This window comes from Protopterus annectens, chromosome 3.part0 (genome assembly GCF_019279795.1).
Source record: "Protopterus annectens isolate FY-2018-M chromosome 3.part0, PAN1.0, whole genome shotgun sequence".
NCBI lineage: Eukaryota > Metazoa > Chordata > Ceratodontiformes > Protopteridae > Protopterus > Protopterus annectens.
In genome coordinates, this window is record NC_056731.1 from 1,391,195,016 (window position 1) to 1,391,267,104 (window position 72,089).

Sequence of the window (72,089 nt, forward strand, 5' to 3'; positions counted from 1 at the left end):
TTAAATTTGGAAACAGCAGCTGTAACTACCATTAGGAAAAACTGCAAAACCGGGACTGAAAATTCAGCTATTTTACACTAACCGGAATCGCGCACGGAATACCGCATTTAAATACCGGCATTTAAGAAAATCAATACTGTAAATGGCGATATGCAATGCAAACATTTTACTGCTCTGTCAAAGTTAAAGATCATGACTACATTATAAAACTAGAGGAAGTAACTAAATAGCAAAAAGTAAACATAGTATACATAAAAAAAATGTGTCAAAACTGCATTGCAACGGTACTTCAAACATCCGCAGGTGTTATTCCCAATAACTAATGAATATATTTACTGCAGCAGCATAAATCATTTAAACACAAAAATAGGATAAAAGTGTACCTTATGCAAAGAACTTAGTCTGAGACAGGGATCTGACGTTTCGGTTACAGCAATGTCCCATTAAAGTTTTGTATTGTTTCAAAGAAAATGCTTATTCATGGGAACCCTTTTGTTGTCTGAAAAATAATATAAGTAACATGATATTTAAAATCTGTTCAGGATCTTGGGTCTTTTGACCTTCATTTTCAGCCCAACTCCTTTGCAAAGAAGTTAGGAGGTATGGCAAGGAAGCGATCGAAAGAAGACAAGTTAAGTTTTTTTTAAATTTTTTTTATTTCAAAACTGTTTTTTTTTTTGTAAAGCTCACAGCTTCATGGACAGAGATCAGTGCCTGTGGGAACCAAAGCAGTGTTGTTTCTGATTTCCACTGGGAATAAAAACAAGATTGGAAAGGTGAAGCAGGGTCCTATTTAATGAACCGAAGACAGGAAAGGGGTGTGTATAGTGACATCACACTGTGGGTGGTACTACCTGTCAAAACTGAGAGCGGGACGCTCTAAAAGCTGAAAATGTGAAATTTACAAAAATGATACAGAAACATCCAGGCAAAGTAGGATAGGTTAAGTCTATATAACTTAAGCTATTCATTACTGTGAAAAAAAATAAAAAGTGTTTTGAAAGCTGCATCTTTGACACTCTCCCTTTAAATCTATTTTATTAATGAGATGTTGTCTAAAGGTCTGAACCTCTAACCAGCAAGTTTCTCTTAGATCAAATTCTTGTTTTAAGAAATCTAGATTTTTAACTTTATTATCAGATATCAACTGATACCAGTACTTTAGATCATTATCTATAGCTAAATGAGTTCCTTCAGATGTAGATAACAAAAGCATACCCTGAGTATACATTGTAGGAAATACAATAAAATTCCATTCCCTATACTTAGGGTGCATGAATATAAAGTTACGAAAACTAATAATAATATTTAATGGGTAACAAACCATATGTTTAGGTGTAATAGGTGAAGTACAAAATTCCTTTAGTAACCATAACATGGAGTTATTTACAATCATATTTAAGGAGATTTTCATGAAGTGTATACTAATTAGCTCCCAATAATCTTTCCATTTTGTGACATATGACTGATCTATTAATAAAGTAATAACTTTTACAATAGAAGAGATAGTATATAAATTAAAGTCTGGAAAAGAAATACCCCCTTGAGACCAGCTATTAGTATGTTTCTTTAATGCAATCCTAGGTCTATTAGGTGCCCATAAGAAATTTAACATTAGTGTGTTCAGTTTCTTGATAATTATTTTTGTAGGTGGAAGTATTATTGATTGTATTAAGTATAAAATCTTGGGGAATATTGTCATTTTAATAATTGTAAGTCTCTCCTCCATAGTAAAAAACATATTATTCCAGGTATTAAAAAGATTTTGTATATTAAGAAAACAGGTATTATAATTATTATATATAATAGATTTAATATCTTTAGATAGTATTATACCTAAATAAGTTATCTGACCTGAATTGGGTACATATTTAGTAAAATCACTAATGAGAATATTTTTTCGTGTATATATAGGTAGTATTTTAGTTTTTTCTTCATTGAATATTAAACCAGAAATACTTTTAAAATTTATCATGTTATCAAATAGAGACTGTATAGAAGAATTAGATCCTGCTGATGTAATTAGAACATCATCTGCAAGAAGTTGAATTTTGGATGTTGTATTTTCATCTATTTCAAAACCCTCTATGTCAGTACTGTTTCTGATCAAATTAGCCCAAGGCTCCATTACTAAAGTGAATAATAGTGGAGAAAGTGGACATCCTTGTTTTGTACCTTTAAGAATGGGTATTTTTTGTGAAACATATGTTCCTACCTTAATATAAGCCAATGTTCCTTTGTATAAATGTTCAATTAGATTTACAAATGCATCCGAGAAGTTTGTGTACTTCATTAAGGTAAACAGATAGTCCCAACTTACTGAATCAAATGCTGAACTTATATCAAGACTAATAAGTGTTAAATCTTTCTTTTTCCTATTTGCAAAATCTATTAATGTTAAAGTTTGTCTTATATTATCAAAAGTATTTCTATTTACAATGAAGCCTGTCTGATCTATATCTATAATGCCGGGAATGATTGTCTTCAATCTATCAGCAAAGATATTCATAAACATTTTATAATCAACATTAAGTAATGAGATGGGCCGATATGAAGAACATCTAGTTGGATCTTTATTAGGTTTTAAAATTGGCAAAATAAATGTATATTGCCAAGATGGGGGGGTTATTAACTCAGTTTGGGCCAAAATAAAAACCTTATGTATTAATGGATATGTATTTTTAGAAAGGATTTTATATATCTCTGGTATAATACCATCATTACCCGGTGCTTTGTTTGATTTAAGCTTATTTATTTGTGTAATAACTTCTGTATATGAAATACCCTTGTCCAATAGTTTAATCTGTTGTTTATTAAGCTTTTTATTCATATTTGTGGTTATAAACTCCTTTATTTTATCTTTAGGTTCCATGTTAATATTATTATGGTTAATTTTGTGAAAGTGATTTCTAAATTCATCTAGTATTTCTGGTATACTAGAAACATTCTTCTTTTTCCTTAGAGAAAAGATTTCTTTGATATGGTTTTGTTTATTCAACCTTTTGTTTTATTTTTAAGTCTATGTAAGTATTTGGGGCTTATTGAATAAGACAAAACTTGTATTTCTCTAAAGTTATTTTAACTTTATGAGTTAAAATTTCTTTGTATTTCTCATTTAGTTTGTTTATTTCTTCAATAACTTTCTTGTCCATAATATTTTCTTTATTATTATGTTTATAAGAGTCTAATTTACTTTGAATATCTAACAATTCCTTATCCAAAGATTTCCTTTTATTATTATACCATCTGATACTTTGTCCATATAGATATGATTTTAAGGCATCCCAAACATAAACAATGGAGACTTCAGGAGTGTTATTTATGTCTAAAAAATGTTTTACTTCTGAAAGTATATATTCTTTATAGTCTTTTAGTTGAGTTAAGTATGCTGGTATCCTTTTGATCTGAACATTATGAGTATTTTTTATCATGAATTCAAAAACAATTATGATCAGATATAGGACATGAAATGATTTTGGAATTAATTAAATCTGTTACCATCTGGTTAGAAATAAAGACCCTATCTATTCTTGAATAAGTTTTGTATCTGTTAGAAAAAAAGGTGTATGGTAATGATTTTGAATCTATCTGATTATTAATATCATTCAAATGATAAGAATTAGCAAAATCCTTCAAATGTTTTGCATTAGATGTAATTCTTCTCTTTCCTATAGTGGTAGTATCACTTTCATGTAGTATACAATTAAAGTCACCAGCTAAAATAATATCTCCTATAGAGAATGATATGATCTTATCAAGATGATGTTTCACTGTATTAATACCAATTCCAGGTATCCAATATACATTAATTAAAGTGTAAGTCTTCCCATTAATTTGTATTGTAACCATACAAAACATTCCTTTGTCATCCTGATAAGACTTAATGGTTTTAGGAATGGGCATACTTTTATTCCATAAAATAGCCACTCCTCTTTTTCTGAGTGTGCTCTGAACTAACCAATAGTGTATATTTGTTTGTGGCTAGTTTATCAATATCTTTTTTCAAGAGATGGGTTTCTTGTAGGAAGACTAAGTTGGCCTTATGTAAATTAATGTATCTTATTAGGCTTGCCCTTTTACATGGATTATTCAATCCATTAATGTTTAAAGAAATTCCTTTTAAAGATGTCATTTGGCATTTTTAAAACTTAAGAATCTTATGATCAAAATAACAAATAACAAGATAAGTAATGTTACATCTCCTCCTTTAGGTGTACCTTTAAATATAGCTGTATTTATTGAATCTCTTATGGGATTTCGTATAGGATTCAATTTTGTTTGTAGTGACAATGAATGTACAAAATATATTGTGGATGTCAAAACTATATACAAATAACAATGAACAAGTGAAAATAATGTAAGGATTAAACCTTGCATCCAGCCTGGAGTTGTAAACTCCAACTTAGAGTAGTATTTACCACTCAAGTTAACCCTCTACCCTAAGCAGCAGTATGTCAGCTACCACCTTATCAATTTAATACTAGTTATATTTAACTGAAGTTAACAGTTTTCAATTCAATTATCTAGCAAGACAAGACTACACATTTGGTAAAACAGCATCATATAAACTAAAATAAACCTTTTTTTTTTTTTTTTTTAAAAACTGTTCATACTACTATATACATCCATGTAATATAAAACACTTGTATTCAAATAGCATTCAAATATTCTTGATGTTAGAAATCAAGAGGAGAGAAAAATAAGTTCTAACATTCATTTAAATCAAAAACTTTGGCTAATATGATTCAGACATTACATATATTATGAGGCATCTATTTCCTGTCATGTAAATACAGTTAACAGCTTCCAAAAAAACCTTGAATTGCTTGTATATGAGCATTTACTCAAACTCATTATTGCCAATAGAATAAAATATTGTATTCATAGAAATTGTTATAAATCATACTTCATAGTTAAGCAGATTCTCAGAAACATTTATATATATATCTACATACACACACATACACACACACACACACACACACACACACACACACACACACACACATATATATATATATATATATATATATATATATATACATACATACACACATACACACACATATACACATATACATATATATATATATATATATATATATATATATATATATATAGATATACACATGTATACACACACACACATACACACACACACACACACACACATACACATGCACATACACACACACACACACACACACACACACACACACACACACACACACACACACACATACATACAAACACACACACACATACACACACATACATACACACACACACACACACACACACACATACATATATATATATATATATATATATATATATATATATATATCTGATCTCACTGAGTTGTATCTTTACTGAGCACCATCTTACATTGCTGTCCCTTCAATAAATCTGTCTGCTTTATACAAAATAATGCACAGCAAACACATTTTAGTAACCAGATTTTACAAACATGCTATACTACTGCTTTAAAATATATCACATGACAATTTCTTCCAGTATAGAGTTATAAAATTATTTATGTTTGTCAATCAGATGAATTAAATGAGTTATAGTAATGTATATGTTTGGGACATAGATTTTTAACACATATTATTAATCTGCTATTCCTGTATCTGTGATGTGTCAGTGTGATATCTAGGTCAAAGATAAGACCAGCTGCTTTCAGCTTCTCTGTGAGAATTCTGAGAATTGAAGCTTTTGAAGTAGCTCATGGACACTGTGCATGAGACAGCCCACATCCCAGATTGTCTCTCTTAACATTTTGGCGGGAAACTTATTAAAAACTAGTGACAAACATTCATTTAGCAGTGTAAATGCATTTAAACATGACAAAACCTTCACAATGCATTCTACAGGTTATTACAGACTCTATGTAAGTGAAATCAAGCCCAAAATTATTAATAAGTAACAAAACTCAACATTTTGTCCCAACTCAACTCCTATGAATCAGATTATTTACTGTGTCTATATGATCAAAAGTATTTCTATATATTAATAAAGAAAAGAAAAGAGAGTAGAAAGTAAAAGGGTGTAAGGCAGAGATTAAAAAAAAGTAAGAGAAAGTTATAAGAAGTATATACAATAGAATATTACTTACTGTTTATATTAATAGAGTTAAAAATAAAACATATTATTTTCTATTATTTAGTTCTAATTATTATTAGTTAAAGCATGACAGATTATTTACAAACAAGCATAAGCAGTGTAATCAAGAAAGTATAATTAGGTAGTGTCATTCCTGTATCTGTGATGTGTCAGTGTGATATCTAGGTCAAAGGTGAGACTAGCTGCTTTCAGCTTTTCTGTGAGAATTCTGAGAGTTGAAGCTTTTGAAGTAGCTCATGGACACTGTGCATGAGACAGCCCACATCCCAGATTGTCTCTCTTAACATTTTGGCGGGAAACTTATTAAAAACTAGTGACAAACATTCATTTAGCAGTGTAAATGCATCTAAACATGACAAAATCTTCACAATGCATTCTACAGGTTATTACAGACTCTATGTAAGTGAAATCAAGCCCAAAATTATTAATAAGTAACAAAACTCAACATTTTTGTCCCAACTCAACTCCTATGCAAATTTTATTATTTACTGTGTCTATATGATCAAAAGCACTTCTATATATTAATAAAGAAAAGAAAAGAGAGTAAAAAGTAAAAGGGTGTAAGGCAGAAATAAAAAATGTAAGAGAAAGCTATAAGAAGTATATACCATAGAATGTTACTTACTGTTTATATTAATAGAGTTAAAAATAAAACATATTATTTACTATTATTTAGTTCTAATTATTATTAGTTAAAGCATGACAGATTATTTACAAACAAGCATAAGCAGTGTAATCAAGAAAGTATAATTAGGAATAGCATTTGAAGAACATATAAACTTTTAAAGGAAAAAAATGTATCAAATTACTGACCTTATTTTTCCTCTTCAGAAAGAGAAACAAGTTAAATCACAGCTTGCTATTAAATCTCCAGATATTTTGACTAATTATGAAACAAAACATTTCTTTGCACACAGAGAATAACTTTGATTAAATCTTTTTCAAAATATTTGTTGCTTCTTGGAAATGCAGGAACTATATTTAAAAAGATTAATAATAAAATAAAATGATGAGAGAAAAAAAACATAGTACAAATCATTTGTTTTTTAGTCTCTTCTTCTTCTCTGAAGTCTTCCACGAAGTTTCAGTTGCCAGTCTCTTTAACGAAGGACTAGCCCATTCCATTTCTTCTATTTTTTCCAAAATCTTATTTTTTTTGATAAACAGTAAAGCAGAGTCTAAGTCATCGAAAATTTTAGGACCATCAGGAAGGAAGATTTTAAGCTTGGCAGGAAACAGAAGGTATGTTTTAAACTGTGCTTTTTTAAGCTCCTTATTAGTGGCAGAAAAACTTTTCTTTTAGCTAATACCATGGAAGAATAGTCATTGTCAAAACGCACAGTTGTTTCATTAATCTTAACAGGAGCTTTAGCCCAAGCAGATTTAAGAACCATATCTTTATCAAAAGATGATAGAAATCTAACTATAACTGATCTAGGATAGTTTTGTTAGAGTTAGTATTAGCTATAGATCTATGTGCTCTTTCGATACCAAAAGAGAATGCTTCTGGTAAATCTAAAGTTTTAGGGAGCCATGTTGTTAAAAAAGAAGTAATATTGTTACCTTCAATATTTTCTGGCAGTCCAAAAATCCTAATGTTATTGCGCCTAGATCTATTTTTCAGGTCATCCAGCTTTGTTTGTAAATGTGTATTTTGTTTCAGCAGAAACTCAATGTTGATTTCCTCTTCTTGTATTCTATTTTCCATGTCGTTCACAGCTTCTTCTACGCCTGTCATCTGGATCTTCTGTTGTTGCAGGTCCATATGTAACAAGTCTATTTGTTTTGTAGTTTTTTCTATGAAAGTGTCTATTTTAGTATCCATTTCATCCATCTTAGCAGTAAGTTGCTGGACTATAATTATCAGAGACTGAAGTTCTTTCTTGATGCTGGAGTCTTGAGAATTTGTCTTACTGGAACTCATTTCAGACTGATAAACTGACAGGAAAATTTCCAAAGTAATTTCTGACAGGAATATTATTAAGATTTCCTTTCTTTTTTAGATATAGTTCAAGAACTATATAAAACAAACATATTTAGAAAGAAAATTACTTCAAAAATTAATTTTTTAAGTAATTAATTCCTGTCAATGTAATGAAATTGGTGGAGCTGAAGAAATCTGCTGCTATCCTGTGTTCATCCTTGGCCACGCCTCTATTTATTCTTCTTGAATACCAGCCATAGTGTATTTAAATGTCATTGTGCTTGTGATAGGCTTCTATATTTGGAAGTCCATCTCAGACTGGACTGCCATTCTAGTTAGAATAGCAGCAACTAAGGGTGCATGAAACCAGCCTCCAGTCTGGCATTCTATTTCTATAATTCTACTACATACAATACCAGCATGGGTGAATCATAAGGAGCACCCGCGTAGTTAAAGATAATGAATAAATGTAGTTCAACTATCTAGTAATGCACACTCATTAAGTCAGATCTAATTTTATAAAAAAAGCAGTACACCTTGTAGGTGTAAGGTTAAAACTGAGGGCTAGCATCACAATTCTAAATCTTAATCATAGCAGCTGAGATGCATAGCTTGTGGACAAGTCAGACCATACTGCAGCAGAGAAGTGAGAAAAAAAAAACTCTTCTGCTGGTGTGAATATGGAAAGTAGTTCTGCAAAATATTGTTTGAACAAACTCAATCAGGCCATCAGAAGAGCAATTTGGTAGCAAAAGAGACATTCTCATTTTTTTGAAAACATTTACATGAATTGAATCTTAAGCAAAAATTATTTTAAAGCAGTGCAATATTCTAACAAGTTGTAATTGCTGATCAGTTAAATTAACCTGGTTGGTGTGATATACAGAACAGCTTATACAGGATTTATGCATATTAATAGCTTGTTGAAAGGAATGTGAAGAGACTCTTTTCTCTAGTAAGAAGTTATTTTTATGTACAAGTCATACATGCTATAAAAAAAATATCAGATGAAGTCCAGGTGTTTTTTTTCAAATAACCATTTTTTTTTTTGGGGGGGGGGTTACATAAGCATAAGAGCATCATGGAAAAATTAAAAAAATATTAGGCTTTGGAAACCAGCCAACGTTTGGAAAGACATGCTGGATTACTTAGCTTGTCAGTCACTCAGAATAGCACAGTTAGATACTTCAAAACAGAAGAGATCTCTCTTGTCAGAAATACTACTGTTTCACAAAAACTGTCTGCTTAGGATATTATACAGTGCTTGTCATGTTTACAGCAGTCATCAGCAAGACTAGAACAGTCTTTGTCCATGACCAGACCAAGGCCCCAATTTCTTATGCTCACTGACTAAATTATTCATGTTTATATATACAGTATTTACCTTCACCCTTATGGCCCTGGTTACAGCTGTAAAGTGTCATCAGACCAGCCCAGTTACCTGATTAACAGTCACAAAGCAATATTAGATGTTTCTTATTATGGAAGCAGCATCATTCTACAGGATGACTTTCAAAGTTGGAGAGTCCCATAGTAGTTGCTTTAAGGTCACTGCCAATAGCTTAGCAAGTATTAATGATGAACAAGTCCATCCCAAGAAGAAGTGGACATGACCCAACATTGCCACAAATGTGTTATAGCATCAGAATGCAGCAGACATTGTTTCTAAAGCATTGACAATATTGCTACTAATAGACCAGAATGTGAGGTTCAGATTTGCCCTCTTTTGACCTGATGTCCAGATATGCAAACAGAGGAGGATGGATGGATAGACCAACACATAAATGATTAAATGACCAGACCCATTCTCACATATGGATAATTGAACAGACTAGTTTCCATAGATTAATGGATGAAGAGACTACCGAAACCAGTACCTACAAATGGATAAATGGCCAGCCATATAACCATGGAAAAACAGATATTTGTATCCTTGCCTAAGAAAGAGGGATGATCACAGCAACAGTCATTATGCATAAAATGCTGCATACCTGCCTACAAATAAAGATTTTCTATATCACCCCAGCAAGGAAAGCTGAACAGCTTATTTCCCCCAAACTAGATGCCTAAATGAGAAATGCAGCACAACCATGAAGAAACAACTCGTGTCTGAGTGAAAGTTCATCTGATGGGTCTATCTAAGTCTCTGACATACTCTAATGACAACAGCACTTGTCAGCACCTAACTCCCCACCTCCATCACAATGAATTTATGAGGAGGGGGAGGAAATAAACAGTATTCTGAACTAAAATAAAAGGACCAATAATGGCATTTGTAAATGACACAAAATAATGTTGTGGGTTTGAAAAATTTAAATATAACCTAGAAGGTCCAGTGTTCCAAGACAGGCAGATTTCATTCAGTCTCTACCAAACACATTATTATTAAGCATTTGGGGACGAGAATATAAACAGCTTTTTCAAAGAGTGTTTCTGGCATTTATTTATTGTGTGAGTGCAACAGGAAGAATGTCTGTTTCATGGGAAGTATAATAAGTAACTGTGTTCTCTACTTTACTGAGAGTATGTGGTAATTACTATGGCCAGTGAATGGTGTACTCAAATGGATTAATTGCATTAATAACTACTCATCTTTGATATTACTTTCAAGTTGTTTGTCATGCCTATTATAGGACTAAGCTCTGGAAATCATCAGTCATTGCTCCTTTCTATAAGGGATGCCTTTTGGGTCTCAATCATGGGCATAGCTACCAATACTCCATGTACATTTTAGAAATAAGTACTTTATTTTGTGTAATGAGATGAAATAAAAATGGCACAATTGCTAGTTTTTACAGATAAATATTTTATTAAATGGCTTCTTGGGGGTGTGAGGCAACATTTGTAGGGGAGGGGTCAGCGTTCTGGAAATGGTGAAAATTCCAAAAATCCTGCCTATGCCCTGCTCAGTACAAAAAAATCACTATCTTCTACATAGACTACTTAAAGATTTATTCACAGACAATTATTATCTTCCTAAGTAACTGTAACAGTCCATCAATGTCATACCATATGTATTGTCTGGAGAATTGAAATGTCATTTTATAGACAGCATATAAAATACACATATAACACTAGGAGATAAAAAGACTTTTGACTGAGTCATTGATCCTCCTCTTCTCCAAAGACGGGCAAACTGATTAGGATAGTTCCATTTTTTTTTCTTTTTTCAAAACAGGTTTATTGTTTTAACATATAAGAGAAATATCATAACAATTTTATACAAGTAATTAAAAATAGGTATTATTATAATATTCAACAAAACAACTAAAGTATTTACAAAGACATCCACTACAATCAGATCAATTAAACTAAAATACCATGCTATTGAAATTAAAAATTTTTTAACAAATTTTGTAAATTATCCCATACAATAAAATAAGATGTTTTTCTATTTGTTCTAGTCCTAATTGTGTTTATTTCCATATGGCACACTATATTCATAACATTTTTAAATTCATTGAACGAAGGAGGTGTATCTGAAATCCAATTTCTAGTTATTATTTTCCTAGCCACTGCTAGAATAGACCATAACAAGGGAAGCTTAACCTTTTTAACACTTTGAGGTACAGGTGTGTTGAATAATATAAGAGATTTAGAAATAATGAAATTATCTGTAAAAGAGCCTGCAAAATTCATTAATTGACTTCCAGTATTCTTTCAATTTTATACAGTCATAAAACATATGAGCCCAGTCAGCATTAATTTCTACATTACATCTCTTACATAGATTATCTTTATTATTTATTTTATTCATCATCAAAGGTGTATAAAAAGATCTATGTAAAAATTTCCATGTATAAAGTCTCCAGACAATGGAAGACGTAGTTCTATAAGCAGATTCCAATATATATTGTTTATCTTGTTGATTTGGTGGGTCCCCATTAATAGAAGTGAAATAATTCCAGTATGAATCTACACTGTAAAAAGTTTTTGTCTGATAACTTTATGTATGTATGAAAGTTTACCTTTATCAGAAACTTTATGTTGTAAATTTAATATCAAGTAATCAATCAGTTATTGGAATAGATTCTTTAACAGTTATAGACATAAAATCTATTTTATTAATGAGATGTTGTCTAAAGGTCTGAACCTCTAACCAGCAAGTTTCTCTTAGATCAAATTCTTGTTTTAAGAAATCTAGATTTTTAACTTTATTATCAGATATCAACTGATACCAGTACTTTAGATCATTATCTATAGCTAAATGAGTTCCTTCAGAAGTAGATGACAAAAGCATACCCTGAGTATACATTATAGGAAATACAATAGAATTCCATTCCCTATACTTAGGGTGCATGAATATAAAGTTACGATAACTAATAATAATATTTAATGGGTAACAAACCATATGTTTAGGTGTAATAGGTGAAGTACAAAATTCCTTTAATAACCATAACATGGAGTTATTTACAATCATATTTTTATGTGTTAAGGAGATTTTCATGAAGTGTATACTAATTAGCTCCCAATAATCTTTCCATTTTGTGACATATGACTGATCTATTAATAAAGTAATAACTTTTACAATAGAAGAGATAGTATATAAATTAATGTCTGGAAAAGAAATACCCCCTTGAGACCAGCTATTAGTATGTTTCTTTAATGCAATCCTAGGTCTATTAGGTGCCCATAAGAAATTTAACATTAGTGTGTTCAGTTTCTTGATAATTATTTTTGTAGGTGGAAGTATTATTGATTGTATTAAGTATAAAATCTTGGGGAATATTATCATTTTAATAATTGTAAGTCTCTCCTCCATAGTAAAAAACATATTATTCCAGGTATTAAAAATATTTTGTATATTAAGAAAACAGGTATTATAATTATTATATATAATAGATTTAATATATTTAGATAGTATTATACCTAAATAAGTTATCTGACCTGAATTGGGTACATATTTAGTAAAATCACTAATGAGAATATTTTTTCTTGTATATATAGGTAGTATTTTAGTTTTTTCTTCATTGAATATTAAACCAGAAATACTTTTAAAATTCATCATGTTATCAAATAGAGACTGTATAGAAGAATTAGATCCTGCTGATGTAATTAGAACATCATCTGCAAAAAGTTGAATTTTGGATGTTGTATTTTCATCTATTTCAAAACCCTTTATGTCAGTACTGTTTCTGATCAAATTAGCCCAAGGCTCCATTACTAAAGTGAATAATAGTGGAGAAAGTGGACATCCTTGTTTTGTAACTTTAAGAATGGGTATTTTTTGTGAAACATATGTTCCTACCTTAATATAAGCCAACGTTCCTTTGTATAAATGTTCAATTGAGTTACAAATGCATCCGAGAAGTTTGTGCACTTCATTAAGGTAAACAGATAGTCCCAACTTACTGAATCAAATGCTGAACTTATATCAAGACTAATAAGTGTTAAATCTTTCTTTTTCCTATTTGCAAAATCTATTAATGTTAAAGTTCTTCTTATATTATCAAAAGTATTTCTATTTACAATGAAGCCTGTCTGATCTATATCTATAATGCCGGGAATGATTGTCTTCAATCTATCAGCAAAGATATTCATAAACATTTTATAATCAACATTAAGTAATGAGATGGGCCGATATGAAGAACATCTAGTTGGATATTTATTAGGTTTTAAAATTGGCGAAATAAATGTATATTGCCAAGATGGGGGGGTTATTAACTCAGTTTGGGCCAAAGTAAAAACCTTATGTATTAATGAATATGTATTTTTAGAAAGGATTTTATATATCTCTGGTATAATACCATCATTACCCGGTGCTTTGTTTGATTTAAGCTTATTTATTTGTGTAATAACTTCTGTATATGAAATACTCTTGTCCAATAGTTTAATATGTTGTTTATTGCTTTTATTCATATTTGTGGTTATAAACTCCTTTATTTTATCTTTAGGTTCCATGTTAATATTATTATGGTTAATTTTGTGAAAGTGATTTCTAAATTCATCTAGTATTTCTGGTATACTAGAAACATTCTTTTTTTCCTGAGAGAAAAGATTTCTGTGATATGGTTTTGTTTATTCAACCTTTTTGTTTTATTTTTAAGTCTATGTAAGTATTTGGGGCTTATTGAATAAGACAAAAACTTGTATTTCTCTAAAGTTATTTTAACTTTATGAGTTAAAATTTCTTTGTATTTCTCATTTAGTTTGTTTATTTCTTCAATAACTTTCTTGTCCATAATATTTTCTTTATTATTATGTTTATAAGAGTCTAATTTACTTTGAATATCTAACAATTACTTATCCCAAGACTTCCTTTTATTATTATACCATCTGATACTTTGTCCATATAGATATGATTTTAAGGCATCCCAAACATAAACAATGGAGACTTCAGGAGTGTTATTTATGTCTAAAAAATGTTTTACTTCTGAAAGTATATATTCTTTATAGTCTTTTAGTTGAGTTAAGTATGCTGGTATCCTTTTGATCTGAACATTATAAGTATTTTTTATCATGAATTCAAAAACAATTGAATTATGATCAGATATAGGACATGAAATGATTTTGGAATTAATTAAATCTGTTACCATCTGGTTAGAAATAAAGACCCTATCTATTTTTGAATAAGTTTTGTATCTGTTAGAAAAAAAGGTGTATGGTAATGATTTTGAATCTATCTGAGTATTAATATCATTCAAATGATAAGAATTAGCAAAATCCTTTAAATGTTTTGCATTAGATGTAATTCTTCTCTTTCCTATAGTGGTAGTATCACTTTCATGTAGTATACAATTAAAGTCACCAGCTAAAATAATATCGCCTATAGAGAATGATATGATCTTATCAAGATGATGTTTCACTGTATTAATACCAATTCCAGGTATCCAATATACATTAATTAAAGTGTAAGTCTTCCCGTTAATTTGTATTGTAACCATACAAAACATTCCTTTGTCATCCTGATAAGACTTAATGGTTTTAGGAATGGGCATACTTTTATTCCATAAAATAGCCACTCCTCTTTTTTCTGAGTGTGCTCTGAACTAACCAATACTGTATATTTGTTTGTGGCTAGTTTATCAATATCTTTTTGGAAGAGATGGGTTTCTTGTAGGAAGACTAAGTTGGCCTTATGTAAATTAATGTATCTTATTAGGTTTGCCCTTTTACATGGATTATTCAATCCATTAATGTTTAAAGAAATTCCTTTTAAAGATGTCATTTGGCATTTTTAAAACTTAAGAATCTTATGATCAAAATAACAAATAACAAGATAAGTAATGCTACATCTCCTCCTTTAGGTGTACCTTTAAATATAGCTGTATTTATTGAATCTCTTATGGGATTTCGTATAGGATTCAATTTTGTTTGTAGTGACAATGAATGTACAAAATATATTGTGGATGTCAAAACTATATACAAATAACAATGAACAAGTGAAAATAATGTAAGGATTAAACCTTGCATCCAGCCTGGAGTTATAAACTCCAACTTAGAGTAGTATTTACCACTCAAGTTAACCCCCTACCCTAAGCAGCAGTACGTCAGCTATTACCTTATCAATTTAATACTAGTTATATTTAACTGAAGTTAACAGTTTTCAGTTCAATTATCTAGCAAGACAAGACTACACATTTGGTAAAACAGCATCATATAAACTAAAATAAACCTTTTTTTTTTTTTTTTTTTTTTTTTAAAACTGTTCATACTACTATATACATCCATGTAATATAAAACACTTGTATTCAAATAGCATTCAAATAATCTTGATGTTAGAAATCAAGAGGAGAGAAAAATAAGTTCTAACATTCATTTAAATCAAAAACTTTGGCTAATATGATTCAGACATTACATATATTAGGATGCATCTATTTTCTGTCATGTAAATACAGTTAACAGCTTCCAAAAACCTTGAATTGCTTGTATATGAGCATTTACTCAAACTCATTATTGCCAATAGAATAAAATATTGTATTCATAGAAATTGTTATAAATCATACTTCATAGTTAAGCAGATTCTCAGAAACATTTATATACATATCTACATACACACACATACACACACACACACACACACACACACACACACATATATATATATATATATATATATATATATATATATATACATACACACATACACATACATATACATATATATATATATATATATATATATATACATGCATACACACACACATATACACACACACACACACACTCATACACACATACACACACACACACACACACACACACACACACACACACACACACACACACACACACACACACACACACACACACACACACACACACACACACACACACACACACACACACACACATACACACATATATATATATGATCTCACTGAGTTGTATCTTTACTGAGCACCATCTTACATTGCTGTCCCTTCAATAAATCTGTCTGCTTTATACAAAATAATGCACAGCAAACACATTTTAGTAACCAGATTTTACAAACATGCTATACTACTGCTTTAAAATATATCACATGACAATTTCTTCCAGTATAGAGTTATAAAATTATTTATGCTTGTCAATTAGATGAATTAAATGAGTTATAGTAATGTATATGTTTGGGACATAGGTTTTTAACACATATTATTAATCTGCTATTCCTGTATCTGTGATGTGTCAGTGTGATATCTAGGTCAAAGGTGAGACCAGCTGCTTTCAGCTTCTCTGTGAGAATTCTGAGAGTTGAAGCTTTTGAAGTAGCTCATGGACACTGTGCATGAGACAGCCCACATCCCAGATTGTCTCTCTTAACATTTTGTCGGGAAACTTATTAAAAACTAGTGACAAACATTCATTTAGCAGTGTAAATGCATCTAAACATGACAAAACCTTCACAATGCATTCTACAGGTTATTACAGACTCTATGTAAGTGAAATCAAGCCCAAAATTATTAATAAGTAACAAAACTCAACATTTTTGTCCCAACTCAACTCCTATGCGAATCTTATTATTTACTGTGTCTATATGATCAAAAGTATTTCTATATATTAATAAAGAAAAGAAAAGAGAGTAGAAAGTAAAACGGTGTAAGGCAGAAATAAAAAAATGTAAGCGAAAGCTATAAGAAGTATATACAATAGAATATTACTTACTGTTTATATTAATAGAGTTAAAAATAAAACATATTATTTACTATTATTTAGTTCTAATTATTATTAGTTAAAGCATGACAGATTATTTACAAACAAGCATAAGCAGTGTAATCAAGAAAGTATAATTAGGTAGTGTCATTCCTGTATCTGTGATGTGTCAGTGTGATATCTAGGTCAAAGGTGAGACTAGCTGCTTTCAGCTTCTCTGTGAGAATTCTGAGAGTTGAAGCTTTTGAAGTAGCTCATGGACACTGTGCATGAGACAGCCCACATCCCAGATTGTCTCTCTTAACATTTTGGCGGGAAACTTATTAAAACTAGTGACAAACATTCATTTAGCAGTGTAAATGCATCTAAACATGACAAAACCTTCACAATGCATTCTACAGGTTATTACAGACTCTATGTAAGTGAAATCAAGCCCAAAATTATTAATAAGTAACAAAACTCAACATTTTTGTCCCAACTCAACTCCTATGCAAATCTTATTATTTACTGTGTCTATATGATCAAAAGCATTTCTATATATTAATAAAGAAAAGAAAAGAGAGTAGAAAGTAAAAGGTTGTAAGGCAGAAATAAAAAAATGTAAGAGAAAGCTATAAGAAGTATATACAATAGAATATTACTTACTGTTTATATTAATATAGTTAAAAATAAAACATATTATTTACTATTATTTAGTTCTAATTATTATTAGTTAAAGCATGACAGATTATTTACAAACAAGCATAAGCAGTGTAATCAAGAAAGTATAATTAGGAATAGCATTTGAAGAACATATAAACTTTTTACAAGGAATAAATATGTTATTATTCTATTAATCATATTTTCATTACTCTTCTCTCCCTGCCCTCCCCCACCCTTTACCCACTACATAATCTAAATAGAATGTCATTGTTTAAACAAAGAAAAGAAGAAAAAGATAAAGGAAAAAAAATATGTATCAAATTACTGACCTTATTTTTCCTCTTCAGAAAGAGAAACAAGTTAAATCACAGCTTGCCATTAAATCTCCAGATATTTTGACTAGTTATGAAACAAAACATTTCTTTGCACACAGAGAATAACTTTGATTAAATCTTTTTCAAAATATTTGTTGCTTCTTGGAAATGCAGGAACTATATTTAAAAAGATTAATAATAAAATAAAATGATGAGAGAGAAAAAAAACATAGTACAAATCATTTGTTTTTAGTCTCTTCTTCTTCTCTGAAGTCTTCCACGAAGTTTCAGTTGCCAGTCTCTTTAACGAAGGACTAGCCCATTCCATTTCTTCTATTTTTTCCAAAATCTTATTTTTTGATAAACAGTAAAGCAGAGTCTAAGTCATCGAAAATTTTAGGACCATCAGGAAGGAAGATTTTAAGCTTGGCAGGAAACAGAAGGTATGTTTTAAACTGTGCTTTTTAAGCTCCCTTATTAGTGGCAGAAAAACTTTTCTTTTAGCTAATACCATGGAAGAATAGTCATTGTCAAAACGCACAGTTGTTTCATTAATCTTAACAGGAGCTTTAGCCCAAGCAGATTTAAGAACCATCTCTTTATCAAAAGATGATAGAAATCTAACTATAACTGATCTAGGATAGTTTTGTTAGAGTTAGTATTAGCTATAGATCTATGTGCTCTTCGATACCAAAAGAGAATGCTTCTGGTAAATCTAAAGTTTTAGGGAGCCATGTTGTTAAAAATAAGTAATATTGTTACCTTCAATATTTTCTGGCAGTCCAAAAATCCTAATGTTATTGCGCCTAGATCTATTTTCCAGGTCATCCAGCTTTGTTTGTAAATGTGTATTTTGTTTCAGCAGAAACTTAATGTTGATTTCCTCTTCTTGTATTCTATTTTCCATGTCATTCACAGCTTCTTCTATGCCTGTCATCTGGATCTTCTGTTGTTGCAGGTCCATATGTAACAAGTCTATTTGTTTTGTAATTTTTTCTATGAAAGTGTCTATTTTAGTATCCATTTTATCCATCTTAGCAGTAAGTTGCTGGACTATAATTATCAGAGACTGAAGTTCTTTCTTGATGCTGGAGTCTTGAGAATTTGTCTTACTGGAACTCATTTCAGACTGATAAACTGACAGGAAAATTTCCAAAGTAATTTCTGACAGGAATATTATTAAGATTTCCTTTCTTTTTTAGATATAGTTCAAGAACTATATAAAACAAACATATTTAGAAAGAAAATTACTTCAAAAATAAAATTTTTAAGTAATTAATTCCTGTCAATGTAATGAAATTGGTGGAGCTGAAGAAATCTGCTGCTATCCTGTGTTCATCCTTGGCCACGCCCCTCGAATAGTTCCATTTTGAGGTAATCCAGCAGCTACTTTACAAACAGAACATAAACAATCCTATCATCAGCAGTTGCTTTCTCTCTATTATCTATTAACATGAGACTCCAGTGGCGGCTGGTGACTTCATATCAAAGAGGGGCTGCAGGAGATACCTCAATGGGGTGAGGCCAACTAGAAAAGGGTGAGATTAACTGCACAGGGCAGAGTTCTGATACAGTGGGATCAACACTGATCATGCTTACCATGTTACATAAAATAACTGCTCAGTCACTATCGCACATATGGAATAGTCTACCAAATACTAGACTACATCATTTTTAGAGCTAATGAGGTGTTTAGGTTACAAAACCTAAACATCTCTAAACAGTAAAAAAGTGGTTGGTCTTGACTGCATGAAGCTATTATGAGTACACATGATGTAGTAAACATACATTGTACTGTATCAGGTAATCTGCATTTTGTACAATGTCAAGTGAAAAGTAAGGATATTTGGAAATCCACTGCACTACCTTAATTTATTATTCACAATTCAAGGTCATTCCAATGCCTGATGTGCCAGTGGTTCTGAGAGACACTGACACAGGCTTGTATAACATCTGACTTTGCATCTGACTTTACCAAAATACACATTAATCTTGCAAAGACAGAATTACAAAAGTAAAGAGCAGGGATAGTCAACTCATTTCATTCAGAAACAGCTCCCCCATTACTGAACAAAAGAATCTGCTTTGACCCTGCCAGGATTAAATTAACATACTTGCATTAATTTCATTAAGTTGAAAGAAATGTTGGTGACTACTTATGTGTGCCAGCTTACCTTACACAAATATACATTTCATTTTATTTAGTTTACTTTTGTTTACCAAGGTTTATCCAACTGTCTTTAGTCAAAAAATCCTTTTTAGCATATGTCCAGGAGAAAAGCTCTAACATATTGCATTCAGTGTATACATGAACAGATACATTAAGAATGAATTATACATTTGATAATTAGATTACATTCATCTGAAAGTACAGAGAGCTATTACAGTCTTGTAAAGCTGGAATTGCAACAACAGTAAACAGCAGGGCCAGTTGCTTCATTCACACATAGCCACAACCCCTATTGCCCACCCAACCACAGTATCTGATTTGATCTTGCGAGGTTAAAAGACAAAAAAAGAATAAAAAACAACACTGTTATTAATATATGTATTTTTCCCATAAACAATAGGGAGAGTACAGAGCTTGTGCTCGATCGTACTTCACTCAGATGTATGTTACTCTTGCAAAGCAAGTCAGACGTATAGCAGTAAGGCCAGTCATTTTATTCACACATACTAGGCACAGCCCCCAGCCAAACTGCATACCCACAATATCTGCTTTGAGCCTGCAATGTTTAAAATAATAAAAAGAGAATACAATGATTGTATTGCTGTATTTCATTAACATCACAAAGCTAAGAGATTGCAGGTGATCTTACTTCAGTTCAGTCATGTACCCTTTAGTCATGCAAGGCTAGAGTTTCAATAGCAAAATATATATACACCATCCTACTCTATCTTGATTGGCCCCGCAAAAAGATTAAGCTAAAAAGAAGTTTGTCCACAAGTAACCCCCCAAACCATATTGCACACCTAGTATCTGTTTAACCCCTGCCAGGATATTTTATTAGAAAAAAAGACATCCACAGTCAAGCAGCCTCCAAAGTCCACTGTCTCCTTAGTATCTGTTAACCCTGCCAGGATATTATATTAAAAAAGTCATCAACAGCCCCAAAACACACAGACCACTAGTATCTGGTTGACCCTACCACTGTATTATACTAAAATAAGAAAATCATTAGCAGCCCCAAAACACATCATCATCCTAGTATCTGGTTAATCCTGCCAGGATATTATATTAAAAAAAATAAGTAAAGTCATCAACAGTCCTCAAAACACACACAGACCACTAGCATCTGGTTGACCCACCCAATGTATTATATTAAAAAAATAAAATCATCAGCAGTTCCCAAAATGCACTGCCTCCCTAGCATCTGGTTAACTCTGCAAGATATTATATTAAAAAAAAGTCATCAATAGCCCCCAAAACACACAGACCAATAATATCTAGTTGACCTTACTAGTGTATAAAAAGAAAATCATCAACAGTCCCCAAAACACATTGTCTCCCTAATATCTGGTTAACTTTGCTAGGATATTATATTAAAAAAATAATAAAGTCATCAACAACCCCAAAACACACAGACCTATCTGTCTGGTTGACCATGATAGGAAAAAAAATAAATACAGAAAAAAAATAAATACAGAAAGTATCTGGTTGGCCCAACCAGGAAAAAAAAACTAAGAACTTAATTAATTAATCTTTTTTGGGGAGGATTAATTTACAAATAGCCTACCTTGGCTTCATTCATAGGTTCATAGGTTCATATGTAGGTACTAGGCTATCGGCCTAAGAGCCTATGTAAGCATAGCCGACAAGGTTCCCTGGCTTACGCCACCCAAAAAAGTAATTTTCTTGTGCCACTGTCGAGCAGAGACACAGAAGTGATCCCCGGGGTGTATTTCCTATTTCCCATCCACTCATCAAGATTTTTCTTGAAGAGTGCTAATGAAGAACTTTGCTTGACATAGATGGGTAGCCTGTTCCAGAGTATGGGAAGTCTCTGGGACAGGAATCTATCCCTCCAGCATGTCCTGTTTATTGTGGTGACAAGGTTTAGGTCCCTAGAGCGTGTAGCTTGGAGGGATTGGAATTTCTTTAGGTGTAGCATGTCCAGCAGCTCTGGGTTTGACATAGCTTTATATGTTAGGTAGAGATCACCTCAGAGTAGGTGATATGCTACGGAGTAAATCTGGAGTTTTTTGAGGCAGTCAGCGTAGGGCATTTGTTTGAGGCCAGTAATCCTCTTTGTGAGGTACTTCTGTGGCCTTTCCAGCTGCTGCAGATGTCTTGTGAGGTACATTCCAAAAGGGGCATTGTACTCTATAATGGGTCTAATGAGTGCCGAGTAGAGGGGAACAATGACCTCTTTTTTCCTGGATGAGAACCCTTTTATGATGAGGTGTGCCATGTAGAAGAACTTCCTGACTACTGTGGTAATGTGACTATCAAAGGAGAGACTACTGTCCACCTGGGTCCAGAGGTCTCTTATCATGCATTCGGTGTTAAGTAGATTGCTGCCTATGTGGTAGTTCATGGGTACAGACTTTTTACCAAAGGGGATGACACTGCACTTTTTGGTATTAAGCTTGAGGCCATGGCTGTGACACCAGGCATCTGTCTCAGCGAGGCCCTACTGTAGGATGTCCACATCATTTGGGGACTTGACTATGGCTCCTAGTTTGCAGTCATCTGCAAACTTTATTAGCCAGAGGACTTCTGAGTTAGCCTGTACTTCAGAGAAGTAGATGCCAAACAGGAGAGGTCCCAGGACAGAACCCTGTGGTACTTCACTTTTCACTGCTTTGAGGTCAGATTTGGAGTCTGCAACTTTTAGAGTGTGGGTTCTGTCAGTGAGCCAGTTGACATCCCATCTTGTGACGTAGGGATTTATACCTAGTTTAGTGAGTTTAGCTATGATTCCAGAATGGGGGATGGTGTCAAAAGCCTTGGCGAGGTCAAGATAGGCTGTGTGAACCACCTTACCCTCATCTACACCTTTGGTGACTACCTCTAAGAAGTCAGTCAGGTTCAGGAGGCATGATCTGCCTTTCACAAACCCGAACTGGGTGGGATCCAGAGTTTGGAGGTTACCAATGTCTTTGTTTATGAGTTCCATGATGATACCTTAAAGTTTGGTTCCGCATCTATGATCATTGATTAAACTATTTCCACATTTTTTTCTAAGAGTCCTCTATATCTTGCTGTGTCCCTCACAACATTACTATTGCCAGTTAAAGTACAAGAATCCATTCTCACTTCCATATATGAAGCTTTGTACCTCTGTTGTGCTGCTCTGCGTTTTTTATCCTGACTGCTTTTCTCTCCTAAAAAGTGGAAATTGTGGGAAGTCTGTGTGATCTGTAAACAGATTATTCAATAAATATTCAGTTAGGAAAGTCAGCTGAGTTGCCTGACATATTAATATAATACGCCAAATACATGGTGCAGCTCAAGAAAATAAACGAAGAAAGTGAATTTTGCGGGAAACAGAACATTTTAAAATGCTTTGAAAATCTTGGAAAGCATTGTTTTAATTTTGACATGCTGCATTCTATATAATACATTGGCTAGGATGTCAAAGAATACCTTTTATATTCAAAACAAAAAAACTGAGACTGCTGGCATAGTAGGATAAACACAAATGAAATGCCTGCATAGATTGAATTAAAATATGAATCACTATAATTACTATGACAAAAGAAAGGGTCAGAGTCAGAAAGGTACAGCTATACAAGTAAGGACAATAGCTAATAGTTTGTTTGCTGTCTATTTCTTCAATTCTGCTGCCCTTCTATATATGTTCCTTTTTTACAAGGTCATGAGCGCTGTGATTATATATATATTTGCAGACAGTTGAACAAAGAAAAGAATGCCTGAGGCTAAAATGATAAATTTTGCTGCAGAGACCTCCTGCCTAGAATTTCTGTGGAACATTTCTAGTAGCCTTAGTCAGCATTTGTCATCCTTTGGCTCAGAATTTAAGCAAAAAATGAAATTACACTTGATATCTTGCACTTAGTTGCAAATAGACTTCATTTCGGTATGGATATGGTAGGGCCATTCTTCATTATGTTCTGCTTTCTTTAATATGCAGTTTTATTTGTAAATACATGTTCAATGAATTGTAATATAATTATTTGCAATAACCAAACAGACTTAATTAACTGTGTAGTCCTTTTTTAAATTACCTGAAAACATTGGAAAGCTTTTTAGTTGTTATGAGTTAAACAATATACAAGTGGGTATGAATGGGATTTGAATCTATTTATCAAGGTTTGCAGTTCAGTGCTTTAACCATAATGCTGCACTGATTATAGCAGTTGTTAAACTTCTATCACAAATTCTTAATACGTCATTGGAACTGTTGTACTGCTGGCCTAGAGTTTGATCCTGGGTGTCAGCATATATCTATGTGGGACATATCATAAGGAAGTATGAAGTGACAGGGAAATAGAATAGGATGTCATTTCTAATGGACATATCATAAGGAAGTATGAAGTGAGAGGGAAGTAGAATAGGATGTCATTTCTAATGGACATATCATAAGGAAGTATGAAGTGAGAGGGAAGTAGAATAGGATGTCATTTCTAATGGACATATCATAAGGAAGAATGAAGTGAGACGGAAGTAGAATAGGATGTCATTTCTAATACATAAAAGCCTGCTAAAATGTTTACCTGCTGTGTTCACACTTATGCTGTCAAACCTCTCTTTTGGTGCAAGAGACACTTATGCAGTGGAGCATGTTGTCTCCCAGTCTTCTGCTCAATTATTGACATACTGACAATATTGAGTGAGAACCATTTCATTCTGTGATTATATTTTATTGCATTTTATTGAACTTGGCATTTCTGTTCTTTATCATATTCCTGTGAAAAGCGAAACACATTGAGAACAACTGCTTGTCGTTTTACTCATTGCAGATTTTATCTCTATAAGGAGAAGCAATGAAGCTACAGGGACTCACAATGATGTTAATCAATAGGAAGTTCTAGGTAGGAGGAAGCAGAATGCAAATATAAATAGGCATTTAGTTTTGAAGTCTGCTTCTAGCTTGTTGAAATAGAAACCCGTAGACTGATTAAGCACTATCTTGTTTATCCCACAGCTTGTTTAGATTTAGAAAATTGCAGCTTCATTATTATGTTGTATTAAAATGAAATGCTAAATGATAATAAAATAATTTACCTTAAAGAGATTAATTCTTCTTTGACTAGATCCACAATTAAGAATCCTCACTCAATAGTCCAAATGGAAAGCAGTCCTTTGAACCTGATATCTATTACACCCAAAAGGCATTATTGCAGTAATAAATAATGGCAGGGTAAAAGTATCTACATGTGTAAGAATTATTAGATCCCATGTCTTCTATTTTCCATTTATTTATTTATTTATTTTTGTCAGGTAATTGAGCCTTTCCATCTTGGTGGAAAGTAACCAAGAATCATTTTTCGGTATAGCAAAATGGATTTCAACTAAAAATCAGTCTTAACAGGAGTAAATCAGATCTCAATCACCAAAATAAAATTCAAAAACAATCCAGTAAGAATCCTGCAAGTTACTATTCCAAATGAGAAAAAGAATACGAGCAAACATTTCAAAAGAACATTGTAGCACGCCTGCTAGGCTTTTATATAATTTCAGGGGAACATAAATGACAATTTCCCACCATCTGCTGAAAAAACAAGTCGCAAATCTATACCTTATCCATTTTGACTAAAAGGTTGTACTCCAAATTAAGTTCAGCACTCTGGAAACTCAGTATCTGCAGTAATCAAAAATCACTTTTTAACTGTCATCCACCAACCAGCAGTTCTTACTGTACACTTTGGGAGGTAACTGCTTCACAAAGAATGGCTAACCTGTAACACTCCTCCATTTTACTTGTTTAATGTATTAAAACCTAATTTTGCAGATTCCATGCTTTAGCAAACTCATGTTATATATTATTTTTTTCTTATTAAAAAGCTTATCTACCTTGCATTCAAATATTCATTTTTGTGCATGCTGTATTATTACCTTCATTTTACTTCTGCACACCTACAGTTTTCTCAAGGTATTTAATTTACTATACACCTGGTTGTGTTACTGCCAGCTGTTTCATTAATGAATATTGTCTAAAACACTGCAAACATTGTACTGTCACTGGTTCAGGTTGTGGCTGAAATGGCTCTAAAATCAAATTCACCTTCCCGGTTAATAAATAAATAACCACACAAATAAACTAACAACTAAATAATAAATACATAAAATGTGTGAAGAGCTAATGTATTTATTTAAACTGCATGGCTAGCTAATGTGCTGATGATTCCTGATAAAATGCATAAATGGGCAAAACTTTAATTTGTTTGTGTCTTTTGGCTTTTTCCCGGTTAGGGGTCGCCACAGCGGAACTCCGGTCCGCTAATGATTGGCAGTTGATTTTTACGTACTGACTTGCCAGGCCTGATGCACAACCTTCAACGAAGGTATGCCCATTCACGCATGTCTCTACGCAGAAGACGCTCTAGCTGATAATCGAACCAAACATCGTCTTACTGCGAGGGGACAATGCTATCGCAGCACCACCACCACCACATGCCTGTTGAACCTTGGCCAAAAAGGAAAATATGATGGATGATTCCATTTCCAGCTTAACATAGTATATTAAAAATATTTTGCCCTTTTATTGTATAATGAAGAGTTTTAGAGAATCTGCTCTAAAAAGTGAATCTTCTACGACTGGACTGAATCTGAAAGAAATTAATACTACGAGTGATACTTTCCTGAACAGGAGTAAAGTAGAATGTACTTGGTATGCAGACATGAAAACAATTAAGCCACATTATTTATAAAGAATACAATGCACTGAAAATGGATTATACAAAGTTGGCTTTGGGGCAGCCTCAGACTGATTTCACAGGTAAAACCAAGTACTTACTAAACTACTATGGGAAGATGTGCAACCATGACCTTTGCCCTGCCCCCTCCCAGTTTATTTTGGTAACCCAGATACTGCTACATGTTGCAGGCAAAAAAAAAAATGCTGCTGTGGTGGGCTGAGAAAAAAGTACAGTTTCTATCAAAAGAATATTTTTGGGTTGTATGGTTCATTATGTAAGAGGTCGGCAATTTAAACATTGATGAAACCTACACTCATTTCAGCTCATGCAAGTGTCAGAATAGATCACTGTTACTACATCTATTCGGTACATTTGATGGATATTGCACTTCTTATGGCTAGGTAGATCATTTGCTGGATATGAGAATGATAATGTCCACTAGTTTGAGTACAGAATGATATGTTAAAGGGATTAAGATGGAGTTAGCTTTCTTTTTCTTTCTTTCTTTCCTCTTTTTTCTCTTTCTTTCAAGAACAATAGAGAGGAAAATACCAGAGAAAAAGTGAACTCTATTGGCATGCCTTTGTAAGATTTTTCTTTTTTTTTTGGTAAGACACAAGTACATTCCATACTGGAACATTTATGAGGTGTCTTTGTAAGATGATTGTTTCCACTAGGGCTCATTAAGTTACAACTCAGCAACAAACTAAGTCACTGAACACAACCAGTTGGAAATTCAACCTAATGAAAAAATATTTTTTAGGGGAGCAAGGTCCCTGCACCCCATGTGGGGGGCAAGTCCTTACGCTCACCAAATGTCCCACCTCTGTAGTATCACCAACACAAATAAAAGGGAGATTTGTGGAAACAAATAAATCACTGCCAGCAAACACTTAGAAACTGCAGTGGCAGCAATTTCCTATGGAAAACAGTGATTGGAATTCAATGCCAGAAAAATGAACTCAGTCAGATAGAACTTTGTCCAGTTTGCACTCAGTGAGTGGCAGAGGTGCTAATTCAGTACTTCACAAACACTGTATGCAGCCACATCAATGTCACTTGCTCATTTTCTCTTATTTACTGTTCAGAAACAAGCACAGTTCATACAATTAGTTTATACTATAGTTCTGCCAGATATAAGCTTATCAATTAAATAGCAAGTCATATTATTAAATATTAGTGGGATATTCTCTACCTCCCCTTTCCCTCATACACCAAAGTGCCTCTTATATAATCTGGTTCATGCCACTGGCCAGCGAGCCACGAGTCTCTCAGAACGTTTTACTGAGTAACACGAATAACAAGAAAAAGAGAGTTTGCACGTTAGCTTAGAGGGAGAAAGCCCTAACTATACCAAACTGACTCAGGTTCAGTGAGCAGCCTGAGCACTGAATGAACTGGCATGCACAGACAGGAGGGCAAAGTTCACCCATCTGAAGGGGAAGTGACAGCAGCTGGTCTGGAAAGAAGACTGTGGTCCACTTCCAATGAACCAGAAACTGGTACCTGCATATGTAGCAGCATTCATGCACCTTAATGTGTAAGTGAAATACATATATATATATATATATATATATATACATATATATATATATATATATATATATATATATATATATATATATATATATATATAGATATATAGATATACCCAAAATAATTGTTCCACATAACATTGGAGTAGCATTCATCATAAATCAATCATTAGTACTTAGACATCTGACATCACAGCAAACACGCTCCCACAAATAAAAATGGAACATAAAACTACAAAACTATCATGTTTTGCAGGGGAAAGGTTCCACACTGCACCACCATATCCCCTGGTACTTAAATATTTCAACTCCAAGATCACTCAGTAGTGAGGAAAGGTTTATTTTCCCTTACCCACTATTATTGCAATCTTGCACCAGCACCTGAGACCAACCAATCTGTTGACCAGATGGACAAATGAAGTCAAAGGAACAGCTGCAGATATTGCACTCATCAATTATTTTGTAGGATCATATATATATATATATATATATATATATATATATATATATATATATATATATATATATATATATATATATATATATATATATATATATATATATATATATTTATATATATATATATATTTGTATATATATATGTATAGATATACATGTGCACTTAGTGATGACTGCCCATGTCCAAGAAGGTTGTGGGTGCTATCCCTGTTAAGAATCTATGGTGCCTCATCCACTCATCCAGTTTTCTCTTGAACAGTGTCATAGAGGTGCTCTGTTTCGCATGAATTGGTAGTGTGTGTTCCAAAGACGTGGCATTCACTGGGAGATAAATCTGTCCCTCCAGCACGTCCTATTTAAGTCACAGGCCATATTTCATTCTATGGAATGGGTAGCCCTAGACCCATTTGATTTACGGATATGCAGTAAGTTCATTAGGTTTAGGTCCTGGGTTGCTCTGTAGGCCAGGCATAAGTCTTCCCTAAGAAGTCTATATGATACAAACCATAGTGACAGAAATTGTATTCGGTCCATGTAAGTCATATGCTGGAGACCCTTAATATTCTTTGTTAAAAACATCTGTTGTATCTCTAATTCCTGTAGATGCTTAGTACGGTACACACCAAGTGGGGCATTATACTCAATTATGGGACAAGATAAGTGCCGAGTATAGGGGAGTTATAACTTCTTTTTCTCTCTATGTGTTGCTTTTACTAATCAAGTGAGCTACATGGAAAGCTTTCCTTACAGCAGTAGGCAAGTGCTGGTCGAAGTTAAAGTCATGGTCAGCCCATGATCCCAGGTCCCTTACCACTTCATGGGTACTTAGGGTATTATTATTGATTTAATAGTGTGAAGGGACATTGGTTTTGCCAGAGGGAATGATGATACATTTCTTTGCATTCAGTTTGAGACAGTGATTAATACACCAGTTGTTTGTCTGTGTGAGACCATCCTGGTGTATACTGACATCATTTGGGGACTCAGTGATTACATCTAGTTTGTAGTCATCTGCAAACGTGGTGAGTCACAACCCTTTAGTCATATTATGCAACCTGCAGCATACTGAGAACATCGAACAAATATTGGTATTGGCATACAGGTCAGTACCCCTCCCTGCCATATACAGGCAGTGGAACCATGTCTTCAATAGGCCAAACACTCACTCACTGATGTTTCTGGTCTGTGTATGGGTGGAGTTTATACTGCTGTTTGGCAATGTGTTTGTGTTCCTTAAAAGTGTCATCAACCAGGGATCTATTGGGTATCCTACATCATCTGAAAAAGAGTAGGAATATCTGCAGAGATGAGACATGTGCACATTTTCTTATGCATTTATACATACATACATACATACCTACATACATATCTATATGTATATCTATACCTATGTATGTATGTATCTGTCTAGGTGTGTGTGTGTGTGTGTGTGTGTGTGTGTGTGTGTGTGTGTGTGTGTGTGTGTGTGTGTGTGTGCGTGTGTGTGTGTGCCTGCCTCTCACAATGCCTACAGTTACAAACTGTGTGGCCTTGTGGAGTTTGTCTATGCAAGAAAGGGCAGTATGGATAGATGACTTTTACTCCATATGTGGGGATCTTGGGCACTGAGACTGTATAGCACTGACATATTGGTAATCAACCCCTGTATGTTGCACACTACTTATCACAGATGAAATAGTATCCCTTCCTATTGACATACTATCATCCAAGGATACCAGGTAAGACCTTTTGAATTGTTTGTTTTGTGCTACATGTGTGCACTGTGCAGTCTATACTACACAGTACGTTGAAAGTAAGATGATATCAGTGAAGCCACAAAAAGTAGTGTCTATGTCTTTTGATGTGCTGGGGGAAAGGATATGTTCATCTATATGATGAAGTAATGTATTAAGAAAGGTGCAGAGTATTGTACTGATCAGCCACTGTAATATACCCAATGTGCTCCCCGTTTCTCTCTGAAAGGTGCTGTAGCATGTATGGCAATACTTTGGGCGGCGCAGTGGTGCAACAGTGCAGCAGTTAGTATTGCCACCTCACAGCAAGTGGTTCTCTGGTTTAATTCTTGGCTGGAGTGCCTTCTGTGTGGAGTCTGCATGTCCTTCTTGAATTTGCATGGGTTTCCTCTGGGTGCTCCAGTTTCCTACCACATTCCAAAGACATGCGCCTGAAGCATTTCTCCCCATCTTCCACTGAAAATGGGATCTGTCCCAGTCGGACTTTCCCAGTAAACAAATGTTAAATATATATATATATATATATATATATATATATATATATATATATATATATATATATATATATATATACTGTATATACATGCATACATATAACTTGGAGTCCATCAGCATGGGAATTCCAAGTATTCCTCTTGATCCTGCCTGTGGGCAATACATTTCAACCACTACTCATGTGATATCTCTGCACAAAACAGTCTTTCAGCTGCTAGTCAGTTAGCTGATACCATGTAATCCAGTGCTGGTACTGGTTTCATCCATGAAGCCTGCCACTGGGTTATGTTACCAGGTACAAAGTAGTGCAGAATATACTCAAGTGCTGGTTGATGAATGCTGCTGCTTTTCCATCTTTGCATGTTGCATCTCTGAATGTTTTTGGATACTGCTTCCTCTTATGGTGACACACAACTTGCTAAGTACCTAATCCTTCTTACAACTATGAATCAAGGCCCACTTTCTGAAATGCACATTTGCATGTCTTTAGATCATGTATCTCCATCCATATCTCATTATAATTCCATTTGTATATACTATTTCCAGAGCTGTTTTTCTCACTGTCCATTAGTGCTACATGCTACCATTAATTGCAACTGACCTGTAGGTTGCCATCCTCCATAATAGCCCTCTGCATACTGTACAACTGCACTACGAATCCTGGAGTCAATGATCTGTAATGTTTAAGGTCATGCATTAATTTATACAATGTTCTTTTTCAACATTATTTTTGTGAAGAAGTATTTAAATAATGGATGTGATTTTAACAGAATGATTGTTTTGAATTTTAATGATTGAGGAAGTGATAATATACAAATGGGGAGCTGAGGGCTGAATGCTACCAGAGCTGTATGATTGTCAAAGAGGGCCCTAGACAGGGTAATCGACCAGGGGCTGCCCCATCAGCCATATCAACATCCCATTACTTGGCTGTCTTTCCCGAATTAGCATAAACAGTGTTTAATCCTGTCAGTATGTATACTATTTTCTTATTTACTTTTACAAGGATCACAGATATTTGGATTTAATTTAAAAGTTTTATTTGAATTTTTTTAAATCATTCACAGCCATTTGCTAAATAAAATAAAACATATCACAATGAAAATTGACAACATAAACAACAGTAAAATTTCTCATCCCTTGAAATTCACATTTATTGAAAGTGCATCTGACAAGCCATTAAACTACAAGACAAATCCTGTGTACTCAGATAGCATACACTGAAACACTTATTATTGGATTTGTGAAGGGTGAAATTCAAAGGTGAAGTGTAAAGCAATTCCTATAGTCTGGGAAAACTCACTGGACACAAGTGTCCCTTTTCAGGGGCAGATCCAGAGCATTATCTGGTGAAGCAACTTGGTTAAGAGTCACTTAACACAAAAAATATTGGTTAAAGGAATCAAACCCATGCACTACAGGAATTAGCTCATTTTAACATCTCATAGCCTTACCCATCTGCACTAAGTAGCAGGCAAACATTGTCGTAGCCTAACACAGTTTATTTGCACCCAAGTGATTGTAATAACCAAGCTAATGAAAAAATGTGTTCAGACTTAAAGTCTTTAACATTAAACTCATAGGCTTCATGTTGTCCAGTTTAGTCACAATCTAATAATAGAGATGCTGTCAACAGTCACCAAAACAAGGGTAGTAAGAGTTGTACTCGTATAATGACAGCACTGTTTACTACAGTCATTTACTTCCTTTGCACCAGATCAGGTCAGCCATGTTGTGTTAATCTGCAGCTCCTAGTAAACCCAAGTCTATAATATATTGTGCGACTGAAACCCATGAAGGGCTGGTTATGAGTATAACATGAAAGATGGGGTTTCACGGTTCTGATATGAAGGCTGCCTGCATACTGCTATTTCTGCTAAACTTAAGCTAGACAAATTGGAGTAACAGTTGAATTACAGAGAACAGTTTGAAAAATACCACCATTTCAGAGAACTGTCAATACTGATACACAATGAAAGATAGTTTCAGTAAAACAAATAAACTCCAGGCATCCATTACGTCCTGCAAAAGTTAAGAGAACCAGTAATCCCAACAGGCATTTTTTGAGATATGTGAACTACTTTTGGCACTGTTTTCCAATTCTTAAATGTTAACTTACATTGCAAAATATTTTAAACTAAAAAATGTCATTTGTTTTTAAGATCCAGTTTTGAAAATGAGGTTAGTGTCCCCAAAATCTAGCTTTATGATTTAGAAACTATGTAAATACCAAACCTATGATTCTCCAGTCAGACTAAATCCATTTCAATGCTTTCTGATTAAGTACCATAACTGAAATAAAAAGATGCATTTCATTGGACTGTGAGGAGCTTCTAGGTTATGATTACATTAATGTGAAAATTAAACCAATGACTCAGACTGCATGCACTTTGTTTCCTTCTGTGCCTATGTATTTAGGAACATTAAATCATAAGATCACTCTTCCTTGCCATAAAGCCTCTACTTCTCTGTCATAGTGGTGCATGGGTGATGGTTATGAGGTTTTCAGCCAATCAAACCTAATCATTTCAATCACCTCTGATTTAAAGCCGCGTGTGAAGTAGCACTGCTGTGAAATAATTTTCTGTTCCTTTAGAAAGCTCCTTCCACCTTGAAATGAAACCCAGCAATTTGTTTAAACTGTCATGCTAGCCACACAAGGTAAGATAAGTGTACAGACAAAGCAAATTGTTTCCAGGCAGATGAATCAAACTAACCTGATGTCTTTCATACTCTGACACCAAGTTCATCATAAAGACTTTATACCAGAGTTTCATTGAGAACAGACTTTAGAGCTTTGCTATCAAGTAATTCATGGTGAGTTAACTGATTTGCTGCTGTTAAGTCATTTTCTTCCATTTAAGGACTATTAACATATCCAGAGATTGTTTCCTTGCAAATATGGACTATACTGATGCAATCAAAATGAAGTTTATGAAGTAATGTATCATGCTGGGAACAACCAGCATCTGTGATGCATCTTTGTCTATGCACAGCAGGTCAAAAGTGGGTAGAATCAAAAATCATCTGTGGCAATCAAGGAATTTATAAAAGTGAAATGGAGTTGTTCTGTCTTTGTACCATGGAACAAAACACAGTCAAAAAAGAAGCCGAGAGTGTCTGAGCAGCAAACAGAAAGAAAGACGCAGAAAATGAAAGAAGAAAAATCAAATAAAGATAAAGAAGAACAGCAGCAGGGAACAAAGGCTGCAGCAAAGGCACTAAGATCCTATAAGGGAAGTTGAAAATAAAAATAGCAGTGTAGTTAAACACAACATAAAGTTCATAGTCAGAATGTTGATGAAAGATAACATGCACAAAAACAAACACGCACACACGCACGCACGCACGCACGCAAACACATACACGCACGCACACACACCCACACACACACACACACACACACACACACACACACACACACACACACACGCACACACACACAAAAGCCATATTTGTTGTTAAGAATAACCTATAGGGGGGACTCTGCCCTTCATCTCCACAACTTAATTATTAATACATCGAGTTCACATACCCACAGGAGAAAGGAAAAAACTTTTTTTCCTGAGGATGTCTGACCATATAGCATATATGACTGGCTATCATTCTGATTACTATTTTTTTATAGTTGCCATGTCAAATGTCAGCTTAACAGACAGTGCCCAAAACACCAAAAAAAGAAAAATAGAAATTGCCTGTTAAAGAAATACTGACTGGGATTCATATACAGGTTGCATACTATCTAATATGAATTTACTCAAACATCGGCCACAAACAGATTAGAGCAAGCTAGTAGTAATCCATAGTCCTAAAGTGTACTACAATCAGTGAGCACAAATGTTTAATAAAATATATATGCAAATGTTCATATAGTGAAATGCAAAGGAAACTGTGTAGGGAAATGAGGACCTAATGATATGGAAGTGTATGCGAGGTAAACATAAGCAGGTATGTACCTGACTATAAAAATGTAAAGCACTCCAAAATGATGCTGAAACTGAGAATGCTTGGACTAGCAGCATCAGTTGTACAACAGCATCACACTTTAGTTATTAATACAGAGGCTTCCCATCAGTAAGTGCAAAGTGGCATTGAGCGTCAAAGGAATGTTACCATCAGTGGGTGACACACCAGAATTTCAAAAATCAGGAGGTAACTGATCATCTCAGTACATACTTGGACATTGTACAGCTTTGTATGATGTGTTGGCCGTGCACAATATCTACAGGAATGTGAGAGCTTATCCTCCCTGTGGAGACCAAGATACATGTAGCCAATCTTTTCTAGCAACAGCAAATGTTCAGACACTAACAGAATACTAAACAAGTTCAATAAATTAATACTTCTGCATGTGGAGGAAAATATATGGTTTTCTGGCTTACCTCGAGAGAAAGATAACAACGTGCATGTCTCTTATGACCTCACTCACCTATGTGAGGTGTGGGATGCCACAGGATGAGCACTTGTAGCAATAAATGCTACACTTGGCCCACAGTCACAAATATTTAACAACAGGAAAGGATACTATTCCTTGAACTGCAGCTAGTGTGTGATGCATGTAGGATGCTAATCAATGTGCCTGGAAAGTATCCACACAGTTCACATGATTTAAATATGCAGCACACATCCATCCATATTTTCACTTCCTGCATAATGGCATTCTGCAGGGCCATCCAGTTGGCAAGTGTAGGCACTGTGACTAATGGCAATGTATACAGTTACATTCCTTGAGTGCCCATATGTATTGCCTCTAGTATGATGATACTCAGTTGCAGGTGACACTGGATACTTGCTTGAATGCTCACTTATAACACTCAGAACCCAAAAAGCATAGCCATAGTCTAGTATAACATCAGACACACAAACACACACACCACAGACACACACACACACACACACACACACACACACACACACGCATACACACGCGCACACACACACACACACACACACACACACACACACACACACACACACACACACACACACACACACACACACACACACACACATACACATACACATACACATACACATACACACACACACACACACAGAGATGCCATTGTATAGCATCAGTTCAGCTGCTAAAAAAACTTTGGTGCTTCAACATGTCTGTGGGGGGGGGGGGGTCACTCCAGTATGATCCTACCACAGTCTCCTGAATGTGCTTAGCACATTGCATAGGATCATAGGTTCATAGGAGTTACTATGCTAATGGCCTTAGAGCCCTTATAAGCCTAGCCATATTTATCCTGAGTTGTCCCAATTGTTAGTGGTTAGGTGAGTGAAGTTCACAGAAGTAAATGTCTATGGGAGTTAATACCAACTTCCTCTCTTCAAGATGGACATAGATACCATGCCAGGACTGAATTTGTGGTCACCCATCCATTTATCTCTGGGAGATGTCTCTAACTCTCCAGTGCGAGCTGTCCATGTCAGATGCTAGATTAACATTCCTAGAGTGAGTGACCCTCCTGCAGTTTGTTCTACGAATGTGTAGCATTTCCATCAGGGCCAGTTCAGACACTACCCTGAAAGCCAGGCACAGGTTACCCATTAGCAACCTGTAGGAGACATAATACAGTAACAGGGCTTTCAGTCCTTCCATGTAAGACTTGGTTTTGTGTACCCTGCAATTTCTTATTGAGAAACCACTGTGGTCTGTCCAATTGTTGCAGGTGTCTGGTGAGGTATATGCAAAAAGGAGCATTGTTTTCAAATATTGATCTGATGAGGGCCAAGTATAATGGAATTATAACATTCTTAGCTCTAGATGTGATGCCTTTACTTATAAGATGTGCCACATAGAAGGATTTCCTTACCACTGTGGGTACATGGTGGTCAACGTTCAGATTGCTATCAACCTGAGTGCCCAGATCATGTACCACTGGGTATACACTTGGCGGGGGGGGGTGCTGTCTATAATGTAATTAGCAGGGATGTCAGCCTTCCCAAAGGGAAAAATAATGCATTTTCTTTGCATTTAGATTTAATCCATAGCTTTGGCACCAGTCATTTGTCTGTGTTAACCCTGTCTGCAGTATATTAACATCATTGTGGGACTCAACAATTGCTCCAATTTGCAATCATCAGTGAAATTGGTCAGCCACAGGCCGTCCAAGTTTGCCTGGACTTCTGAGAAATAAATTCCAAACATTAAGGGGCCCAGCACAGAACCCTGTTTTACACCACTGGTGATTGGTCTTTTGCTAGAGGTGAAGTCACCCACTTTGACAGTATGTGTCCTGTCGGTGAGCCAATTGGCTATCCATCTGGTATTGTAGGGGTTAATTCGCATTTGGGAGAGTTGTGTCAAATATCTTGGCTAGATCAAGATAGGTGGTATGCACTGTCTTTCCCTTGTCCAGGGCTTTGTTGATTTTCTCGAAGAAGTAAACCATGTTTAACAGGCATGGCCTACCTTTAATGAATCTGAACTGGGTTAGGTCCAGAGTTTGGAGATTACATATGTCCTTGTTAATAAGGTCTCTGCCTTTTCTAATTTCTCTCTATCTTTTGGGTTTCTAATACTATGATGAGAATGGACCCCCTTCCTAAGTCAAAGTATGATTAAAGTTCATGAAATTAGTATTGTTAAGGTCCATAATTATTCTTCCCATGGCCTTGCAGATGATACTAGTCAAGCTTATAGGCCTATAATTCTCAGGGTCGGTTGATGGTCCCTCTTTGTGTCAAGGGATTATTGTTGCTGTCCTCCATTCTGCCGGAACATAGCCAGTTCTCAACCTGTGATTAAACAGGGATCCAAGTGGGTCTGCTAGGCCATGTTTCAAGTTATTTAAAAGGCAACCTGGGATGTTATCTGGTCCCTGCATGTTACAATATGTTCTAGTGAGCACATAGGCTGGCCATCCCCAAGCTACTGGTGTGCACACACATAGCCAGCAGGAAGGACACATCAACACCATTGTCCAGTGACAGTGTGGTGGCAACTGATAGCTGTATAACCACACCCCAGACAGTGAGAGGTACAGTACATGGCAGCATAGGTGAACTACTGCTTTCTAGTCTAGACGTATGGGCCTTGACAAGCATAGAGCAGCAGTGCATTGTCACGCAAAATATAATAAATGCAATAAATGCAGTTTTAGTATGAGGCTGTGTTCATCAGTATATGCTCAAGCAACACTATATATCAAATATTCCCACATACACTTCATAGGAAGGAGGGTAGAGAAGGTCACAGGCATCATCATGTGCACAGGTGGCTAGAGACTCAATGACATGGAGGTGTCATGCTGATGGGTACTCTGGTCAGAAAGATTATTCTGTGATGGTATGGGGGTGGGACTCTATGAATTTGACCTGCTGCCACTCCACTAGTTTGTGCAGTGGGACTCAAGGTCTGCCCAGGCAAGGATGGTGTTTAACTGAAAGACCATGACCTGGATGGAGTTAAGACAGTAGGAGTCCTGCTAATTGATCAAGATGTTGTAGCTGCCCACGACGAGTTGTGGCATGGTATCATACAGTTTCAGACACAGTGGATAGCTGTGTAATTTGTGATGGCCCCTTACATGGCCATCCATGGTATGTGCATTACCCTGATCTTGGATAACCCTGCCAATGTATGCAATGATTGTAACACTGGCAATCTTCATCACTGAGGAGGAGATTAAGTCATCTGTGCTACCACAGACATCATAAAAAGAATCAGTATTGTATTTGAGGGCACCATGTCCTCATGGTTGCCATGCTACAGTGCAAACAGTTTCATGTTAGATTGAGTTCCAGAAGATTTTACTTGGATGATAATGTGGCACATTTGCTAATTATCTCAAGTGCTGTCTAATATGCCAAAGCCCAACTGTGGCAAGCATCATCATGAGCATCCCTGTGAGGTTACTTATAGGTGAGTATACCCTAATCAGATGCAAGGTCTTAGGAAAAAATGGACAAGTTTTATTGAGGGAACAAAAGATCAGGTTAATTGATTATGCACACAAAAGTTCACAAAATCTATAGAAGGGTAAGAGATACATATAAATGTAGGTTTTGGACCATGGAACTTGAAACAGCTGCATGCCACGTTGCAGCTGCATTATCTTAAAGGCTAAGGGTTTGTATACTAAAAGACACAGCACTGTGACAAAAATGTTTCACTGCAGACTGTATAGACATTATAACATGCAAGTAGAGAGGGATTAGGGGCATAAGCCACAAAGGAATGCTGAAAATGAAGAAGGAAAGATTACATGAGCTCATCCAAAACTAGCAATTAAGAAGGTAGAAGCAAGATCAGCTAGTGGACGAGAAAAGGACAAAAGCATCATCAGTTTTTAAAACTTCTATACCCAGTTACTATAGCATTTTAGGTACTGAAAGATTTAAAGTTATGAAATAGCAAAACATGCAGGCAGAAAGTAGAGCAATGTGAAATACGGGTACCCAGATAGTTCTAGTGGTTATAATAGCAACTTTGGTAATACAAATCATTTTCAGGTATGCTTAAATATGTTACCAATATAAGCATCATATGAACTGCAAGAAGAGGCAATCATGGGTTCATTGGGGATGCTGAGAAGAGTACCCTTGGCAAACATCAAGGACTGAAACAAAACTGATTTTCTGTAGTTTAACTATGCCCATACTTAGGAATGAGGTCTATTCTTGTGGGTTAGTATTACAAAACCTAAATACTTGCAGAAATTAGATAAGGAAAGATCAAAGTTGCATAATTTAGCAAATGGTATTCCAGAAGACTAAAAACAAATGCAATTTTCATTTTATATAATGGCAGCCAGAGCTTAAAGACTGTAGGATAGTTTATTTGCACTAACCATATCATCTCTAAAGTCATTCAAAAATTGTATACATTTTAACATGAAACCTTTAATAAATTCAGATGTTGCAGGTTTTATAAGAGAATGCAAATTAGGTATGAAAGTGTTTAGGAATACAAGACAGAGTTCTGCTTATTAGCTGACAACTGTAGGTTTGGAGAAGGACTGGGAGATGTACTAAGAAACATATTAGGGTGAAGAAGTAAAGTCAGGTTGGGACAAAGGGGGCAGCCACTACATAGGTGCAAGGTGTTATGGGGTACGATCAGCAGATCCAATTGGTTGGTAGTACAGTATTCATTTACATACTGGCATTTCTGAATGCTGGCTTGGAAATAAATTTCTAGGACTGAAGTGCTTGTTTCAGCACTTTGTGTGTGGGATCTAAGTTGTAGCAAGCTGCTTGCTACAAATGTCGAAACCTTTGTTTTTTTCTTTTGCTCATCACACAGCCTTGTGTTCGGGTGAGAGGACCTTATACTCCTCGTTAGTGTTGAGGTATGCCAAATCAGGAACCAGCAATGGGATCCAAATGAACTAGCTATGGCTTTACTAAGGTTGTAGGATGTGTTATGAAAACTGATAAAATAGGCTGCCATCAAAGGTACTGCAATATCAATAGAAATAAAAGCCAAAGGCACTGAGGATATATGGCAAGATGTGATAAAGTGGATTCCAATATTGCTGCAAAAGGGGACTCAAAATGCAACAATCTCTTACACTCTGTGTTTCTTGCTAAGGAAAAACAAGTTCTTGTATGTCAAGGAATCTTACTAAGTAGCTATAGAGCAGTAATCCTAGTCAGGTTACATTGCAGACTGCTGGACGTCATCCATGAGGAAAACCTGGAAAAGGCAAAATTAAGTTCCTTGCCCAGTGCTTGCCCAATGCTTTATGCAACTGATACAGCATTGATACAGAAACTGATAAGATAACTAAAAAGAGTAAATTGATGGCAAATAGTCCAAAACATTTTGCTATCAGCATCCCCACATCCTTAAGAATGGTTGTTTGATTGATAGAAAGGTATTTAAATTGATTCTGGGGTGGGGGACATGGTCCTTTAGGAGCTTATTATTTGTAGTCACAGTGGTTGAACTCTCATTATGGCTAAAACTCATATCCAAAGAGACAGTAATGACTGAAACAATAATTGCAAAGCATTATGTTTGCAAGATATAACTTGCCAGAATAAACTCACAGCAGTATTCATGCATAGCTCATGTAAAAGAAATTTAAATAATTTGTGGAACACAATTGCATTAATAACTTTATATCAATAGATAATCACATAGTCACAAATAAAATAGAGAGAAATGTTGCATAAAAGTTGTAGAGAAATTTTAATGTGATGAGTCCTTATCATAAGCCAAGCAAGGCAGTTAGTGGCTCCAGTAACTGGTTAATCCAAACACCATGGCAAAAATAGTTCAGGGTGCAACAAAACAAACTCTCAGCTCAGGAAACACTCTACAGAATGTGAAACAAAGACTGGTATGGAATGAAAATAAGTATTTATTTAAACAGCTAGTAAAGACAATGCCATAGCTGCATAAATGGTAAGTAAACAGCACATTGATTTGTTAATCAGTGGTAATCCATGCAATACAGGAGAGATGATTTTCATTTTTCTTATCCAAATGTAATGCAGACAAACATGAATACTATACCAACAATGCAGAACTAAGCAAAACCTGTAGACGCACCTGTATAAATCCAATCTGATAACAGATAAATAATAGACAATTCAAACATTGTACTTTAGGTTAAAATACTGGCAAAAGTAGGGATAGACTTGGAATATTGCTGTCATAAACTTAGAAAGTTGCTAGAGTAACAGGATTTGCGATAGCATGTATTTTCTGAAGAACATGAACTGTTTTTTTTTTCTCAAAAAATGTATTGTTCCTTTTCATGAAGAGATAATAATTATTCAGTTATTATAATAATATAATGATAATGATAAAATAATAACTACACAAAGGATGAATATACCCAAACTCTGTACAATATATGCAAGACCTGAACTCAATAAGTGACAATATTAAAGTTCCAAAAAAGATTCTTCTTTTACTTTTTTAGTCATCAGAGGCTATATTTTGTTGAAAAGGTCAATAAGAGATATCACTTTTGTCCAAGGATTATTTTTAAATGGTTTGGGATGAATCTTGGGTTATTTTACTTTGGTGTCTCTTAAAACAGTTTCCTTTAAGAAGGATAAGTAAACTTCAAACACTGGTAATGTAGTTGATTTCCATTTTCTGGTGATACTTTTCCTTGCTATTGCAAGAATATATGGACTAATCTTTTTTCAACTCATGTCCATCATGTGCATTAAGAACTTGGATAATGAAAATGTGTCGGTGAATAAAGCTTTCAAATCTCAGCAATATTCCACCAAAACTGACTTAGAAAAGGACAAGTAAAAAAAAAACATGTATCCAATCAGCATTGCATTTTTACAAACATCTCCAACACTGCATATCATTGTTTCTATTAATTTTAACAATTTTATTTGCAGTTAGGCATGTTCTGTATAGAAATTACCATGTAAATATGTGACAATAATAAGATCACGAGGAATGTTTATTGGATGATAATATTTGAGATTTATTCGCAGATGTTAAAAAACAGGCATGACACAGTGTGATATGGTTCCAAAATTTAACATTTAAATTGATATTGTATTCTATAAATGTTTTATAAAGTTTTGAAATTACATTTTCAATGTTGTTTTATTATATATAATTTTATAACAGTTGGGTTATAAGCTGCGGTGGTGCAGCGGTAGCGTTGTTGCCTCATAGCAAGAGGTTCTCCCATTCGATTCTTGGTGGGAGTGCCTTCTGTGTAGAGTCTGCATGTCCTCCCCGTGGTCGAATGGCATTCGAAAGACATGCAGAGAATGAGTTTGCCTTCGTTGAAGGTTGGGCATCAAGCTGGCACCTCATCAGTCATAAAAAATCTACTGCCAATCATTAGCGGACCGCAGTTCCGCTGTGGCAACCCCTAACCGGGAAAAGTCAAAAGAAGAACATAATGTATTTATTTGGGATTTTCTTTAAATTATGAGTGAGGTAGAAACAAACATAGTTCTTGTGTTTGTATTTTCACAGTTTGTAATAATAACCAATCATGGTGATTAAATCATATTGTATAATAAGTTGCTGGATATCTTTGACTTTTAGTTGTCTTAAAACAATGTTGCCAATAAACAAAATTCTTGTTTTCCCAAGCAGTGAATGTGTAACTATGACTTTCATTAAAAAAGTTTCTGGTGATGCTAAAGGGAATTAAAGAATCAAACCAAATGTTAAGAGCTATACTACAGAGAATTGTATTTTTAAATGTCTTAAGTATAAAGCTTAAGTAAGTAGAGCTTGTAGGAGGGGAAATGTTATACTGTATGAAATTGTAAAAATAATGCCAAAAGAAATGTTCTTGATTAGTTGAATTGAAGTTACCCAGTTTGTCATTATTATTTTTAAGAAGAGTTAAATGTAATGTTTTCCAATTAGAATTATAGTTTGCATCCACTCAGTTTAAATAATTTTAAAAATTGATGCTTTAATCTAATTACCAATATCTGGAAAATTAACTCCTCCAAGAACCAGATGTCTGACATGATGAGATAATGGAGATAACGCTATTCTAGATTTTTTAAGAAACCAAAGGAATTTTAATAATTGTTTATCTTATTAATGTGATGTTTACCTGGAAAAGAGACAGGGCTTGAATTATATTCAAAGCCTTAGGTGAAAGAATCATCTTTATTAACTGGAGTCTGTCTTCAAAGGAAATAACAAACTTGTTCCATTTAGCAATAAGAATATGTAATGTATTCATGATGTGATCATAACTGACAGATATTATTTTATCTATGGGTTCAGTAAAGTGATACCTAAATATTCAGATGAGGAGACTTGTTTGCCAATAATATGATTCTTATGTATCTGAATTTTTTTCTTTTTATGTAGTATTATGCATTTAGATTTAGATTGAAGTGAAGACCAGAAATAGATCAGAATAACTTAATTGTTGGTTCTAGTTCTAAAGGTGTTTATCTTGAATTAGGAAGGGGTAATAATACAGCATCTGCAAACAGCATAATTTTAGAAAACAATGATTAAAAATATCTGTACTGCGGTGGTGGTGCTGCGGTAGCGTTGTCGCCTCACAGTAAGACGTTGTCCTGTTCGATTCTCAGCTAGAGCATCTTCTGTGTGGAGACGTACGTAAATGGGCGTACCTTCGTTGAAGGTTGTGCATCAGGGCTGGCAACTCGGCATGTAAAAATCTACTGCCAATCGTTAGCAGACCGGAGTTCCGCTGTGGCGACCCCTAAGTGGGAAAAGCTGAAAGACACAACAACAATGATTAAAAATATATATGCCAGTAATATTTGAATTTGTTTGAATTAAAATAGCAAAATGTTCAATTGCTAAGGCAAATAGAATTGGACAAACCTGTTTAGCACCTTTAGTCAAATGAATGTATTCAGAAGTAAAGAGGCCAATTTTAATATAACCAGTATTATTTTTGTAAATATTCTTTAAAAGTGAAATAAAATGCAGGAGTATTAAGTAATTCTGGAATTCTAAATAAATACTTCCAATTCAAAGAATCAAAGCCTTTTTTCAATTTCTGTACTAATCAAGAGAACTTTTTTATCTCTTCTTTTCACAAAATATATAAGGGTTAGTATGCACCTTATATTATTGTAAGTTTGCCTTTGATGAATAAAATCTATTTGATCTAAATTTATTATATGAGGTATGAGTTCTTTTATTCTATCAGTAATAACAGATATGAAGATCTTATAATCACTATTTAGATGTGAAATAGGTATATAAGAAGAGCAAAGTTGAATATCTGTGTGCTCTTTTAATATAAGAACAATTAATGAATATTTGGAGGAAGGAGGCATCTTTTCTTGAGTTTGGACTTCAATTAAAATTTTTTGAAAAAATAAATAATAGAAGGAGGAAATAGTTCATAAACTTCTATTATTACTCCATCCATACCCAGAGCTTTATTCAATTTATTTTTATTTTATCTATAATTTCTTTATGAGAGTTTTTTTTTCTGTAAATAATCATTTAATTCTTATGGGATTTTTTTAATATGGAGAGAGTCAAAATGTATTATTGAAGTCTATGATCAGAATTAGGATCTTAGTTTTGAGTAGTATAATGGAATCTAAAAGCAACAAATATATCTCCAATATCAGTAGTGTTTTCTTATTTCCTTCATATCTAACTTCTAGAATAGTATTTATTTTTGATTTCATTTTAACTCTTTAATAAATTATGCATATTTTTGGATGATAATGAGTAGGAGGTCATTTTAATCTCTCTAGAGTCAAATTTGATTTATGAGATAGAATGTCAAAATATTATTTATTTAATGTTTCTATTATTTTTAAATTAGATTTATTATCTTTAGTAAATTTAGATTTAGCCACTTCTTCTTCTTCTTCTCCTTCTTCTTTTAGCTTTTCCCGGTTAGGGGTCACCACAGGGGAACTCTGGTCCGCTAATGATTGGCAGTAGATTTTCATGAATGCTGAGGTGGCAGCTCAATGTCCAGCACACCTATTTACACATGTCTTTCGAATGCCCATCCAACCACAGGGAGGCCATGCAGACTCTGCACAGAAGGCACTCCCCGCACTTCAGCCGAGAATCGAACGGGAGATCCTCTTCTGTGAGGCAACAACGCTAGCACTGTACCACCACAGATATTTTTATACCAGGTTAAAATGTTGTCATATATCTATATCTATTTGTATATCTATCTATATATATATATATATATATATATATATATATATATATGTGTGTGTGTGTGTGTATATATATATATATATATATATATATATATATATATATATATATATATATATATATATGCCTTTAATGAATCCCTCATCATGATTATATTAATATTAAAAGTGTTATTAGAGTCCAAAAAGAGATTTAGGTCATACATTAACCAGGGTTTGAACTCTTTAGTTATATACATAGGTATTTTGGTCAACAAAGATACTCTTTTAAAATTGGTTTGAATTTTTAAACTAAGGGCACCATGATCATATACAGGACAAGGAATAATGATTGGAATAACTAGAATTCTATCTATTCTGGTCTGTGTACCATATTTATAGCTCTGATGAGAAAAGAGCAGTGAGCTGTGATCTTTCATATTAAATATTTAATATATGTTAATGGATTCTATCCAATTTTAATGTTTTTGCAGTGGAGGTCAACCTTGGTTTTTTCTTATCACTGGTGTCAAAATCTTCTGATATACAATTAAAATCCACTCGAATAATTAGGTTGCCTTTATAATTACTAGGGATGAAGTGTAACTATTTCATGGCAAGACTTTGTCCCACACCAGGAAACCAGTAGAGGTTTACTAAAGTCCATATTCTGTTGTTAAACTTTAAAACTGTAAGAGTAAGATGATTCTCTTGATCTTTATATTTATAAATAATTTGTGGGAGATCTATATTTTTCTTCCAAAGTATCATGACACCCCTTCTCTTAGTATTAAAATAGCATTGAGCAAGAATTATAAAGTTACCAAGGTTCCAAATGAGTTTTCTGTCTATTTAATATGTGTTTCTTGTAGGAATACCACTTGTGCCTCATTAATATTCAGATATTGTATCAGATTTGACTTTTTCCATGGATTATTTAAACCATTAATATTTAAAGACAACAGCGATAAATCCATCTATATGACAAAATAATTACTTTTTTCCAGCTTCTTTCTTCCCTTAAACAGTAAAGAAAGAAAGAAAAAAGCAATGAAACATTCTAAGTTACTAAATTCCTCTCATAATTTTGGAGCATAAAGATTAATAATTCAGTCCAAAAGAAAAAAGAAAAAGAAAAAATGTAATAGTCACATTGTAAATAATGCATATTAATTGCAAACATTGAATTATCAAAATTCCTAGCCCAACAGATTAAAAAAAAAAAAACTATCAGACTATCCAACATTAGCTAACTAGACTTTGACCTAAAGTGATAACAAAAAAAACGATCTGCTAGAACTCTGCAGTAAATATTTTATCTAATAGAGACAATGTTAAATTTTGGTAAAAGCACATATGAAAAAACATAATATCCAATAATATGAATGCTGAAATAAAGAGATGTGTAGTAAGGTATTTTGTAATAATAAAGAAGAGAATGAATCTTTTCACTCTTTTACTTCTTTCCTTCTCCATTTTCTTTCCTCTCCCTCCCTCCTCTGAACAAATAAAAAAATATACTATGTAATGACAGTAAACTGAATAGCTAATACTCTGCCTCAAATGTGTTGGTTAATTATCGGAAATGTTATATATGTATAATCTGTTTATTTTGGTGGGGGGGTCAACACAAGTCGATTTCAATCTATGGTCAGTTAAACACATGTACTACTAGTTTTAATGGAAGAACTTTGTGTTGCTTCCAACTTGGCTACATTAATATATATATATATATATATATATATATATATATATATATATATATATATATATATATTATTTTTTAAGAACATTTTTATATCAGTTGCTCATTACTGTGGTAATACCTCTTCATTACTGCTAAATCAACTTATAACATCATTGATAGCTAATACCATCTACAGTTCCTTGTTACTGTTAGACCAACTTATTTCAACAACTAATGCTACTTACATTTCCATTAATGTATTATACTAATTATTGACAATATTCTGCATATTTAGTGTCATCTAGCCACAAGAGAACACATCTTGTGCCACTTTTGTTTATTTACTGCAGGGAAGATGTGCTTATGATAGCCTAGAGGTAATTATGCTATAGAATCCAGAATTACCAACATATGGCCATAATAGTATTATTTCATTCAGGTTACTCCACTTCCATTTAATTATGTGAATACTTAACTAACTATTCAGACATCATTCTTTAAATAAAATGAATATTGCTTAGTGTCAGTATTAAAGCAGATAGTTGAGAATGCAAAGAAAGGAAGGTGTGGTTTATAAACTAAACAATAAACTAAGCAATGCAAAAACAATAAATTATAATAATTATATTGTTTGATTATCATTAACTGGGAAACAGCATTTACGTATATATTCATTAACTAAAATACAAATGAGAACAGTTATGATGAATTGATAATCAAATTTCACAATCAGAAATGAGAAATCCCTACAGCTAGTTATATAGCCTTAATGCTGATAGCTGAGAATGTGAAGAAAGGAAGGTGTGATGTATAAACTAAACAATAAATTGAGTAATGCAAAAACAATAAATTATAATAATTACATTGTCTGATTATCATTAAATATGAAATAGTGTTTAAGTATATATTAATTAACCTAAATACAAATGAGAACAGTTATGATTAATTGATAAATCAATTTTACCATCAGAAATGAGAAATCCCTACAACCAATTATATATTTATTTTATTTATTTTATTTTACATTTGTTGACCGGGAGTGTCCGACTGAGCTCAAGCCCTTTTTCAACAGAGGCCCGGGGAGAAAAGCTCCAATATAGAAAGCAATTTAATAACAGTTTTTGCACTCATAGCAATATACAAAAGGTTACCATTCTGGTAAAGTAGTTGGCATATCCACAAAATTAAACAAAAATATAATGTATTAATATAAATAAATGAGGCAAATAAACAATTCATACCCCTTTTTCCTCCCAGTTCCCACCCCATCTCTCCTTTCCCATTCGAAAAGATGTGAACAGATATAATGAAAGTTAATACAAATTTATGCAAAGAGAATGTAGTAAATATTGAACATAAATAATTACAAAAGTCATTTTATAAAATGATCATATCATAAATAATCATGACTTTGTTTCAACTTCTAGTATTTTTTTATAGAAGAACCAAACTTTTGTGTAACAATCATTCCTGTATAAACTCATCAGCAGAATATGTGTGGCAATCATTCATAGCAAAAAAAAAAAAAAAACAGGAAATCGATAAACAAAGCCAAGGATAAAACAATAGCTGAAAACACCTGCTTAAATTAATATATATAGTAAAATTAATTAATTCAAAGTTAGTTGAAACTGCTAACCTTAAGCAAGTCAGTCAAACAGGATTATAAAAAAAAAGGTCAGGATGAACTGTAAAGGGGAAGTAACACAACAGAAGTACAAATAACTTCCTATGGAATATGTGGATGCAGTAAAAAAGCTTCATGGAGCCTTTGACAATTAAACAACCTTGACCATTCAAAGCAGGCTCAAGAAATCTGTCTCTTGGTAAGTGTGAGATATAAATTAAAATGGTAATATGAAAAAAACAAGCATTTAGTAAGGTTAAATGGCACCAAACAAAAACAGTCTCTCAAGATGTACAAATAGGCAGGTCTATCACATAAACAATCCCACCCCCACCATTGTAATCATAAAAAACAATACAGTATAGCTGCTAGATCACATCCGATATTCACCATAAATAAAACAGAACTATAAAACACTATTTATGAATATGAAACATTTGAAAATATACATATTAAAATCGGGAAGTATATTATATAAAAATTCTATTGTATGAAATAGAAATTTCAAGAAATTTAAATTATACTGTAATACCTGCAAATCTACTTATAGTATAAGTAGTGAGGTATTCAAGTAAATAGGAGATATAATTCACCCTTATAATCTAGAATCACTCATTGCTAAACTATAAAAAAAGATATGTGAAGAAAGAAGTCATCTGTGTGAAGGAAATAACATATGGCTAACATAAAGAAGCTGTAATATCCATCTTGTATTCAGTTGAGGTGTAGGAGAGCAAATTCTCAACAAAGTATGTTTAAGTGATATATATATATATATATATAGAGAGAGAGAGAGAGAGAGAGAGACAAAGCAAGACATTTTCTTGACTGTAACTGTTTTCCTTATTAGATATTGAGAACTTGTTAGATATTATTATCAAGGACAAAAAAGACAGTTATACATTAAAATAGAAGAAAATGTTCAAAAGTAACAGTTATTTTGTGACTAAAGATTTTGTAATTTTTTAGCACTGGCAAAACTGGAATAATTTTTTTTCTCTTTTTCTTCATATTAGGCCATGTATTTTTATCTGAGGTTCTTTTCGGAGACAAGGATGGCCAATCCATGTCTTCAGTAATAGGGATAAGATTATTATTTTTGACAAATATAGAAGCTTATTCTAAAGTGTTAAAGATTTGTATTCCATTTGACAGATGAATTTTCATTTTTGGTAGAAAATTATCTTTGATTTAAAATCATTCTGTTTAAGAATTTTCACAAGTGGCCAGCAACTTCAAGTCTAGTGTTTTAGTTCAGTAGTCATTATCAAATCTGATTGAGTTATGTTTGCATTTCAAAAGGTCTTTCATCCACTCAGTTTAGAGTACCTGTTCTTTATATATATGTGATAAAAATTATAACTATATATCTTGATGGAGCAGAAGTTGAAGTAGGAATAGGTTTCCCTATGGCTCTGTGGGTCTTTCAATACCACAAGAAAGATCCTCCTGTAGCTTTAATATTTCTGGGATCCAAGTATTTAAGAACAAAATTATTTCTTCACCTTCATTTTTTTCTGGAAGACCAACAACCCTTATGTTACATCTCCTTTTTCTATTTTCTAAGTCATCTAAATTTGGTTGAGAAACCATGTATTTTGTTTTAGTCAAAGTTCGAGTTGAGATTTTTCTTCTGTTATCTCCCATCTATGTTATTCATGGCAGTCTCCCTGTCAGATATTTTGGTTTGTTGTTGTTGTAATAGTTCTTTAAAAATATCAGTTTGTTTAAGACAGTTCTGTCTGAAATTTTCTAAATTCATCTGGAAGCCATCCATTTTAAAGGATAATTCTTGATGAGTACAAGTCACTAGCTGTATGTCTTTCTTCAGAGAAATTGTCAGTATGAGAATGCTTAAAATTTCTCATTCTATTTCAGTAGTTCAGTCTCTGAGTAAAATCGACAGGAAATTTTTTTTATATAATTCCATGAAAATCAATATTTGAATGAGCAAATGTATTCTGCTGTCTTCACTTAGCCATCTTGGCTTTGTCCCCAAGGCTATGAACTTTTGAAACACAAATGTATGTCATTATTTAGTGACTTCAATCCTTAGTGATTTTCCAGAAAACCACTGATTCTATGAGGAGCAGACCAAAAATATGTCACAAAAATCTCCACATGCTGCAAAATTCTGGACAGTTGAGAGATATGGCTGAGTTCCAAGTGTACAATGTTAATATTAGACATTGTGCCTAGACAAAATGTGTGAAGTGAGGAAAAGTTCAATAAGCAGATGGCCTACAGCCAGTTACTACACAAATGGATGTAGAAGAACTACCTGCTGCAGAACATGATACCATGGAAGTGATATCTGCAGCCACACGCTTTATGGTGACAACCCCTATGATTCTAACCCAAAAATATATGTAGTGACAAACTTATAAAAACAAGGATAGGTGACCAAGCTATTTCCAAAGAAAGATGTCTGACCAGCTCTCCTGTCAGGGAGAGAAAACAGATTAAATCTTTAACTATGTTAATTTCCAGAGGGCGATAACTAAACATTTTCACATTCAAAATGTATACTGGATCAGATGCATTTTTTCATAAAGAATGGATGACTGACATCAGACAGAACCATTAAGTGTTAGAGATGCTATTCCCAAAATTCCTCCTGCCTCAATAAATTGAATTCCTCAAGGCCCTACTCAAGTTCAGTTTGATCATAAACAGGATATCCTGTGTGTTTGAGAAAGTGAAGATTTTCTTTAATGATAAAGAAACCATACAATGCCACTAAAACAGAATACCACCAGTTATTGCTGTCATTGATTAAGCACTGTTAAGGTATATGAAAGTGATGTATAATATTATTTTAAAAGTGCAAGCCATCATTAATATTAATATTAAAGCAAATAACTAGGGTTCAGCAACATTGGTTCAGAAATGATAATGCATAAGAAATCTAAAGGATATGGACATTTGTAAAATTAATCTGAAATGAATGATGTTAAATAACAATCTCTACTTGTATTTATACTGTTGTCTTACACAGTACCACTATTTACAAAGGGAGGTGTGTTGAATATGAGCTGGTTAACACATCCACAGAATGCATAGACTTGCAGGCTGGACATGCCAGTTTAAAAATTCATTACCATGAGAAGACACATTAAACAGCAACTTTATTTATTATGTATTTATTCATATTCTACTGTGAAATGTACATTAGGCTGAATATACAAGCGTCAGTTCTCATTTTCTCTAGTAAGCCATTTTCTAACAACAGCACTGTGTTAGGGGAACTTTTCTTTATTAGCTTAGAATTTAGAATGAAAGCATAACTGGTTGTGCCATCGGTTCTTATGTCACCTTTAAGACACTAATTTTTTTTTCCTGTCTCTGCAGAAGTGAGTTAGCAGGAATACATGGTTATGTTCAAAGAATAATTTCAGTGAAGGCAACAGACCATTTAGTCTTAAAATATGCAATGGCTGACAGCATTCAGCATTTCCCACTGTATGATGTCATTGCTGACATTCAGCAAAACAAGCTGCAGTATTTTCCATGCACAGTTGTTAGACATTTGAATCTCTAATTCCCTTTTCTTTTAATTCTGGAAACATGTACAATGCATAAATGAACTCTGCTTCTATAATCTCACCAACCCTGTTATTTCTTATGGCAGATGCATGTTTGCTGTTGTTTCTATAAACTCCCTTCTGATTTTCTGTTTCATATAAGCTTTATTTTACTTTTCCTCAAGTATAAGGATACAGTCCACAACTGTGTCACACTTGCTATATAATTTGCAGCCTAGGCTGTCTGTGTCCATATTATAGTCAGATATAGAAGAAACCAAGCAATCCTCTATTGTGGTGCAAAAGATCAAAATATACAGAAAACATTTCTCCCAGTCTCTACTGTGCTATTGAGTAAACACTCATAAACAGTCATTTGAAGGCACCTCTGAAACACATTGCTTTCTTTTCTCTAAAAAAACTTAACTAGTCCCATAAACACTTCATTAAGGTCAATAGAGGAGACTTTCTACCCTAATTAATGACAGTCGTAGATGGCCATCATGGAAGAAAGCCATAGCAAGGTGTCTGCAGCTTAGCATGAGTATAGCATAGTTAGTCAAACAAGAGACAATGCTCCAAAAGATTGTAGGTTCTATCCTCAAAACAGAATTGAAATCATATACAATCTAGTGACTTCTGAGTGCAGTATATGGGCAGTTTCTATACTGCTGTGGCACACTTGCATTCAACATGGTGTCATTACTTTCTTGAGGGGTATCCATGTGGAGGAACACATGAACAAAAGCACTGTTTTACATGAGAAGAGGACATTTTTCTATATCTTGGTCAAGAATCACCTTCCATTAAAACTAAACAGTGTAATTTCCAAGTTGTGAGTTGGAGAAAAAAATCATACTGACTTATAGCATCTTACTCAATCATTTTGCTACATTTCTTAGTATTATACATACAAAGAATGTATTCTAATAATAGAATCCAGATAAAGGACGTGCTAAAAGGATAAATGTGATAAACCGTGCAGATAGATGTTCTTTATCTACACTTCAGATGAATCATCAGAAGTCTTTCTGCACTGCTGGTGAATCCTGAATACTTTACTTATATCTTTTTCATATCATCAGGCTACAAAACTCCTCTAAATTCTTATATGACAAGCTAAAACTAAAGTAAAAACTTAAACAATGCTCACACAAAATGCAAACACTTGGAAAAACACTAGCCCACCTAAAACTACTAATTATACTCAAACCTATAACCTTTTTTTATTTTAAAAAGCTAAAATAAAAAATAGAACAGATATTATTTACCACTCACCTTAGTGTAAGCCACATAGTTTCACACACTGCTAATGCAAATTGCCTACAAATAGTCCAACAAAACCACACTATGTAAATTTGCCGACACCAAAATGTCAGTCATCTCTATTAGAATGAAAAAGGGTAAAATAAAACAATAAATAGTTAATCACAACACTGACCACATATACCCAACCAGCAAAACAGCATTACCTGCAAAGTGAATCACATCTATCTAAACCATCACAGAAACATTGTGGTAAGGTTAAATAAGTGCCATTGCATAATCTGTAACCTGCTGACTCCTGAAAGTTAATACTTCCATTTGTTTTATTAACTAACCCATGATAAAAAGCCCAGAGCAACACTTATCTCAATAATTTACTTTCCGACCATGGGTTTGCAAACTGTTTAGTCATTTTGTAGATGTGCAATAGAATCCTCCAATGTACTGGAGGGCTGAGAGAGAAATTTGTTTTTAACCTACTGTGAATATTTCAAGTCCATTATATTTGGTCTGACAGAGTTTGAGTCATTACCAATCACCACATCACAAAAGCATGATTATTTTGTCTCTGGAACCTCCCCAACATCTCATATAACTTGAAAACAATGAGTCAAGTCCTTTTAACAGGCAGCAATTGGTAAGGCAACAATATTAAGATAGGAATCTAATGGGTATCGTCTATTGTAGGGAAACTGTAGACCATTATGCATGTACTGTACTGATTTCAGTTCAAAAGAAAACCTCCATTTCCTTTTCTTTTTGTGTTGATTTCATTTTTCTTGTTGACAAGTCTTTTAGAGGAAAGCGTGGTACCGACCCTCTAAAAATGTTGTCACAAGTGGCAACCTCCAGGCTTCTGTGATGGGACCACTACTCTTTGTGCTACTTTTCTGATGTCAAAGCTAACATCAAGGCCCTCTGCTTAACTGTTTCCCAATATAAGCTAATTAGCTATCCAATGAGTTATGTAGGGGTTTATATTCAGTGTTTTTGGTATAATACCAGCATAATAAATGATATTGAAGACATTGGACAGATCCAGATAGGTAATGTGTATGGGCACGCATTTGGACAGTACTTCTGTGACCTTCTCAAAGACATTTCCAACAACATAAGTATTCAGGCTCTATCTTTCACACAGTCAAGGGCTGTTTCGCTAATAATAATCATATTTATAATTTCCATGATTATACGCTCCATTACTTTTCAAATGACATTAGTTAAGGCTAATAGGTCTCTAGATGCAGGGGGCAGCGGTGGGCTGATATCATAGAAGGGAGACACAAAAGCATTTCTTAGGATAATGGGTACATATTCCATGCAGAGACTAAGACTAAATATTTTTATCAGGGGATCAGTGAAGCATTGTTTCATACTGATGAGAAAGCAACCTGATATGGTATCCAGATGCAAAAACTAATATTCTTAGGACTTGACTAGTGGTACCTGGAGGTGGTAGTGCTAAATGAATGGTGCTGAGAGCAACAACTGGGGAAAACAAGCAAAGTTGTTAGAGATAAACCTGTCCGCTAGTATATTCTCTATTTCCCCTGCATCAGAACAGGTGCTGCCATTGGATATCAGTATGAGGCAGCAGTATGTAATGTTTCTAAGATTCTGATGTATCTAAAGAATGCATTGCATTTCTTTTGGGGTGATCTAACAATTCCTTATTTTTATTTTGTCTTGTTGGCTTTAATCATACACCATAGTTCTTTATTTACTCTTTTGTGGTCACTTTTAGTGTTGGATGATTTAAGTTCACTTTTCCAGGCAAAATTTCTTCTCTCTTGTGGTGCAGTCTATTGACACGGGGGGGGGGGGGGGCTATCACATCAGCTAATATTTAAACTTGGCATTGTATTTGTGGTATGTGGGCATGGATTACTGTATGGAGGAATGTAGGTCGGAATAGAACTCATTGGTCTGTCAGCTTTAACTGAGGGGTTCTGTTAGGGGCAGGATCATTTAAACCTTATTAGGATATCAGTTATTGGGTACTCTTATGGGTAGAAAACATTTAAAACTTATTAGATCACTAGGTAGTTTCAGGAAATTAACCTTGGATGAATCCCAAGAGACAGCAGCATTTGTATACATGCACATCTAGGGCTTGGTTTTTAAGGAGAATATTATGTTACAGTGATATTATTTAAACACTAATAGGGTAACAGTAGGGGTGATGCATACTGAATCTATATTAGTAAAAATCAAACTGATTAGATATGTGCCCCTAATAGGAGAAGGTACCATATGCTTGAGAGAGGTTGTGCTGTCTGAGTCCATGAACTACTGAGCATACTTGTTTGCACTGTACGTTTTGCAATCAGTAGAGGCTTGATTAAAATCACTGATATGAATTGTGGTAGAGTCAATCACTAGGGACTGTAGTTTGTCAAGGTAGGCATTGGTGACTGTGGGGGTCACGGAGGTCTGTAAGCAGCAACAGTGTGGCAAGTGGGCTTCTTTGTAACTAACAGAATATGAAGAAGTTCAAGGTGATTGTTTCATTTAGTCATTCATGAGGTGATTCGATTGTGAATAACTATGTATACTTCCTCTCCAGGAGTGCAGTTACCCTCATTGGAGGGTGTAAATGAGTGGTAGGCATTAAAACCTGAATTGAAACCATGTTTCAGTAACTATACAAATATGGATGTTTTCAACTGTCACAGGGATATAGAGTTGCCAACTGTCCAGAATTCTTCCGGACTGTCCAGAATTAAGGGACACTGCCCGGAAGAATGGAAAATGCCTGTGTTGTCAGGAAAAAATGGTGCACTGTGCACATTTTCTTTTAGTTTAAAAAAAAAATTACATTTTTTTTTTTTTTTTAGGAGAGTTCTTCTTTAAGAACGCCCTTTGCGCCTGGATGCAGAAGACGAAAACAGTGTCTTTGCGACTGTTTATGTCTTACTCACTGTCTTCCACATGCATGGAATTTGAATTATAAAGAAGACAGACTGTATGATGAAAAGCCCCAGGCAAAGCACGAGTCCGGCTGGTGTTTGCTTTGAGTTTTCTCTAATCCAACTGCGGCAGATGCAAGTTCCGTTTTTTTTTTTTGTTTTCCCTCACCTTTAACTTTTAACTGAGGTAAGACTTCTCTATTCAAAGCATACTTGTATATTGATCTAGAAGGCTGTGGGTGTGGGCTCTACTCCCACAGCATATAGATGGATTGCTCAAGCTCATACTGTGTTGTATTTTAATGGGGTAGGGTGCTGCAGTCCTGAGTATGTCCTCCTATGATGCCTAGTAGTAACTATGAACCTGTTTTCAGTTTTCCATCCATTTCCTATAGCAATATTACCGGCAGCTTACCATTTTTTAATGTAACATAGGCAATCACTTCTTCAAGGGCAGCATGCATTGATTTGTAGATGAAACACTGAAATATAAAATTGTTTGCTAGCAGCAACTTTTCATTAGTTGTAGATCTCTTTAATGTGGAATTATTTAGATGATGTTTTACTTCTACAGAGATTGTGCATATTGACTGATATTGGTGGATTTTAATGACAGAAGTATGAGTGGCCATTTATGGTTGAAATGTTCTGAATTGGACAGTTTTGTCATTATTGGTTCATGTGTTTTGTTTCAATGCTTATTGGCAAAATGTTTACAACTATAAATATAACACACAGTCTAACAAGTGGTGCTGTTACTGTCATCACATCATCACTGTCAAAAATAATAAGGCTTGTTGGAGGGCAATGTGTTTGCGTGTGTGTCTAAAAGCTGCAAGTTGAACATTAGCCATATGTTTTTCATTCGCTTACCAATGAGAAATCAGAAGTGTACAGAAAAGTATCTACCATTTTTAAGGGGTAGTTGATATATGAAAAGAGCACCTATAGCATTACTTCTGCCTGATTACTGATGAGGCATGTTGGGCAGCAGTGTCTGTCAAAGAGCAATATAGCTATCTTATTTATGTGAAGACTTTACTGTCACATCTGATATACCCTCTCGATAGGGGCATGCATAGTCATCTGGGACAGTATGTATGTGGGTGTTTTGTACTCAAGTACCCTATTAGAACTCTCTGGATTTTTAGTGTGAATTGGTTTAAGGGAACTAACATATGGTAATTTTCATACGGTTAACATATCCAACTTTTTAGAGGATTGTGTTGCCACAGCCTGGCAATATACCCAGTTTTTACTTGGGGGGGGGGGTTGGTGACCATTACTCACAAGGCAGTATAAAAGTCATATTCATAATATATATGTGCACTAAGTTCTTATTAGACCAGAAGTAAAAAATAATTTTCTTTCACCATTCAAGACAACATTTCTGTTACTGCATACAGGGTGTGTACGAGAGCACTGGACTCTATCTACCAATGTAAACATTGTTCTGACATGTACTTTAGAACTGAAATGCATTCAAATACTTGGAGTTGGAATGGCATTAATAAGTGTGTCTCCCCAAAATTCTTTCTGAATTCCCTGATTTTTTTTTTACTGTAAACTTCTTTAGAAGATCTGTTAGAAGGCCACAGTATCCGTTTTCTGGCTGTGAGTATTTAACATCTGCGCACAAGGCCAGGTGAGACTAATGTTCAAAATATATTTGCAAAAAGTCCTTATTATTCCAGGAGTAAATTTTTTATATCATCATCCAAGTGTATATTGTTAATCTAATGCTCTTACTAGTAAATCCAATGTTTCAGAAAGCTTGTGTTGCTGCAGTTTGGCACTGGTTTTTTACAGACTTCATAAGAGGAATATAGATCTGCACAGTACAAAGTGTTTTTGCTGCAAGTCATTTCTACCAAGTTTGTAATGGTTCAGGTGATGGGTAGCCTAACAAAAAAAGTGCTTTTAATATCAATGATCTTACAGCCTGAAATTTTAGCTTATCTCCGTCACTAGGCTGCAGCTTATTCAGGTCTCTCAGTTGTGTGCTTCTGGGAATTTTAGTTAGTTTTTGCGAAGATGCACTCTGTGTTAAACATTTCTGCCTGGATTAATTGCCTTATTCCAAATTGTAAATGATGATATTATGACTGGCTTACTCAAACCCACAACTTACTGAGGAAGGCTTCATAAACCTCTTTCAGCAACAGACCATGATATAGGCTAAAGCAATGGATGATTTCAAATGTCGTGCTGTGCTAATCTCATCACTGATGCTACTGGATAATACAACAACCAGGTTCAGTGCTACCTTTACTTTAATTTCTATGCTGTTGTCATTGTTAATTCATCTCGTACTGACACTATACAGCTTCTATCAGTTATAGGTTTCTGTTATGGTAGCAAATGGCTTGAAAATCCTACACTTTTTAAATCAATAAGTGCTCCTCTTGCCCTCTCTCCCTTCCCACCCTTCAGCAGCTTCTGGCTCCCATATTAACTCATTCCTTACACTGGGGAAGTTCCATATAACTTGACATTATTATGATTAGCGCAATTCTGCTATTTAAGTATATCAGTAATATGCCAGTTTTGTTTCATTAGCGATTCTACATGAGCATGAGCGTACCAGTCTTAAAGTTGTGATGGCTGCTAATTCACATCTGCTAGTTGTCATTATGTATTAAAATTTAATACAATCAGGAAGGTGAATCAAAGAACTTTTGCTTGGCTTTAAAAATGTGTGCAAGGGGCTTATGATTTGAAAAAACCCAAAGGTAAACTTAATCTACCACTGGCCAGATGCATTTTCTTTGAATGTAGGTTTCAATGTTGTTTCACTGAATGTGAGTTTTAAAGGCAAAGAAGTATTAAAGCTATGTCTGTTTATGAGAGACTGTATTGCTTGTTTAGCAAATGTCTATTAGTGTTTGTGCTGTAAAATTCAAAATAAAAGTTTTACATTAAATCCAAGTGTCTGTAATCACTGTAGAAGTAAAGCAGAAAACAGTATGCACACAGAGTTTTGAACAGTATTTATGGCAACCGGGGAGAAATGGAGAGATAGCCAAGTAATGGGACACCAGAATGGCTGCATGTGTGTGTGTGGGGGGTACCGCTTGCATGGGGGGTGGGTGCATGCATGTGGGGGGGTACCTCATTTTGCTTTCATGTCCAGAATTTTTGACATGAAAAATTGGCAACCCTATGTAGGACTGCCCTACACATGGTCCTGGATTTGAATACAGCATATTCCATACACTTTTACTGTCGTTACAATTCCCACTTTAGTCCCTCTCGCTTATAACACTTGACATAATGGAGCTGATATGAATTATATATATGAAGGCTGACACACAATTATTGCATCAGTTATTTCTGTATATATCTATGTATTATCACATTTATCATCAGATGTATGACTGTTGGTATGCTGTGTACTATATTCCTGTAAGTATATTTTTGCTATCTAGACTGGCATGGCTTTCAGATTTGCCTAACACACATACAGAACTGCCTGTACATCCAATAACCTTGAAATTGCAACTGCAATTATGTAATATCTCACTGCTTGGCACTGTTGCGCTCCACTTACCATCAAGCAAACACGGTGCTCGGAGTTGCTGAATGCTGAACACCTTGTTTGCACAATGGTATGCAAACAGCAACAGTTTCAAACAATGTGCACATTCCCAGTAAATGCAATAACTGGAATTGTTGGGAAAACATCACTCTCCATTGCTCCTGATCATTGGTAGACATGGATTTTGTGGAGAAGGTGTCACATTTAGGGCACAGAGATGGATGTCTAGGAGTCCAAGATTTGTACTGAACTCCTAGTTAAGAACTGCAGTGCCAGGCTTCTTCAGGGGGACTATTCTGGCTCCCAGTATAAGTTGGAAGTTTGGGATAGTTTAATTTGGACTGTATCCAGGGCCATTGGTATTCCTCACACTAGTGACCAATGTAGGCATCATTTCAATGACCTACGCTGAAGAAAGAGGGATACCCTTGATGCTTGGATTGAGGAATTTAGGACTGCAGACATCCCACATCACTGTAACTATAAACTACAGAGAGTAATTGTGAAACTTAAAAGCTGAATATAGGTAAGACTGGGATTCATAATGGTATTCTGTTCTGTTATTTTTCACAGTTGTATTTTATTTTATTTATTTATTTTTTTATTTTATTATGAGTCATCAAAATGTGTCCATGTCATCCATGTGTACCATATCACTAAATGATGTACAGCATAGCAGGGTAGGTCTGTCCCACAGGTTCTGCCTGCCTCCCCCTTCCACCGGCTCCAGCATTGGTGCCCAGTTTGTCTGGGAGCCAACCTGGCAGCACCACCACTGCTTTCGCTGCACTACCTGACCCCTCAGGTAGTCCTGCCCCACAAGCTCATCTATTGGTTCCCTGAGGGAACAGTGGCAGAGGTGGTGATTTTATCACCCACAATGAGCTGCCAAGGATGGCACATCGCATTGTGTGCTGCACTGTTGGTGCACACCTATTCTGGCTGGACAGGCTGTTCTCCTTCATTTTGCATAGTACCAGGAAGAGAAGGAGACATCAAGCACTCCAGCCAGCAGTGGACTGAGGTGACAGTGATGACAGTACAATGGGTGAAGACTCCATTTTCACTGTCACCCAGATTGACAGCCATGGGTTCAACCTTATGTGTCCATCATCGTCCCTGGCTCTTGTCTTGTTTGTCTTGCCTGTCTGCAACTGCTTCCTTACCTACCCAACTTATCTGACCCAGACATTCCTTCCCCAACATTCCTCGCTTTCTCAAAAAAAAAAAAAAAAATGGGCACCTGTCCCACAAAAATTGTCCCACACATAGCATTCCATGTCACACTTGTCTTCTTGACACACTTGATTTAATCCAGTTTGGCTGTATAACATTATTGTGTTGTGGTCACCCCTTTCATTGGAGGTGACAGTGCAAACTCAGTTAATATTTTCCACATATGTTCACTTTACACTGTTAAAGAAAAGGATAGCTATGGTTCTTTCCTATCTCCCTCCTGCAGAATCCTGCCCTGTTTTCCCTTTGTTCTTCCACGTGCTTGCTCCCCATTTAACCCACTCTTTCTATCTATCTATCCATTTCAGCTCTTTAATTCATTATTGCATGGAGGTACGCATCACACACCAACATGCAGCAGCAGGGAATGGTGGCAATGTATTTACTTGTATTTAAAAGTATTAGCTATGGTAGCAATATATTTAAATGTATTAGATACACCTGTATTCAAACCTAGTACCATCTGGCCCCAACTGGGAATGTATCAATGCATTAATGTGCTGCCACAGAGTCATGTAAGCAGTAGGTGTATTTCATAGACTCAGTACTAATTGTCAGACTTTAGCAGTGCAGCTCGCATTTGCACACTGCTTACCTATGCACAAACATGGGATTCTCACATGCATATGCACTTTGCTAACCATAGCACAAACCTGCTGCTCATCACAGTATGGAAATGTACATATCATGCTGTATTATTACTGTTTACTGTCCATTCCTTCTGTATGATGTGAAATCACATCTGTAAACATTACAAATTGAGGGTCCTATCTAACAATATGTCACATATTTACAATACATCCATCTGTTGACACCCCCAAGCACTGAAACCCTGGTGTCTCAGTACTTTTTCCACACATATATAAACCACAGTACAAAATGGATTATCAAATGTGTACTATGCAATGCACATCAATCTGGTAACATGCAGAACTACAACTATTGACCCATATGCCTAAAAACACGTATCTGCAAGGCTAGAGAAGGAATCAGCATAGACCATATCCACAGGGACATAGGTGACCTTCAACACATTTGGCCCTACTCATTTTGTTTTTGTCATGGGTAGATCTTGCTAACTGAACCTTGTGATTTTCTTAAATACTGACCCCACAGACCTGTATGAAGGCTAACAGGACATATTGACTATGCTGACTTATCCAAAGCCTTTGACACTATATCCATTCACATGTCATAGTAATAGTGAAGATCTCCCATGTGGGAATTAAGCCATACAGCAGTACAGGGATAGGCAACTGACTCACTGACATAACACACACTCTCAAAGTTGGGAATGCACCTCCACCAGTAGCCAGTTACCATTATAATACTACAAGTATCTGTGCTGGGCCCTCATCTGTCTGAAAAACATTTCCCTGAAGCACATGCTATGGTAGATGGCCTGTGGTTTACCAAGTCTGCAGATGACTGGTAACTGGATGCAGTAATATATAGTCCCCCAGCAATGGTAACATATTACAGAAGGGGCTGCCACACACAAATAATTGGTGTGAAACTCATGGACTGAACCTTAAAGAGTGCAATGGCTCACTGTCCCCTTTACCAACGAAGTACCCCTGCTAATTATAATATACATAGCACCCCTCTAAACTCAAACACAGTGTTGTGAGACTTGGGAACATGTGTTGATAGCAATCTGCAGTTTCATCACTATGTGTCCATAGTGGTGACACACATTCTGCATTGCACAAATCATACATATGGACATCACTTCCAAGACCAGGGTGGTCATGCCTATGCTGTACTCTACCCTTATCAGACAGCTGCCTTGAGTCTGTACCTCACCAGACACCTGATGCAATTGGAGAAAACACAGGGTTTTGTCTGGGAGACTCCAGAGCCTCCAAAGATGACATACATGGAAAGACTGAAAGATCTGTCAGTGTACTGAGTATTATGCAGGCTGCTGAGAGGTGACTTGTGCCTTCCCTACAGAGCAGTCTCAGACCCTGCTCTACTGGAAAGGCTGCACATCTGCAAATCAAATGGGACAAGAATAACTTGGCCAGGATTTTCAACCTAGCCGGTGACATAAACAGAACATGCTGAGGAGACAGAAATATCTCCCAGTGACTGACACTACTCTGTATTTGGCTTGCACTGTGTGTGAATCAGTGCTCCACAATGACCTTGTTGAAGTGCAACTTTGACTATTGGTTGGGTGATAGTAAAGTCACCTCTGAGGTGACACCTATGTCCTACATGGACAGGGCTATTTGGTGCTGGTCACAAAATCGCTCAGCTAACAATGACCATCCAACTATGACCAGCAAGGATACTTGTGTTTTTACACAGCTAGGCTTCTAAACACTGTAGGGTCATTAGGCTAGTAGCCTCCTATGTACAGATGACGCTATAAGCCTATGCAGGTCTCCCAACATTTTTTCTCCCACATGTTCTTCTGATGTCATTTACTATAAGTTCACCTACAGTCTTGTAAAAGTCAGACTTGTGCCATGGTGCCTGCATAATGCACTGTGTTCTGTAGTCTGTGTACTTAGATAGATGGGTTTCTATTCTCACTGAAGTCAACCGGGCCTGTGTGTGTCTGTGTCTAGTCAGAAGAGCAGAAGTGTGTGTCCTGCATTTGTCACTCCAATCCCATGATACAGTATTTTGATACTTGCACATGCCTACAGATCCATTCCATGCAGGCCTCCCAACTTTGTCTCTCCAACATACACTGCTGATGTCATCCACAATAAGTTGACTTACAACCATGTAAAAGTCAAACTTGTGCCATTGCAGTATTTTGATACTTGCACATGCCTACAGATCAATTTCATGTAGGCCTCCCAACTTCCTTGCTCTAACATGCACTGCTGATGTCATCCACTACAAGTTGACCTGCAGCCATGGAAAAGTCAGACTTGTGCTGTGGCGCTTGAGTAAAGTGCTATGGTCTGTAGCATCTGTACTTAGGTAGGTAGGGGTTCTATTCTTGCTTCAGTCAAGTGTTTGTGTGAGTGAGCTGTTGCTTGACATTACAGAGAGCATTTTATACCAATATGTGGGGCACTGTTATATTATCCTCAAGAGATACTGCTGATATCATCAGCTATAAAGTGTTGTCTGAAACACTCCAAGTCAGACTTGAATTGTGCCACCTGCATAAAGCACTGTGTTCTTTAGCCTGTGTAGTTATGTAGGTAGGGGTTCTATTTTTACTGCAGTCAACTGTGTGTGAGAGCTGTTGCTTGACATTACAGAGAGGAATTTACACCAGCATGTGGGACACTGTTATATTCTAAAACAATGACTGGAAAGAAAACAACTACAAAGGTGTCAGTCCAAAGAACCACTTTTATTCCAACTGATTAAGTGATTTCATCTGCGTATACCCAAAACTTCATCAGAATCAAATAACATGCACATTCCTACATGTTTAAAACCCCCTCTCAACTAGTCATATGACATACCTCAACCAATAAAATATAAGTTTGTAGGTACTAGGCTATCGGCTATGGGGCATATATAAGCCTAGCCAAAAAGGTTCCCTGGCTTTTGCCACCCAAGAAAATTATTCTCCTGTGCCCCTGCAAGCAGTGCCACAGAAGTGATCCCCGGGGTGAATTTTCTATTTCCCATCCAATCGTCAAGGTTTTTCCTTAAAGAGGGCCAATGAGGAGCTTTGCTTAACATGAATGGGTAGTTTGTTCCAGAGTATGGAAAGTCTCTGGGATAGGAATCTATCCCTCCAGCATGTTCTGTTTATTGTGGTGACAAGGTTTAGGTCCCTGTAGTGTGTGGTTCAGACATATTGGGATTTCTTTAAGTGTAGCATGTCCAACAGTTCTGGGTTTGACATAGCTTTGTATGTTAGGCAGGGATCGCTTCTGAGTAGATGATAATTAAGGGGTAAAACAAAACATTTTAGAGCTTTACTGGAAATGCTTAACCAAATTCTGCTACAGTTTCCTATGAGGAAAGGTTCATTTGCTTTTTATTTGTTATGTTTTGTATTACTTGATTGACTTTTTTATTTTGTATACTGTGACTTGTTTTCTTTACACTGTGTTTTACTTGTATTCTGCTTTTAACTGTATATTAAAACTTGAAAATAGATCACAGCTCTGTCTCTTGTGAGTCAGACAGAAATTTTTCCCAACCTCCCACCTGGTTACTGTTAGGTTCTTAAACACCACTGTCTTTCTAGTTGCCTGCCCCTTATGTTAATTTGACGATATATCTCATTTCCTCTCTGCTTTTACTGTCTGGTGTGGGTAAGCACAAAATTATCATTTTGTGAAATCACTCCTCTTCAACTATTTAAATTTATTGGCCATCCTACTGTATTTCATATTACCAGAATACAAAAGTGACCACCCCCTTTCAATCTATCTTGCTGTTTTAAAAATAGTGACTTTCCACTAAAACTTAACTTTTTAACTTTTAGACAGGTAACCTTAAGCTACCTACTTTCACATCTAACTCCTCTAGTGCACACTGCAGTGTTTAGGATAAACCATTTTTTTCATCTTACGTTTAAGCATCTATTGCAAGACCACCAGTTATTGGAGAGCCCACATTCTGTCTCAGTAGTCATTTTGGGATTAGTGCTTCTGGTAAGAGAAGGAGTGCAGTTACACTATTTCCTGGAGACTGACAATCACCAGAAAGCTTAATAACTGCTTTATAGATGACAGCTTAGAATCTTTGCTTATATTCTGATCCTGGTGAGAGTAGGAGCAGAGTGGATTGATTCATGACTCTTTTTGGTTGGAGAGTGAGTGCATGTGCTTAACATACCTGATTGGTCTGGTTGTTATTTGAGACATCTACCAGAAAAAGGCTACAAGCCTGTAGACCACTGCATCATTTGGGACAAGACTGTGGATAACCAAACAGGCTGTGGCCTGCTTCTCTTCTTGAAATTGGTGCTAAAACCAGCTAGTTTTAGCTATAACTAGCCAGTTGTTTAGTTTCAGCACTCAAAACTGTTTCCTTGTGCTCAGCACTTGCTCAGAACTCATTGTAAGTACTAAATAAACTACAAATTACTACAACACTTAACTTTCCTCACTTGTCTAGAGGAAAACAGTTCTTAGTACTTAAATTAATAAGCACCTATGCAGGCATGTCCATGGGTCAGATCTCAGTGTTTTCTCCTGTCCACCTGATGAACTTGGGCATCTTGGGGCAATGTAGCAATTGCCTCATGTACACTGACAACCCTCTCCTTCTACCACTCAACACTACAAACTGTGAGAGATGCACTTATATAGACAAACTGGAAGCCAAGCTCTCTCCAGACAAGACTGGACAAGACAATCAAGAGAAGAAGGATAACACCTGCACCACACCACACTCGACACACAGTCATTCAAAACCCACACTACCAAAACCCACACATAGAAACACAATGTACACACCCACATTCACGGAGTCTCTCAATAAAATTCTGCCCAAGCTATAGAGACCTCCCAAGTTGAAACGCAGACAACCACCACCCCCCCAACACTACACAAGTGACACATAGCCCACAAAATCTGAGTGTCACTCAAGCTCAGCTCATAAGGCAAAACAACGTACCCAACACACTAGTCATATGTGACTCTATAGTCAGGCACACTGATGTCCTACCCACCAGGCTAAACAAGGAGAAAGTTACTATCAGCAGCCTGTCGGGTGCCAGGATCCGCCACATAATGCACGCACTCAGGTCACTCCACAACAAGTACAAATATGACTCTGTCATTGTCCATGTTGGTGTGAATGACCTGAGATGTACTTCCTGGACCACATGAAAAGAAACATGGAGGAGCTCTTGAATCTTGTAGCCCAGGCAGGTATGACCCTAGCTCTGAGTAGCATTCTGCCATTGCTCAAAATTATACCACAGTACAAGGACAAAATGACTGACTTCAACAATTGGCTAAGCTTCTGGTGTCATTCTAAGGGGATCCAGTATCTGTCTGCCTGGAACGATATGGTTGACAGACCACCTTGCTTTGCCAGAGATGGCCTGCACCTGTCACCCCTGGGATTCCGGATACTGGCTAAGGCTCTTGCTACCCCTATAGTGCCTTTTTTAGTCAAGGTTCAAATGCTAAATTCACCACTGTCGAAGTTACACCAAAACTAGTTTATTTGATAAAGCTTTCGGGTCTACACCCTTCATCAGTATAATTTTACAACAGAAATGAGACATTTAAGTAGGAAAACCAATTAAACAAATGCTTCAGCCCAACCCACTCACTCACTAACCTAAAATTATTTAAAAGGGCAACCCCATACACACAAGAGAATTTTTATATATACACATACAAAGAATTTAAATTCACTTTAAATATATCTTAAAATAGCTTAAAATATATACACATATATACATACAACACGTACATGCATGATTCACATTATTCAAATAAATTTAAACATATATTTATACCTAAGAGATAATAAAAATAAAATAATGCCCTCTTACTATAGCTAATAGCTTCATAATTTTTCTCTGCTTCTTCACTAATAAGGGTTTTAAATTCACAGCATTATTCAAACCTGGACTCGCGTCTGCTTGGAGCCTAATGATCCATTCCAATTCCTTTAATTCTAGGAGGTTATTAATGTCTCCCTTTCTTATACTAATATTGACTGCTGCCAATACCCTAAACTTGAATATATGATTACTTCCTTCTTCCATAATGTGCTTACTTAAAGCATTAGTTTGTAGCTTTCTTCTAATGTCTGACTTGTGTTCTATTATCCTTTCTTTGAGTTTTCTAGTAGTTTTGCCTACATAAAATGAAGTGCAGGCTAAACACGATGCTAAATATACAATTTTTCTACATTACATGTGGTCAGTGTATTTATTTTATAAATCTGTCCATCAGTAGGATGTTCAAAATAATCTCTACCCTCAAATAAATCATTGCAGCATGAACAATTATAACATTTCCTTGTGCCTATCTCTTTCTGAGTTGTAGGTTTACTCTTGAAATCTTTATAGCAAAGCTTTTGTTTTAAAGTTTCTGCACTTCTATATGCCAAAGAAGGTTTACTTCCTACTATAGATTGGATCTCAGGCATAGCTAACAGTATAGGCCAGTTTTTCCTTAATATAGCATTCACATTATATGTATTAAGGTTATAGGTAGTTATATACCTTACATAATCCTTACCTTTATACACTTTATCCTTTTCAGATGTCATACCTCCTAACAATATAGGTTTATAGTGTCCTTCTCTTTCTATTATAACTTTATTTAACTCCTGCTCAATAAGTTCTAGGCGGTATCCACTTGCTTGGAACTCTTGAGCTATGCTGTTAACTTGCTCAGTAAAATTACCATCATCTGTGTTTAACTTACACAGTCTAGTAAATTGTGATTTCATAACACCTTTATAAATATGAGGTGCATGCATACTATTCTTAGTTATATATCTTAAAGAGTCAACCTCTTTCCTATATACCTTTGATGTTATTTTGTTGTTATTTATTGAAAGTGTTACATCCAGGAAGTTAATACTATCCTTAGAAGCTTCTAGTTTAAATCTCAAAAAAATCAGTAGAACTATTTAGGTATTGCACATATTCCTCAAGTTCTAGTAGTGTACCTTTCCATAACAAAAAACAGTCATCGACAAATCTTTTGTAAAAAACTACCATCTTATTTAGAGGGTTGTCATTTTGCATCAGCACTTCTTTCTCCCATTCATATAGTACTGAATTGGCATAAGTATTTGCCACTGATGTGCCCATCACAACACCTTTAAGCTGTAGAAATAGTTTCTGATCAAAAATAAATACATTGTGCATCAATACTACTTCTAAAAGCGCACATAAAGTTGCTATTTCCCTACTGTGCATTTTTATTTCATTATTTAGAAAATTCCTTACTGCATTAACCCCATATTCATTAGGGATAACAGTGAATAGGGATGTGATATCTAAAGTGACCATAATACAATTGTCCATATTATTTCCAGACTGCCATTTATACAGGCATTCCAGGAAGTCATCAGTATTTTTTAACACTGTATTACAAGTTTTTAAATACTTTCCTAGCATATTCTGTAGATATTTTGAAATGGGTTCTGTTATCCATCCACCACCTGAGACGCCTCAGGGGTGGATTTAACAGATCTTTATGTATTTTGGAGTTACCATAAATATGGGGTATTCTAGGGCATGAAACAGTCAGATAATTAAACAATTCCAAACTAATGTCATTTGTTAACTGTAAATCATAAATCATCATGTTAACATCAGCTATAACTTTCTGCACTTGGACATATGGAATTTCTTTAAAAGTTCCCTCATCATTCAAGATCTCATAGAATTTTTCATAATAATACTCTCTTTTCATGATCACACTTGCACCACCTTTATCTGCTTGTTTTATCACAATAGCATCATTAATCATCAATTCATTCATGGCCAAGTTCTCCTGATATGTGATATTATAAACTTTCTTCTTACAAGTTCTACTTTTGTAATAATTTCTTATATCACACTCAACTACATTTGAAAAAGCAAGCAAAATCGGCATAGTAAAGGCATAAATAAACTAGATCTTTAAAAACAGGTTTATGTTCATTTTCATTTTTAAAAATCAGTTTCAGTGCAATACTACGTATAAACATTTTCAAGTCCATCAAAGCTTGCACCACGTTGTCTCTCTTATTCGGAATGAATTTTAGCCCTTTGCTTAAAAGTGAGCTTTGCGCTTCTGTTAATATAATGTTAGATAAATTTAATGTACCTTTAATTACTTTAGTTAGCGTTTGTTCAGTTTGTCGTGAATTAATGGACTGCTGACCTTCCGTTTCCCGCTCGCATATGGTAGATGTTGCTGCTGGAATAAAAAAGGGGTCTCCTTTTGTATAGATGGTGAAATGACCTTCTCAGGAAGTTTTAACGAAAAAGGTGAAAGCAAAGTAATTTCCTTTTGGATTAATTTCTTTTTGCCTGCTGTTAATTCCGCTGGGTATTGTGCCAAGAGGCTTAAGAATCTTGAAAATGCCATTATTATGTTATATTATATTAACAGAAGCGCAAAGCTCACTTTTAAGCAAAGGGCTAAAATTCATTCCGAATAAGAGAGACAACGTGGTGCAAGCGTTGATGGACTTGAAAATGTTTATACGTAGTATTGCACTGAAACTGATTTTTAAAAATGAAAATGAACATAAACCTGTTTTTAAAAGATCTAGTTTATTTATGCCTTTACTATGCCCGATTTTGCTTGCTTTTTCAAATGTAGTTGAGTGTGATATAAGAAATTATTACAAAAGTAGAACTTGTAAGAAGAAAGTTTATAATATCACATATCAGGAGAACTTGGCCATGAATGAATTGATGATTAATGATGCTATTGTGATAAAACAAGCAGATAAAGGTGGTGCAAGTGTGATCATGAAAAGAGAGTATTATTATGAAAAATTCTATGAGATCTTGAATGATGAGGGAACTTTTAAAGAAATTCCATATGTCCAAGTGCAGAAAGTTATAGCTGATGTTAACATGATGATTTATGATTTACAATTAACAAATGACATTAGTTTGGAATTGTTTAATTATCTGACTGTTTCATGCCCTAGAATACCCCAAATTTATGGTAACCCCAAAATACATAAAGATCTGTTAAATCCACCCCTGAGGCCTATAGTCTCAGGTGGTGGATGGATAACAGAACCCATTTCAAAATATCTACAGAATATGCTAGGAAAGTATTTAAAAACTTGTAATACAGAGTTAAAAAATACTGATGACTTCCTGGAATGCCTGTATAAATGGCAGTCTGGAAATAATATGGACAATTGTATTATGGTCACTTTAGATATCACATCCCTATTCACTGTTATCCCTAATGAATACGGGGTTAATGCAGTAAGGAATTTTCTAAATAATGAAATAAAAATGCATAGTAGGGAAATAGAAACTTTATGTGTGCTTTTAGAAGTAGTATTGATGCACAATGTATTTATTTTTGATCAGAAACTATTTCTACAGCTTAAAGGTGTTGCGATGGCACATCAGTGGCAAATACTTATGCCAATTTAGTACTATATGAATGGGAGAAAGAAGTGCTGATGCAAAATGACAACCCTCTAAATAAGATGGTAGTTTTTACAAAAGATTTGTCGATGACTGTTTTTTGTTATGGAAAGGTACACTACTAGAACTTGAGGAATATGTGCAATACCTAAATAGTTCTACTGATTTTTGAGATTTAAACTAGAAGCTTCTAAGGATAGTATTAACTTCCTGGATGTAACACTTTCAATAAATAACAACAAAATAACATCAAAGGTATATAGGAAAGAGGTTGACTCTTTAAGATATATAACTAAGAATAGTATGCATGCACCTCATATTTATAAAGGTGTTATGAAATCACATTTACTAGACTGTGTAAGTTAAACACAGATGATGGTAATTTTACTGAGCAAGTTAACAGCATAGCTCAAGAGTTCCAAGCAAGTGGATACCCCTAGAACTTATTGAGCAGGAGTTAAATAAAGTTATAATAGAAAGAGAAGGACACTATAAACCTATATTGTTAGGAGGTATGACATCTGAAAAGGATAAAGTGTATAAAGGTAAGGATTATGTAAGGTATATAACTACCTATAACCTTAATA